Here is a 72,089-nt window from a genome sequence, read left to right on the forward strand (position 1 = left end):
CAAAATCTGAAGTCATTTCTTTATTTTCCTGTTCAAATTGATGAATTTAAGTTTCCTGATTGATTGATTAATTGATTCCCTCTATTTTACTATATATATATATATATATATATATATATATATATATATATATATATATATATATATATATATATATATAAGATCAAATGAGAACACCAAAAAGATTGAGAACGCGAGAATAGTTCTGGACCAACCAATTTATAAGGTTACGTTACTAATTTAATATTTAAATTAAATTTCAACTCCTAAAATCTAGGGATAATGATTTTAGTTACTTAAAATTTTAATTTAATTCAAATGTTTTTGGTATTTTAAAATATACTAAAAAGATAATTAGGTAATTTTATCAGCTTGATCCTTAAAATCAACCACCATCATCTCTCATGTCTCTATACTTACACTCATGTCCTTTTGAAGAGAACCCTAATTTATACGTCTTCTTCACCGATCAAACAACCCTACATTCGGCAAAAATAGTGAACCACCACCACCGCCATCATCATTGTCCCAACGCACCACCACTACCACTTACCATCTCCGAACAACCACCACCACCGAAGATATCGTCGTTCATGTTTGTCAAACACATGGCCTATCCTTCTCCGCCGCCAGATCGTTCTTCCAAAGCATCATAGGCATCCTTTTCAGGTGATTATGTTGACTACACTTTCTAATATTGCATGTGTTCATCTTCATCTTCATTTGTTTTTTCTGAAGAGAATTTAATATTCTCCTACTTTTTGTTCCTACAAATCTTCTTACCCAATTAAATGATGACATGTGTCATATTAGTATATGAAAATATCATTAAATTTCATTAAATGAGCATTAAATGTTACACATGTCACTATTTAATTGGGTATGAGGATTTGTAGGAAAAAATAGGAGGATATTTAATTTCTCTTTTCTGAAATTAGGGTTTTTAACCATCGATTTTGGGCACAAAACATGTTCGCTAAAATTCATGAGAGAGAGGCTTGGTATTATGGAACTCAACAATATATGAGTTTTTCTAGGGTCCTTGGTGAAGGATTTGATTCAGGTGAGAATGAAAAACATATCTTATGTTCTATCTTTTTCTAAATGTAAATTATATTCTACGTAAGTGTATTCATTAGTGATTACATGTATATTCATTTGTGAATAAGATTATTCATTTGTGACTACATGTATTCATTAGTAAAAAAATGATAAAATTTTAGACAAATTTTATTTTAAATTGATGAAAAAAACATTGGATTCATGTTTGATGTGTACTATTTGCGAATAGAAGTATATATTCATTTGCGATTGTGAATAGAAGTTTAATCATTTGTTATGGAGCACGAACCTTTTTTCTATATTAGTTTTTGAACACAAAATTTTATTTGTAAATACAAGTGTATTTATTTGTGATTGAAGTTTTATTCACTTTTTTTAAGAGAAAAAAAACGTATGTTATTAATTTTGGGGAAAAGTGATAAAAATATCTTTTTGTTCCATTAAGTAAATAAATTTTTTAATTTTTTAAGTAACTAAAATTATTATCCTTAGATTTTAGGAGTTGCAATTTAATTTGAATATTAAATTAGTAACTTAAGCTTATAAATTGGTTGGTCTAGAATTGTTCTCGCGTTCTCATTTGATCATTTCCATGTGTGTGTGTGTGTGTATATATATATATATATATATATATATATATATATATATATATATATTGTAGCTCTCGGTTCCTGGTATGTAATTTATTTTGTTGTATTTTGTATTTTTTGGTCTGGGACTCGGCGAGTTGAAGGCCCAACTCGTCGAGTAGGAGTGGGATTGGACACGGGACTTAAGTGATGGACTCGTCGAGTCTGCGGCCAGACTCGACAAGTAGGCTCTGACTGGACAAAACCCTAATCTGAGGGTTTTCACCCTATTTAATCATCTCTTTCAGCCACCACTCGTCCCTAATGCTCCCAACGACCCTCCATAGAAAACCCTAAGTGTTTTGGTGCAAGATCTAAGGATTTTGAGTGATTTTTGTGAGTTTTGACCTCAAGGAAGAAGGAAGAGCATAGAAGGATCAAGAGGAGGCTGAAGGATTCGAGTTTGGTTCATCATTTGCAGTCTTTTAAAGGTATAAAGTTTGTACCTTGCTTGTTTCTTTGTTAGATCCCTTTTTGGGGAAGATTTAGGGCTTTTAAGCCATATGAGGTGACCAAACATGATTGGGGGTCAATACTTGTTAGTCCCCAAACTATAGATCCAAATCAGTAATCAGTGAAGTAATAACAATCAAAATAGAGTGTAGAAGAAGTAGAAGGGAAATAACATCAAGCATGCACACATCTATTGCTCATAAATGTCAGGTACACCTTGAAAGTACACACACATACGCCACTGTTCATTCATCGCCCTAAAACAGAAACATACTAAGACTATTTATACCACCTGTAGCAACACACAAGAGTGCAGCCGCACACGCAGTGTGCGGCCGCACACACAACAACAACAACACACACCCACATCCAAGCTATAATCACTACAACACTCCCTATCATCCTACCAAGACCTATACAAAAGAATGCCTAGCCCAAACCATAAAATCATAGACTATCAATCTCCCGATTGGTTTGTGGCTAGCATGAACTCATGTCTTCATTCTCCAGGAGCTTTGGACAGCTTCATGTCAGCGTTTTCCATGGATCCCATCCATAGCTTTCCATTTATGATAGAGGCGACCATTCTAGTGAATTCCTTCGCAGCAACCTCCATGACATCTTTTCTGCAAATAATTTGGTGACGAGTTAGGGTCCGAATGTCTTTCTCTCTAAATCTCAGAAGATCCTTTGCGCAGACGAGTCTCAGAACGGTGTCCCTATTTTTGAACTTGATTGTTGCAGTTGCTGTTTCGTCATCAAAGGCCCAAAACTCCATATCATCAAGATATCCCTCCTGAAAATGTTGTGGAATGGGAATCTCTTTGACTTGATTAGTAGCAGGCCACAACATGATCTTCATTGGTCGGTTAGTATCAGGATCAAGAATATATTTATCCTTTACAACCATGGCTTTTGCCGTCTTCATTGATGGGAAGTTATCCCTAACCTGTCTGATCAGGAACTGATTGAAAGTCGTAGCGCTTTGATTATTAGAGGGATTGTGGAATGGGGCTCTTGAGAGTTCAGAGAGATCGACCTTTGTCCATGAGTGAAAATCATGGATGTTTTTGTAGTATTCTGAGTGACCAGAATTCCTCTTAACCACCCATAGCTTAGACTCAGGATCATAACCACACATTTTAATCCCAGAGCGATCTCCATACTCATCACCAAATTTTCGTTTTTTAAGATGCGTCACTGTCAATTCTGGATCCTTTGACTTCCTGATTTTCGTTTGAATTCTTCATGAAGAGTAACCCTTCGCTTTTGTTAGCCATAACAATCCTCTTTCCCTGTTTGATTGTGATGCAGGCTCTGTTGCCTTCAGGTTCCTTTTCAAATCTATCGACAATTGTAGTTGCTCTAGGAGGAGGTGGATCAACCGGAAGGTTGCCTGAAGTAGATTGTGTGGGGGCCATGGGAGGATCCTCAATTCCGTACGGCTGCTGAAATAACGCTTTAACTTTATCCCCGAAAGCATCATACAGAACGTTCTTCAAATTGAAGTAGAAAGCAGTCACAAAGCCAAGATTCGTCTGCAAATCCTTAATCTGTTTTGACTTCTCTTCATCCTTTTCTTTAAGCTCTTCTACGTGAGAAGCGAGTTGTTCCAATTGAATGTTATTTTCAATAAGTTCTTGCCTGAGAACACCAATCTCTTCTCGAAGTTCTGACACAGTAGACTTGTCATCACCTGAATGCTCTTCTCTGAAAGATATACCTTTGCCACGAGAGGAAGAGGTTGGACTGTGTTGAGCAAGGTGCTTGGCGAGTCTGATAGAGGCCTCATCAAGCGATGGTATCGTTGGGGAATATGCCGGAATACTAGATGGTCCGCCTGTCTCATGCATGGTACTTGGACCTTCATGGGTTTGGATGGGTGGGGTTGCAACAGCTGTGGTGATAACAGTGGCTGAAACAGGTGGTGACTAGCTTTGAGGGAACACTCCCTGCCTCAAATTCTGATGCATTCCTTGTACGGGAGGCATAGAGGTCTGTGCCTGTGTCGAGATAAATGTAGGAGTAGCAAAGTCTAGGGGGAGGAATCCTTGAATCTATACCTTGTTGACTTGAATTTTCTCCCATTTGGGTAGACGAAGGAGGCATAGATTTTAGAGTCTTCTTTGCAGCACTAGTCTTGGTTGCAGTTTGAGCAACTTCATCGACCTTTTCGAAGAACCTATCAGAGAGATCCAGATCTGTGTCAAGTTCATTTTTATGTTCAAAATCAAAGTTGAGGGGAATGACAACATTGTCAAGGCCTGAGAAGTCCATTTCATTTAGAAATTTGTCATTTCCTTCATGTTCTCCTCTATCTCCATCCACATCAAAATCACTCTCATCTTCCACAATCTGTATCATATCATGTTCTGATGCAATTCTGGCCACAGGAGAGTTTAAAACTTCTTCAATTTCAGGTTCAGAAGTAGAGATGACCACATCGTCAGTCTCTGTAGGACAAGAAGATTCGTTGGGTTCTGACTGATCATTCTCCTCGGCAAAGATACCAAATCTGATTAAAGGAAATTTTCCTTCAAAGTTGAGCTTTCCTGATCTCTTTTGCTTCATTAAACCAAAGGCACTTGGGCCGACTGACTTGATGTCCAGGGTCTCTCCTTTCCTTTCAATCTCAGGATGCATGACGTTAAGGATCAGTTGGATAAACCTTGGATACATCAGAAACTTGTCCCTTTTGTTTCCTTCAACATTCAAAATCATCTCATGCAAGATAAATTTTGAAAAGTTAAAGTTTACTCCAGAGGCCAAAGCAGTGATGGCACCAGTATTTGCCAGGGATATCTCGTTAGCACCAGATCTGCGTCCTGAAATACAACTCACAAAAACATGAGCCATATATTTCCAACAAGGTAGCAAAAGCTTCTTGTGGGTTGCTGGAAAGGTTCCTTCATAGCCCATTTGTCCAAGAACTTCCTTAATCTACTTATCACTAATCTCTCTTGGATATTCATGCTTATCACCGATTTCTAGGGCTTATCGAATGATGTCTTCCGAGACTAAAACTTTCTTTCCTTGCACATATTCCTCAAGATAGTCCTCATCGTTATTGTTCCTCTTCACAGAAGCGCTCCCCCAAAATTCTTTAATCAGACATTGATAAATTGCTGGACTAAATGTGAGAGCAGAGACCAAGCAACATCTTCTCAGACCATCAACAATAAATTTGAGATCGAGGTGGGCCATTGGAGGATCTTCTAGTAAGATGGCTAAGTTGTGCACTTTTGCAAACTCAGAGTCTCCCATGATTTTCTAAAAAATAAAATAATAAAAAAAACATTAGAAAATTAAGAGATTTCCAATTAATTAAAAATTTAAATCAACATTAGATACGCAACCATACACCTAGATTCAGCCACACACACAAGGTGTGCGGCCGCACACGGTGTATTGTTACATACTGATTTCAGATGCTTATTAACCGCACACAAGTCCAACCGCACACGGATGGTGCGGCTGTACACGTGGCAACCACAAACAGAACAACCGCACACGGTCAGCCGCACACGGTGTGTGCGGCAGCACACGCACATATGATATCGATTCAATGTCGTTTTTTTTTTATCAAAAACAGTATTATGGGAGTCGATTTCATGATACTAACGAGTATTAACCTTAAGTTTCAACGAAAAATGAGAATAGATATTTGAAGATAAGAAAGAGAGAGAACAGAAGAGTGTGTGGTCGAGTAATAGTGAAAAGTGAATTATGACCGCACATTCCTCCTTTATATGGTCCAATAAGGCTGCGCCTACCCTTCATCTATGATCTTTTGACAATAAAAGCCCAAAACCCAAAATATTTCGAAACAAATCATTTTGAGGATTAATTTTAAAATAAAATAAAAAATAAAAATAAAATAAAAATAAAAATAAAATTAAATTAAATAAAATATTCAAAATATTATTAATCCAAAAAATTTAAAGACTAAAAATAAAATAAAAGGAAAACATTTTCTAAAATAAAAATAAAAATAAAAATAAAGAAAAAAAATACTAAAAATTTAATTTAAACAGATTTTAATCCTGTATCTTGAAATTGATTAATCTTTTGAGATATGGGATCAAAGTTGTTAGACAATCATTTTCAATTTATCAGCACCTCCCCTTTCATGAATAGATTTGGTCGATCGTCGGTATTGTGGTCCATTTAAGCACGAAAAATTGTGATAAATTTTGGACATGCTATAAATGACAAGACAAGTTGATCTTATGTTCCTAGATAAAACTTCCTAAGGACCATTCATCTGACGACGACCAAGGACATTGTTGTCCACCTAAGTTGAGCAGCGAGAACTACAGACAATCTATAATGATTCAATTTTAAGTGTATTAGAACGTGTTTCCCGCTTCCTGATATACCCCAATAATCAAGAACTTCCAAGATACTCCTTACTTTAGGTGAGCAGACAATTAATAAGAGAGAGGATATATTTATAATATTCATTATTAATCAGAGATTTAGAGGGATTTAAAAGTAGAAGGTTGCATATGTTGTGTACCAGGTCGGATTATGAATCACGCAAAGGAGACAACATATGGCTAACAGACAGGAAGAATAGCATATATAAGATCCATATAGACAAAGTTGCATATGTTGTAGTCCAGGTCGGATCTCTTCCAATCACGTAAAGGAGGCAACATATGACTAACAGTAAGAAAGAAAGAAAATAATTTTCTACAGACCTACTTTATTGGAATTCCCCAGTCGCTCCATCAACACCGGAATTAAGGACAGAATCCGTACATCGAGGAAAAGTAAAACCACAGTTCTAGATACATGTTCTTTTAATGTGACTCCCTGCTCAACCTATCCAAGCGTCGTATTGTCAAGCTAAACGGATCTTTCTAGGTCAAGATTTGTCAAGTCATTTGATTTCTTAATTTCATCTTTGCCTAGTCAAGCCCATTAAATTCTTCGTGCCTACCAGCGCATCGAACATAGAGCCTAGACAATTCAGCTTTGGTACCTTACACAGATTCAGATTTCCTGTTATCACTTGTTGATATCACTTCCCAAATGGTCACTTCATAGAACTATTTTTGATTTTTTTTATTTTTCTGATGTTTTTGGTTTTTATAGATTTTCTAATTTTTGTTTAGTTTTTGTTTATTTCTCCCCCTAAATTTGTGCATGGGTAAGAATGAAATTAAAATGCTCAAATTTAAAGTAACCTAACAAAAATTAATCCTCAGAGCGAATCATTTTCAGAAAATTAACCAACACATCGAATCGAGCTTTGTTAAATGGATTGGTGAACAAATCCGCTACATTATTATCAGAGTGGACCTGTTCTAGCCGAATGAGCAAGCGCTCAAAACATTCTCTGATGAAATGAATTTTGATGTCGATGTGCTTGGTTTTTGAGTGCTGGACCAGATTTTTGGCAATTTGGATCGTAGCCTCATTATCACAAAATATAGGGGTTTCTTGAAAATTCAAACCGTAGTCCAACAACTGATGTTGGATCCATATCACTTGAGAACAACAGGCAGACGCAACGACATTCTCCGCTTCTGCTGTTGAGGTTGAGACGTTATGCTGCTTCTTGCACTGCCATGAGACCAATATATCTCCCAGAAATTGGCATCTTCCTGAAGTTGATTTTCTAGCAAGCTCGCACCCGCCATAGTTGCTGTCTGCAAAAGCATAAAGGTCAAATTCTGGATTTTTCGGATACCAAAGACCCAATTTTGGGCAACCTTTGAGGTACCGAAAAATCCGTTTAACAACAATTAGATGAGAAAGTTTAGGATTAGCCTGGTAGCGAGCACATTGATAGACCGCAAAAATTACGTCTGGGCGACTAGCAATCAGATACATGAGTGATCTGATCATTGATCGATAGTACGTATGATCTACGGATTCACCTTCAAGATCAGGAGCCAGTAAAGGTCTCTCCGCCATGGGTGTAAGATCAAGTTTCGCGTCTCGGAACCCAAACTTCTCCAGCACATCATCCACATACTTTGCTTGGTGAATAAGGATTCCGGTTGAAGATTGTTGGACCTGAAGCCCCAAAACGTGGTCATTTCCCCAAGCGAACTCATCTCGAACCGCTTCTTCGTCACGACTTCGAACTCTTTGCAAAGCTGTTGGCTTGTAGACCCGAAAATAATGTCGTCCACATAGATTTGAACAAGAATTTGATCCGGACCAACATGTTTGATAAATAAGGTTTGATCAATGGTGCCTCGGGAATAGCCGTGATTGAGCAAATGCTGAGTTAGGGTAGCATACCAAGCTTTAGGAGCTTGATGTAGCCCATACAAAGCTTTGTCTAACTTGTAGACATTGTTAGGAAGCTTTAAGTTAATGAAACCGGGCGGTTGGTCAACATAAATATCCTCCTTGACCTTGCCGTACAAGAAAGCCGTCTTAACGTCCATTTGGTATACAGTAAAGTTCATATAGGAAACATATGCGAGGAAGATACGAATAGCTTCCAAGTGCGCGACCGGAGCATAAACTTCCGTATAATCAAGACCCTCAATTTGCCGAAACCTGCGAACCACTAATCTCTCCTTATTACACACAATGACACCTGATTCGTCTTGCTTGTTCCGAAAGACCCATCTGGTATCAAGAGATTTCTTTCCTTTTGGCAGCTCCACCAACTTCCAAACCCCGAGCTTCTCGAATTGATTAAGTTCTTCATGTATGGCGTCAACCCAGCTGGGATCATGCAAAGCCATTTCGACATTTTTGGGCTCTATCTGAGAAATAAAGCAAGAGCAGAGACACGTATTAACGTCTCCACTCTGACTTCGCATTTGAACACCGTCGCCCCGCTGTCCAATGACGTTCTCTATTGGATGGTCGCGCTGAATGCGTGCATGGATATCATAGCTGATGTCATTGATAGAGACTGGAAGATTATGGATGTTAACCACTCCGTCATTTGCTGTATGATCCACGGAAGATGAACTAGGTTCGTTTATCGGATCTGCTACAAACTCTTCAGCAATTCTTTCCAGAAAGAGAAGTTCCATAATATTTGAAATTACAACGGAAGTCTCTTGGTTCATGAACTCTCTTTCCACCGGAGTTAGAGGAGTAGCAATAGAATCAGGAGAAGGTTGTTGAAGAGAGGACTCAGAAGAATCAGTGTGAACAGAGGGCACCATTGGAGGATCAGAAGAGACTAGTGGTGGTCTGTAGACAACTTCCTCCTCTTCGTCTTCAATAATGATCTTCGAACTAGATGTAGACCCTGGTTGATTATCTGACGACACATTGAAGGATTTGAAAAGAGATGTGTAATCAAATAGCCAATCTAGACCCACTCTAGCGTCTGTCTCATTCTCTTCAAGCCAACGAACGTCGAAAGACTCCGCAATCTGTTTTGTCTTCTTATTATAAACCGTGCACGCAGTTCGAGCAGCGTATACAACAAAATAACAATCATCGGCTTTTGTATTAGATTTGGGGTTGGATTTCAAGTGGAGAAGGGTGCAAGGGTAGCCAAACACTCGAAAATGGATGACAGATGGCTTCTGTCCGTATAGAATTTCATATGGTGTTTTCATTTTGGCTTTGTTGATCAGCACGCGATTTTGAACGTAGCACGCTGTGTTAATCGCCTCCGCCCAAAAGAACATAGGAAGTTTGGAATCACAAAGCATCATCCTTGCGGCATCTTTAAGAGTTCGATTCCTGCGTTCGGCAACACCGTTTTGTTGTGGTGTGCGAACAGAACTGAACTGACGCACAATTCCTTTCTCGGCGCAAAAATGGTCAAGAATAGCGTTCTTGAACTCTGTTCCATTATCAGTACGCAGCGCTTTCACTCGGTTATTGGTCTGATTCTCGATCATCACAATGAACCTTTTGATGAGGTCAGTGATCCCAGCTTTATTGGACAGAAAGAAAACCCAAGTGAACCGAGAGTAGTCGTCTATCACACAGAGGCAGTATGAATTGTGATTGATGCTGAGAACGTTAACTGGACCAAATAAATCCATATGTAATAGCTCAAGCACATGACTAATGGAGTTGATCTGCTTTGGAAGATGTGGTTTTCGATGATGTTTTCCTTGAGCACAGGAAACACATTTTTCAAATGTAATGAAATCTCTAACAGGTAAACCTCAGACCAGTTCGTTCTTTGCAAGCCGATTCAGTTTCTTTGCATTAGCGTGACCGAGACGACGATACCAAAACATCGCATTTTGTTATGAGACTTTGGAGAATAGGCAAGTGACTTTGTCGGGGATATTGTTGTTCATGTCTATGATTGTGACAACCGTCAATTTTCGGTCAAGTCAAAGTCAACTAAAGTCAACAAGTCAAACCGGTCAACTCAATTTGCCATGAGTATTAGAGTTTACGTTATGTAATTTCTAAACAACTCTCTATTCTATTGAGAAATCATAAATTGAAAAGTGCGTACATCTAGATCTCCTTAACCTAAAACTGTGGTACGTGGCGAGCCAAACCGATAAAACAATGTTGCATACTCATCGGGAGTATGCAAGATCCTTAAACAAGGCTTAACGGGGCTTACGGACCCTGCATTGCGAAGCCGAACACTCAAAAAGGTCACCAATGAAACCTCTCTCAATCGTTTTCACTTATCTCTCTCTATGAGAAATCTCTCCCAAATCTCTCTAAGTATGTGAAATCTCTCCCAAATCTCTCTCTGAATGAGAAATCTCTCCAAGAATGTCAAATCTCTCCCGAATCTCTCTAAGTATGTGAAATCTATCCCAAATCTCTCTTTGTATGAGAAATCTCTCCAAGAATGTCAAATCTCTCCCAAATCTCTCTAAGTATGTGAAATCTCTCCCAAATCTCTCTCTGAATGAGAAATCTCTCCAAGAATGTCAAATCTCTCCCAAATCTCTCTAAGTATGTGAAATCTCTCCCAAATCTCTCTTTGTATGAGAAATCTCTCCAAGAATGTCAAATCTCTCCCAATTCTCTCTAAGTATGTGAAATCTCTCCCAAATCTCTCTCTGAATGAGAAATCTCTCCAAGAATGTCAAATCTCTCCCAAATCTCTCTAAGTATGTGAAATCTCTCCCAAATCTCTCTTTGTATGAGAAATCTCTCCAAGAATGTCAAATCTCTCCCAAATCTCTCTAAGTATGTGAAATCTCTCCCAAATCTCTCTCTGAATGAGAAATCTCTCCAAGAATGTCAAATCTCTCCCAAAACTCTCTAAGAATGTGAAATCTCTCCCAAATATCTCTTTGTATGTGAAATCTCCCCAAGTATGTCAAATCTCTCCCAAATCTCTTTGAGTATGTGGAATCTCTCTCAAATCTCTCTCGAAATCTCTCCCAACTCTCTATAATCACTCGGGGCATCCCGACCCTCGAATTTGGCAAAAACAGCCCAAAAACGGAAGTCCACGCGAAAAACGGACTTAAGGAACCGAAACCCCTCTTAGGACCCGAAACCCCTCTTAGGAACCGAACCCTTCTGAGCCGAAGGCTGCTCAACCGAACCCGAACGTTCGGCACCTTTCGGTTCTGACCATTTCCTCTTCTGATGACTAACTGAACCTCCCTTCTGATGGCTTGCCGAACCTTCTCTTCTGAGGACCGAGGACCGAACCTTCGCTTCTGAGCCTCGCTTCTGAGCTTCTGACCGAACCCTCGGCCTAGGACCCTTCGCTTCTCGCTCCTGGTTCCCATCTCGCATCCGGCTCAGCAACCACCATGACCGAACCTCGGCCTAGGACCGAGAGGCCTCGCTGGGAAGCCTTTTTCTCCTGGTTTTCGATTAAATTCGCGTTTTAAGCCCGTTTTTAATTGTTTTAGCACGGGATTTTCACCCAAAACTTTATTTTAACATATAAGGCCCCTAAAATATTAATTAATCACGTTTTTAAGGATAAAACCTTATCCAAAAGGGAGTAGGTGAAGTACAAAGATGGAGTGTTGACTTTCCTTTATTTTATGACACAAGAAACCTCCACCACCCACTCCATGTCACTATTCCCCATCAGCCCTTACCTAGTCATTTCATTGTACTTTTCACACCTTTTTCCAACCCCACAATTGGTCAAAGGCTAGAAAAGCCTCCTCTCTCCTCATTTCTCTCATTTTCTCTCTTTTCACCAAAAAGAGCAAACTCTTTTCTCTCTCATTTTCCCTCTCTAGAACTCGAGATTTGAGGGTTGATCTTGAGATTTTCCTCCACGTTTGGTAAGAATAATCCCTTCTCTTTATGCTTATTTCACTTCTTTCTACTCGAATCATGGATATCTTACACAAACTCTCTCATAATTGTGTTAGATCTTCGAATCTTCAAGTGATTCTTCAAGTGTTCTTGGGTTGAACACTTCTCTTCTTCAACACTTACCTACTGAAATCACTTAAGGTGAGTTCATACCCCCATATTTTCATGTTTTCTCAAGTTTTTAGGGGGGGGGGGGGGAATACAAGTTAAAACACCAAGAACATAACTACACTTTTCTAACAGCCTTCATCAGAAAAGTTCAACTCCATTCACGGACTGTTTTGGACCACTTAAACATTTTAGTTTTCAAAACTGTTTTAGGTGTAAGTAGTTCCAGTTCTTAGCTTTAAAATGACTACTTGCACATCTCCATACGATTTTTCTACAATTTATGGTGATTTTTACAAAAATGCCTATCATTTCAAACACCAATCCGGACCAGTCTGTGATTATGGACTTTTTCACCCAAGTTGGAGATCATTAAAAATCATGATAAAAATTATGAGTAAAGTAGACTCATTTTAGGAACTCTCAGAATTTACGGATCTAGTTTTCGAATTCGTATGATTTTTCTATGACTTTTCAAAAACAGTGTAGAAAGGTTGAAAATTTGTTAACAGCTTATAACTTTCATAACACTTTGTATTATGTTGAGCAAAGTGTATAACGATAAGTTCCAAATATTGAATGTGTTTCCATATTAGTTTATCATCATAAACTGAAATATAGTCATTCATGATAAGATTATTCATTCATTTAGAACACGTATATTAAGCTATAATGAGCATAGTTTATGGATTCATAGCATTAAAGCATTCATAAAAGAATTCTTATACATTACAAACGTTTTGGATAAACTATAATAGGTATAGTTTATGTATCATTTACTTCTCAAACTTATTTACCAAAGGTTTTCCGTTTAGTTCACGTAAATCTGTTAATGAATAAATTTGTGAGTCATTCCCTTCGGGTTACTTCCAAAGTAACAAAGTCAAAAAAGTCCTGTAAATTGTAACCAGAGTCTCTTGTAGGGAGAACGTGATAGTTGTGTATAGATCTATATTGGGTTTGACAAACCCACACCAGAGCTGCTTGCAACAGCTAGACCGGCAGGTCTGTGGTGACAAGTGTCATTTAACGGCGACGCCTGAAGAACGTCGTATTACGAGGCCGTCTATGTCAAGTATGGTTATGATAGCTCACATGTGGTATTAACAATCCTAAGATTTACGGGTTCTAACTTTAAATTAGCGAGTTATGTCTATTTAGCTCACTGAAATTACTTTAAGTATGGAAAAATACTTATACGCCTTCATATCAAAAAGGGTTTTATGTCGATTTAAAATCACTTTTTACATCAACAATTACATACTTTATTATATACTTTCGGTCTTGGTAATTAAGACTACACATCATTCATTACGGGATTTTTCTCACATCAGAAAGGGTTTTATGCCGATTTAAAACCACTTTTATATCTTTAAGTATGACAAATAGTTGTTCATTTTCGGTCCTGGTATTTAGGACTGCATAACTTTTGTAAGGAAAATATTGGATTTTTCTTGGTATCATACATCTCTTTACAAAGATCGATTTTCAAACTCTTACTGTCAAAAGCTTATGAACTCACCAACCTTTGTGTTGACACTTTTCAAAACTACTTGTATTCTCAGGAATTCAGTGAAACAGGAAATCAACCACGTTTTGAGGATGGGACGATAAATCGTCGAACAGTTCTTTTTGTATCATAATGTAATTGATTTGAATCATGTAAACATATACTTTGGTGTAACTTTTTCAATTATATTTATGATGGTTGTATTTACTTTGAGCACTATTATACTCGTTGTTGTGATACTCTACATGAAGTCCTCCACCCCCGGACGTTTCCGCCATCCTTGGTTTGGGGGTGTGACAATGATGTAGGCATTCCCATCCCGCTTAGATTTTACAAGAATCCACTCTTCCGGAATGACAACTGCTGGCTTTAAGATCAGACATTCTTTATCTGTGAAATGAGTTGAATATCCCTTGTCGCAGATCTGGGACACGCTCAACAAGCTGTGTTTAATTTAGGGGCATAGTAACATTCTCAAAATTCAGCACTCCATTTGAAACTGTTCCCTTTTGAGTTATCTTTCCTCCTTTGCCTCTCGCAAAAGAGACATATCCCCCATTAAATGTCTGAATGTCGTGCAATTGGGATATATCTCTGGTCATGTGCCGGGAGCAGCTGATGTCGACATACTAGGGTCTGACGACATTCCTCCGCAACTGTCCCTGCACAATGAGCGGAATTATTTAGATTTGGGGACCCAGGTCATCACAGTCCTGGGTTGACCCTTCACTTTCACAGATTTTTCATTTGATTTTTCCTTTTCATGAGATTTCGAGGTAAATGGTGACTGATCTGAATTCAGTTTTGGTATCCACTGAAAGTTAGGTTTTGAAAATTTATTAGTTTTCTTCGATTCGGTGGATTTTCTACTCAAAGAGTTTGAAGATCCGTTCCTGTTTTTTTGACGAAATCGACTTAGGCTTAGCCTGAGTTGATTTTGGCAAACTATTGTTGAATTTATGAAAAACCTGTTTATTCTTTTGAAAATTGGCCATTTTCTTGTTTGGTTTTGTGTTTAAGTCACCATTTCGTGAACGAGTTATGGGGAATGTTCTAGTTAAAGATCGTCCCCAAAATTCATTCTCTCCTCTTCTTGATGTGTGAGATACAAACATTCGATTCAAACAGTTTCTTGCAATATGTCCAGCAGTGTCACGGTTAAAACAGGTTTGTTTCTTATCAATGATTTTGGCACTGCTATTGACATATTTCTTTCTTTTATTGTTATTTCTAACACTTTCACATTTGCAAGAATGATCACAAGATTTTGAAGCGGATGTGGAAGGTGTAGAAACATTTGAATCAGACATAGAAACATTAGCAGACACATTATTATCAGTTGCAGTCTTATCATCAAAGTAAACAATACCACCAGACACAAAGTTGTCTAATTTCGAGTTTAATGTGGACTCATTACATAAACTAACACCAAACTTTGACACATCATTATCATTAGACTCAAGAACATCAAAATTTTCATCTCTTTGCTCCCCTTGAGCTATCGACTTATCTGCACTCAAATTGGAAACGTTAGTACCCAAAACCTTATCATTTAACTGTATTGCTTGCTTAGAAGCTGACTTTCCATATCCCATGTAAGATTCTCTGTCAATTTCTTCTTGAGACAAGGGGATAGCAGTGTAGTTATGATTAAAGGGAGGGGGGACACTCTCAAATCCTAATCCAACTTTTATCTGATTTCCATGAGTGATATCTCTCCAGTGCATTTGTCCCTCAATCACTTTTGCAATTGTTTCACTTGACCCATCATATTTTTTAAAATTAAGTTCAGCATTTTCAAAACGTGTTTTCAATGAGTCAAGTTCAGTGGACACAGCTTCAAATTTTCGTTTGAGATGGCCATAGTTCTCACATTTGTTGTTGTAATCCTCTTGCAATTTCCTAAAATATTTTCTTTTATTTTCTAGTTGAGTTTTTAAGGACTTTTGGTTTTTACTAAGTGTGTATCCCTCATATTTCAAGTCCTCATTCTCTCTCTTGATTAATTCTATTGATTCTCGCAAATATTTAATAGTTTTAACACAAGATGGAGAGCAACCAGATTCACTTACCTCGGGCTTGGATGGCTCAGAAGTAGTCTGCACCATAAAGGCAAACTGGAGATTCATCATTTCTTCTTCAGGATCTGCCTCCGTCTCTTTCTTCTTGCAATCCTCGATCTGGGCCAGAAAGATATTCTCAGGTCCTGAGATATTCAGGGCTTGAATTTGATCTTCCCAATCAAAGGATTGGACCACCATCGCCAGATTTGCAGGTTGGTTGGTAGATGAGGATCCTTTGTTGTTGCTGTAGACATAGGTAACTGGCACCACTGTTCGATCGACATTTTCCCTTTTGTCAGGATTTGGACACTCCCTAGCAAAATGCCCTGGCTCATGGAAATTGTAGCAACGAAGTTTGCCTTTGTTAAACCCAACCTTTTTGTCAGAATTCACACTCCAGTTGTTTTTGTTAGTTTTCTTTGAGAACTGCTTTGCCCTGAACACATCCATGGCCATTTACCGGGTTATATCCATCTCTTCTATATCTTCAGGATGAATCTGATCAAGATCGACAAACGAAAGCTATGGAGAGAGTTCTCCAGCCATAAAGGCATTGTAGCAATTTACCAAACCCGTGGCAAGAGCCATATTTTCTTCCTTTTCTTTCATGTTTGACATCTGAGAGTCGAAAGCATGAGATTGAGAAGGCACAACATTAGATGATTTAGCATTGAGATTAACTTGTTGAGGCATGATCTGAGGTTGAGAGACTTGAGCTTGTTGCATGTAAAGGGGAACATAGGATGTAGGTTGAATCGATTGATGAGTCATGAAGGGTTGAACTTGTGAAACATGTGTAGTTGGGGTAACTTGAGGAGCTTGTGCAACTGTGAAGCTTGAAAAAGCATTGTTGTTTGTGGTTTGGATCCTTAGATTTGCAGTGGAATAAGAATTAACATGATTAATCTCCCTCTGCTTGTCATCAAGATCACAAGCCTTGATGATAGCCATAGTTTCTGCTAGACTCAGCCTATTCAAGTCTTTTGTTTTCTTAATCACTGAGACATTCATGTCCCAGGATTTTGGAAGAGAGTTTAACAATTTCTTGTTGATTTCTGATCTTGTTACTGAAACACCTACATAACTCATTTCTGTAGTGAGAGTAATGAACCTCTGGAGCTGATTCTCAAGAGTTTCGCCTAGGACATAGTTGAACATGTTGAACTTTTTTCGAAGCATGTCCTGAAGACTATGCTTCATATCCTCATTACCCTCATAGACTTCGATTAGAGCTTCCCAAAGAGCCTTCGCAGATGTATACTCACGGAAACCCTGAGCAATTTCTGGAGATAATGCCATTGTAAGCGTAGCAAGGGCATTCTCCTGTTCTTCAACCCTTTCAAAATCCTCATCCGTATAGTTTTCAATTTGTTTGTCGACAATGAATTCATCCACTACAGTAGTAATTCGAATTGGTCCTCTAAGTATACTGCGCTAAATCTTGAAATCTTTCATTTTAATATACTTTTCGATTCGGTATTTCCATTCTGGAAAGCCTTCAGCATTCAAGAGTCGGGGAATCCGAGAAGTTGTTCCCATGATGGTGTCAAGTTCTTGATGTACTGTCATGCTTTGAGATTCCATGTTTAAAACTTTGAACAACTTAGGTGATTGAAACCGCACACACAATTACAAAGTATAACCGCACACACAAGTACAAATTATAACCACACACAACAGTACACGTAACCGTAAACACAACTTCACACCCAACCGTACACTCAACAGCAAACACAACCGCACACATAACATTACACTTAATCAGTAACGTAACAGTACACACAACTTCACTTCCAACCAGACACACAACCGTACACGTAGCTTCACACTTAACTGCACACACAGTTGCAAACGTAACCGCACACACTCAACTACACTCCTTCAAAGTTTCTCAACTGTACACCTTTAATGTTTCAACCGCACACATTCAATGCTTCAACCGTACACCTTCAATGAATCAACCGCACACGCAGAAATCCAGATTTTTGATGGAATTTTGCATTCAAACTATTGAAAATAGTAACAAACAGCAGTTCCTTGATCAAAAAGTACAAATGCACTTCAAAAACTTCAAAAAACAGTAAAATTTTGCAACCTCACACTCTAAAATACTTCAATTGATACCGAATTAGCTCTGATACCAATTGTTAGTCCCTAAACTATATATCCAAATCAGTAATCAGTGAAGTAATAACAATCAAAACAGAGTGTAGAAGAAGTAGAAGGGAAATAACATCAAGCATGCACACATCTATTTGCCATAAATGTCAGGTACACCTTGAAAGTACACACACATACACCACTGTTCATTCTTCGCTCTAAAACAGACACAGACTAAGACTATTTATACGACCTGTAGCAGCACACAAGAGTGCAGCCGCTCATGCGTGTATAGCCGCACACACAGTTTGCGGCCGCACACACAAGAAAGCAACACACACCCACATCCAATCTATAATCACTACAACACTCCCTATCATCCTACCAAGACCTATACAAAAGAATGCCTAGCCCAAAGCAAAAAATCATAGACTATCAATACTTCGGATCTAGCACTTGGGAAGAGTCACAAGACAGACTTGGGTAGCTTTTGCAACCAAGGAAGGCCCCATGTAACAAAAGAGCCATTTTAGAGCCTTTTTGGCTCAAAAGTCCCATGTATGCACGTAAAGTACGTAACTTTACGTGCTCGATCAAGCTTAGGGGCTTGGATCTATCATTGGACAAGTGTTGTACATCAGAAATCGAGGATTTTGGGTGTGGACATCATCGACTCGGCGAGTCCGTTCTTGGGACTCGACGAGTCCAAGGCTTTGAGTCCCATATCTGTTGAGGGTCAAAAGAACTCAGTTGGGTGTTAGGAAGGTTGTAGCAGGACAGAAGGAGTGACCTAATGCATTGGACTTAGTTTTTGACCTGGAGTTCATGGGACTCGACGAGTGCTAGAACAGACTCGGCGAGTCCAAGGCAATCTTCTTATGTATGAAGATGAACTCGACGAGTTGTTCATACAACTTGGCGAGTCAAGGTCAAGACTTGTTCATCAGATGAAGGTGAACTCGACGAGTGGTTCATACAACTCGGCGAGTCGGATGAAGGATCATTAATGGTCGTAAAGAAGGGGAACTCGTTGATTCATTGACAAACTCGACAAGTGTGACAACCCGATATTTCAACTCTTTGTAACGACCAAAATGGGTCAAGTATTGTAACCACTTCCGAAAAATAAAAATTTACTTTCATAATAAAATGTATAAATAAGTTCTACTTAATTTCCTTCTATGATTAAATGTCTTTGAACCATGATCGTACGTGAAAAGAACGCCCAAATCCGACTTCATATAGCGAAGTTATGAATTTTCTAAGAAATTCCTTAAACACGATGGATTTTTAATAAATAATAAAAAAATAATTTTGGAATTTGCCGACGGAGTCTAAACGAAAGTTGTAGAGCGTAGTCTCACCTACGCGAGGATATAAAGACCATCGAAAACGGAGTTCGTATGAAGAATATATGGATTTTTGAAGTTTATTAAATGAATTAATTATTTATTTAATTCAAAATTCGGATATTATCCGAAGGGGAGTCAGCATCCTCCTCCGAAGTACGCGCTGCGTACCCCCGTACGCCCCGCGTAACCGAGAGGATTGGCCTCTGATCGTCCACGTCGCGCTATCCGAAGGAAACCGACCCGTCCGAAGCCCCGACCCGTCCGACCCGACGTCCCATCCGACCCGCCGTCCTATCCGACCCGCGTACCCAGCAACCCGTCCCATCCGAACCGAGGCAGTCGAGGCTTCGGTCATGCATGACGTACGCGTACGCGCTGCGTACGAGCGTACGCCTCGCGTACCGAGGCAGACCAGCCTTACTATAAATAGGATGCGAGGGTTTCCAAAGAAAGGGTTCATTTCTCTTCTCTCTCTCTCAACTTTGCCTCGTTTTCCGTGTCCGTTCAAACCCGAAGCTCTGGTCTTTTTGGCTCAAGTCCTGAAGGTCGATTTTACTCCCGAGATTCCCGAGAATCCCGAGGAAAATCCGTTTCCCGAGACGAAACTCTGCCCGGTTTTCCATCTCGCTATCTCCAAAACATTCAAGTGAGTTTCATACCCCTTAATCAACCGTTTTAATTATTCTAAATACTTTTATATGCTTTCAAGGGGGGAATTACAAGTAAAACACACGAGTATTATCGTGTGTTACATAAAGAAACTCTTTTATATACTGTTATATATTCAAATCACATGCGATTTATAAACATTTAAAGGAACTTTTATATATATATAACATATGTCACAATAGCATTTTACCTTTTAAATATAATGTTGTTGTAATGCATGTATAAACTAAACTGTTCTTAGATTTTTCTTGTCTATCCTAGACTCTACACCAAAAATCTATACTTTCATAAACAAGTGATTCCTTTTCTCAATATTTCTAAACAAACAAGACACGCTTTTTGGAAACTATAATAGGTATAGTTTTACGAACAGATTTCTAACTCTTATGTACTAGAAACATATATTTCAAGAAGATTACTTTCGTATACAAGAACAAACGTAACATTTTAACAAGTAGATCTGTTTTATACCACGGATTTGTGAGACACTAACTTCATGTACGTTCGAGTACACATTTCAAGTCCTGTATTATATACCAGAATCCCTTGGAGGGGGAGCATGGTGTTTGTGTATAGATCTATACGGGCTTGACAACCCGCGCCCTGACTGTTAGCTGCAGTCCACCGTTTGGGGTGACAAACGTCATAACATTCCAACGCCTGAAGAACGTTGTGTATAGGCATTCAGAGTCAATAGTATGGTTATAAAACTCACAAGGGGTATTAAAAATGCATTGATTTACAAGGTTTTCAAACTCATTGGTTATTTTACATATACATACATTTTGGAAACAAACATTGGTCTTGAGTGAAGACTACTTTTATACTAGTAGAAAATATAGGATTTTCTAAACACAAATAAACAAAGATAAAACATTTCATCTCATTCAAACATTGTCACTTAAATACTTATGAAATTCACCAGCTTAAATGCTGATCTACTCTTTCAAAATTTCTTGTATGTCCCAGGGATTCAGTAATTTCAAGTACTAATATGCTTTTGAAGAAGAGATGCTGCGGCGCCAGTTTAATCTCGTATTTTTGACATCATATTGTAATTGAGTTTTGAACATGTAACTTTTGACAAATGTAAACTTTCAATTATATATATGATGGTTGTATTGCTTTCTTTACTATGTATTCATTTGTTACGTTACCACATGAAGTCATCCGCCCCCGAACGTTTCCGCCGTTCAGGTTTGGGGGTGTGACAGATTGGTATCAGAGCAATGTTTATAGTGAACTAAGTATATCGAACCACATAAGATATACAAACTATAAATGCTTAAGGGACTAATACTCTCTGACAAAACAAATTTTCTTTTTACATTTAAGCAGCATTTCGTTCAACTTAATTTGATAATTCATTTAAGTACAATTACATGCATACCACAAACTATTTTCATGTTATACAACTATACAAATATTTAGACAAGTTGACACTACGATTGAGACTCGATATATGTAATCAGATTTTGGACAAATATAGCGTGATCAACTATATTTGCCCAAGATTGGACCAACGTATATCGAGGAATGATCATAGTAAGCAACAAGTCAAACCTTACCAAACCATTACAAGAATCAAACACAAGAACTTAAATACTATAGGAGTATTTGCTATCTAAACTAGTTTAACTTACATGTTTTACATGTTCCGACTTTATTCAATTCTTATAACCCTATTTCTCGTACAGTCAAATGGCTGGATTTCACCACCCTGGCGACCCCTTCTTTCCCAACCAAGGCAACGGAGGATGGATCGAAGATGATCCCGAAGAGGACGAGGAACCCATAGAAGTGGGTGATGACTCCGATACCGACTCAGAGTCGGAAGTTATCCATCCACCACCCATTCAGCCTCCCGTCTTCGTAAGGAACTTTCAAGGACCGACTCCCGTATGGGGAAGTCACCTCCACCATTGGAGCCAACAGCAAAACCTACGCCCTCCCTACGGCATGTGCCGGGACTTCTATGATGTCCGCGGCGGAGGTTCGGCTGATCGAGCACTCCCGGTAATGGTGGGTAAGTTAGCCAATCAGTCCTATCAGTCTGGAGTACAAGCTAGCCGACTCCGGGATATCAACGTGGAAGTGCAGGTTCACACTTCTGACATCCGTAGGCTGGACAAGATGCAAGACAACGCTCAATTCCAAACCGAAGCGTTTCAAGCGCAAATGATTGCAGCCCTCGCCGAACTAAGGGAACAACAAGCCGCTTTCGATAGGCGTCTAATGGTGTCAAAGCAATCAGATGCGGAGTCAAGCTCCAAGCGCAACCTTCGACGCAAGTAGTGCTTGTCAAGGACTCAAATTTTGTTATAGCTTAGGACCTCGGCTAAAAGTATTTAAATTTCTCGAACTTTGTAATCGGAGACCCTTATAGGGGTCAAATTTTCATGATCGTTGTAACAACTTTTATATTAATATAAGTGGCACTATTACTACTATGTTGAGTATTTCGTTCGAACCTTGAATGGTCTTTGTGAACCCAAATACTTGTTTCATACCTTCAGTCTTACAAATAACCTTCATTCTTCTATTTGAAGACTCATACTATCATCTATTGTTGATCTATAGCAATTTAGTTCACGAGACACATACATTTTTCCATTCTATGAAATTCTTATCCTTGTCTTTTCAATCTATAGTTGAAGGATGCCTCCGCGTAGGAATCCAAGGCGAAACAACGGTGAGGAAGCACCTATACCACCACCACCTCCACCACCCCAATTTGATGCTGTAATGTTTCAAGCAGCAGTCACCGCAGCGGTGGCAGCTGCCATGTCACAGATCAATAACTCGAGTACTAACGGCTCGGGATCTGGCACACACCTATCCAACCATGGCGAGAGTCATGGACCACCTCGAGAATGCACCTATAAGGACTTCACTAATGCCAAGCCCCGGATGTTTTATGGTACTGGTGGTGTGATGGCCCTGAGGCAGTGGATTGAAAGGACGGAGGCAGTCTTTGAAATCTGCTCCTGCCCCGAGCACAGCAAGGTCAAATTTGCAACTTTCACCCTTCTCGATAAAGCTTTAACTTGGTGGAATGGCCACGTTAAAGTACTCACCCTAATCGTGGCAAACTCCATAAGCTGGGAGAACTTGAAGGCCATGATGATGAGAGAATACTGCCCACGGGGAGAGATTCAAAAGCTTGAACGCGAGCTATGGACTCTCGGAATGGTGGGTACCGACATCGCTACTTATACCAACAGGTTCTGTGAACTGGCAATCCTTTGTCCATATATGATTGCTCCCGAGAACAAGAAGATAGAAAGGTACATCTGGGGACTGACGCCCCAAATGCGATCAAGCGTGTTAGCTTCTAAACCTGACACCTTTGAAAGTGCTAAGGAACTGGCACAATCTCTGATCGACTACGGAGGTCATCAGAACTCAACCACTTCTGCACCAGCACCACAGAAAGGAAACAACAACAACAACTACAACAACAACAGCAACAACAACAACAATGGCAGGAAAAGAGCGTGGATTAAAGGGAAGGGTGGGTCTTCCCAAGAATCAACAAAGAAACAGCTGGTGTCAGTAAATGCTGCCACTGTACCTGCTACAGCCCCTACAAATACCTACCCAACAAAGCCCTATATAGGCAACCTCCCAAAATGCACCAAATGCAATTACCACCACCATGGACCTTGTCGAGATATGCAGTGCGCCAACTGCAGCAGGAAAGGACACACAACCCGTTTCTGCAAGGAACCCGCGAAGCCGATCACTCAAGTTCTCGGTGCGGGTGTAGGGCAGGCTTGCTACGGTTGTGGCGAGGTGGGCCACTACAAGAGAAACTGTCCTAAGGCAGCAGGCACCGGAGGTGTGGGACGAGTTTTGGCAATAGGCCACGACGAAGCTGTAGCTGACCCAACCATAGTATCTGGTACGTTCCTTCTCGATAATTCATACGCATGCATGTTATTCGATAGTGGAGCGGAGAGAAGCTTCGTGAGTCAAAACTTTATTCATTTACTTAAACCTAAACCTAGCAAGTTAGAAAATTCATTCACTGTAGAGATGGCCAATGGAAAAACCGAACACACAAATTGCATATACATGGGCTGTACGTTAACAATAGACGACCATTCTTTCCCAATCAATCTCATGCCGGTTCAAATTAAAAGTTTCGACGTCATAGTCGGCATGGATTGGTTGAGTCTTCTTCGCGCCGACATCATGTGCTTTGAGAAAGCAGTCCGTCTTAACCTCCCTAACGACGAAACATTAGTTATCTACGGCGACAAATTTAGTGCAAACCTTCGCATCATTTCGTGCATCCAAGCTCGAAAGTGCTTGCGGAAGGATTGTCGAGCATTCCTAGCGCACATCGTCGATACAAGTCAAGAACTGAAGGACATCAAGAGCATCTCGGTAGTACGCGACTTTCCCGATATCTTTCCAGAAGAACTACAAGGATTACCACCACAACGCCAAGTCGAGTTTAGAATCGACTTAATTCCAGGAGCTACCCCAGTAGCGAAGTCGCCTTATCGTCTTGCACCAGCAGAGATGCAGGAACTTTCCAGTCAACTTAATGAACTCCTTCACAAAGGATTCATAAGACCAAGTTTCTCACCTTGGGGAGCACCGGTCTTGTTTGTAAAGAAGAAAGACGGATCGTTCCGTATGTGCATCGACTACAGAGAGTTGAACAAACTTACTGTCAAGAACCGCTATCCTCTACCCCGTATCGACGACCTATTCGATCAACTTCAAGGGGCGAACTACTTCTCCAAAATAGACCTGCGATCCGGATATCACCAATTACGAGTTCTAGAGGGGGACATTCCAAAGACAGCCTTCCGAACTCGTTATGGACACTATGAATTCGTGGTGATGCCGTTCGGATTAACCAATGCACCAGCAGTATTTATGGACCTAATGAATAGGGTATGCCGCCCTTACTTGGATCAGTTCGTCATCGTCTTTATCGATGATATACTTATCTACTCTCGAAGTGAGGAAGAGCATAGTCAACACCTACAAAAAGTCCTAGAAACACTGCGAACGGAGAAACTCTATGCGAAGTTCTCTAAATGCGAATTTTGGATTCGAAGAGTCGAATTTTTAGGTCACGTTGTTAGCGAGAAAGGTATACACGTGGACCCCTCCAAAATTAAGGCTATTGAGAACTGGTCGGCACCAAAGACACCTACAGAAATTCGTCAATTTCTAGGTCTAGCTGGCTACTATCGCAGATTCATAAAGAACTTTTCGAGCATTGCGAAACCTCTTACTTCATTAACCCAGAAAGGAGTGGCCTTTGACTGGGAAGCGAAACAACAGAAGGCATTCCAGACACTAAAACAGGCCCTGTGCACCGCACCGATACTATCCCTCCCCGAAGGGATAGAAGACTTCGTAGTGTATTGCGATGCTTCAAATCAAGGACTTGGTTGTGTTCTTATGCAAAGAGGGAAGGTTATCGCTTATGCCTCCCGACAGCTTAAGACACACGAAGTGAACTATACGACACACGACCTCGAGTTAGGAGCAGTGGTATTTGCTCTGAAGATCTGGAGGCACTACTTATACGGAACAAAGAGTACTATTTTCACCGATCACAAGAGCCTTCAACACATTTTCGATCAGAAGGAACTCAACATGCGACAGCGACGATGGGTTGAGTTACTGAATGACTACGAATGCGAAATTCGTTATCATCCTGGCAAGGCCAACGTAGTAGCCGACGCCCTCAGTCGAAAGGAATACACTGGTCGGAGGGTCAAATCTCTGACCATGACTATCCATTCCCACCTATCCACACAAATTAAGGAAGCACAAATGGAAGCTTTGCAACCTGAAAATGTGGCGGGTGAATCCCTGCGAGGAATGGAGAAGAATTTAGAAGTCAAGGGTGGCGGAGCCTACTATCTCATGGACCGAATTTGGACCCCAAATCATGGTGGTTTCAGAAACGTAGTCATGACCGAGGCTCACAATTCAAGATATTCCGTTCACCCGGGTTCAGATAAAATGTATCTGGATCTTAAGAAACTATACTGGTGGCCTAACATGAAAGCAGAAATTGCTACCTTCGTGAGTAAATGTCTTACTTGCGCTAAGGTTAAGGTCGAGTATCAGAAACCGTCAGGACTACTACAACAACCAGAGATACCGGAATGGAAATGGGAGCGGATTACTATGGACTTCATAACCAAGTTACCCAAGACGACAGGTGGACTCGATACCATATGGGTCATTGTCGACAGATTGACCAAATCCGCACATTTCCTACCCATCAAGGAGACTGACAAAATGGAGAAGCTTACAAGAACTTACTTAAGGGAAGTAGTGCGACTGCATGGTGTTCCGATATCCATTATCTCCGATCGAGATAGTAGATTCACTTCAAGGTTTTGGCAGTCACTACAAAGTTCCCTGGGAACTAGGCTGGACATGAGTACAGCCTACCACCCACAGACAGACGGACAAAGTGAGAGAACAATACAAACTTTAGAAGACATGCTGAGAGCCTGCGTGATTGACTTTGGAAAGGCATGGGATATTCATTTACCCCTTGTCGAATTTTCATACAACAATAGTTATCATACAAGCATAAAGGCTGCTCCGTTTGAAGCCCTCTATGGTCGAAAGTGCAGATCCCCTCTGTGCTGGACTGAAGTTGGCGATACCCAGTTAGCTAGAGGAAGAGTTCCTGAAAGCACTCTCACCGGTCCGGAGATCATACGTGAAACAACAGAGAAGATCGTTCAGATTCGTGAACGATTGAAAGCCTCAAGAGACCGACAGAAAAGCTACGCTGACCAAAGGAGGAAACCTATGGAATTCCAGGTAGGAGACCACGTCTTATTAAAGGTCTCACCGTGGAAGGGTTTAATACGATTTGGAAAGCGTGGGAAACTAAATCCAAGATACATAGGGCCTTTCGAGATTCTTGCCAGAATCGGCCCTGTGGCTTACAAGCTTAACCTACCGCGCGAACTTAGTAACATCCATCCAACCTTCCACGTCTCAAACTTGAAAAAGTGTCTGTCCGACGAGACTCTTGTTATTCCACTCGACGAGATCGAGATCAACGAGAGCCTCAACTTTGTGGAAGAACCAGTAGAAATCATGGACCGAGAGGTCAAACAAACAAAACAAAGTCGCATACCCATCGTGAAGGTTCGCTGGAACGCCAAGCGGGGACCCGAATTCACATGGGAACGCGAAGATCAGATGAAACAAAAGTACCCTCATCTCTTTCATGTTCACTAGTATCTTTACTACTTTAAATTTCGGGACGAAATTCTCTCTAACAGGGGGATGATGTGACAACCCGATATTTCAACTCTTTGTAACGACCAAAATGGGTCAAGTATTGTAACCACTTCTGAAAAATAAAAATTTACTTTCATAATAAAATGTATAAATAAGTTCTACTTAATTTCCTTCTATGATTAAATGTCTTTGAACCATGATCGTACGTGAAAAGAACGCCCAAATCCGACTTCATATAGCGAAGTTATGAATTTTCTAAGAAATTCCTTAAACACGATGGATTTTTAATAAATAATAAAAAAATAATTTTGGAATTTGCCGACGGAGTCTAAACGAAAGTTGTAGAGCGTAGTCTCACCTACGCGAGGATATAAAGACCATCGAAAACGGAGTTCGTATGAAGAAGATATGGATTTTTGAAGTTTATTAAATGAATTAATTATTTATTTAATTCAAAATTCGGATATTATCCGAAGGGGAGTCAGCATCCTCCTCCGAAGTACGCGCTGCGTACCCCCGTACGCCCCACGTAACCGAGAGGATTGGCCTCCGATCGTCCACGTCGCGCTATCCGAAGGAAACCGACCCGTCCGAAGCCCCGACCCGTCCGACCCGACGTCCCATCCGACCCGCCGTCCCATCCGACCCGCGTACCCAGCAACCCGTCCCATCCGAACCGAGGCAGTCGAGGCTTCGGTCATGCATGACGTACGCGTACGCGCTGCGTACGAGCGTACGCCTCGCGTACCGAGGCAGACCAGCCTTACTATAAATAGGATGCGAGGGTTTCCAAAGAAAGGGTTCATTTCTCTTCTCTCTCTCTCAACTTTGCCTCGTTTTCCGTGTCCGTTCAAACCCGAAGCTCTGGTCTTTTTGGCTCAAGTCCTGAAGGTCGATTTTACTCCCGAGATTCCCGAGAATCCCGAGGAAAATCCGTTTCCCGAGACGAAACTCTGCCCGGTTTTCCATCTCGCTATCTCCAAAACATTCAAGTGAGTTTCATACCCCTTAATCAACCGTTTTAATTATTCTAAATACCTTTATATGCTTTCAAGGGGGGAATTACAAGTAAAACACACGAGTATTATCGTGTGTTACATAAAGAAACTCTTTTATATACTGTTATATATTCAAATCACATGCGATTTATAAACATTTAAAGGAACTTTTATATATATATAACATATGTCACAATAGCATTTTACCTTTTAAATATAATGTTGTTGTAATGCATGTATAAACTAAACTGTTCTTAGATTTTTCTTGTCTATCCTAGACTCTACACCAAAAATCTATACTTTCATAAACAAGTGATTCCTTTTCTCAATATTTCTAAACAAACAAGACACGCTTTTTGGAAACTATAATAGGTATAGTTTTACGAACAGATTTCTAACTCTTATGTACTAGAAACATATATTTCAAGAAGATTACTTTCGTATACAAGAACAAACGTAACATTTTAACAAGTAGATCTGTTTTATACCACGGATTTGTGAGACACTAACTTCATGTACGTTCGAGTACACATTTCAAGTCCTGTATTATATACCAGAATCCCTTGGAGGGGGAGCATGGTGTTTGTGTATAGATCTATACGGGCTTGACAACCCGCGCCCTGACTGTTAGCTGCAGTCCACCGTTTGGGGTGACAAACGTCATAACATTCCAACGCCTGAAGAACGTTGTGTATAGGCATTCAGAGTCAATAGTATGGTTATAAAACTCACAAGGGGTATTAAAAATGCATTGATTTACAAGGTTTTCAAACTCATTGGTTATTTTACATATACATACATTTTGGAAACAAACATTGGTCTTGAGTGAAGACTACTTTTATACTAGTAGAAAATATAGGATTTTCTAAACACAAATAAACAAAGATAAAACATTTCATCTCATTCAAACATTGTCACTTAAATACTTATGAAATTCACCAGCTTAAATGCTGATCTACTCTTTCAAAATTTCTTGTATGTCCCAGGGATTCAGTAATTTCAAGTACTAATATGCTTTTGAAGAAGAGATGCTGCGGCGCCAGTTTAATCTCGTATTTTTGACATCATATTGTAATTGAGTTTTGAACATGTAACTTTTGACAAATGTAAACTTTCAATTATATATATGATGGTTGTATTGCTTTCTTTACTATGTATTCATTTGTTACGTTACCACATGAAGTCATCCGCCCCCGAACGTTTCCGCCGTTCAGGTTTGGGGGTGTGACAACAAGTTAAATCATGGATAAGGACGAGTAAAGGGTAGGGACTCGACGAGTTGACGGACCAACTTGGCGAGTCGGGTCAACTGGAAGTTGACTTTAACTTGGACTTGGTTAGGGGTAAAACATTCATTTTAACCTAAGAGTAGATATCTGATTATGACTGAGTGTTTTTTTGGGGATTATAGCCGGAGGATATCCGGAGCAGCAACAGACAGAGGTTTCAAGCGCCGATTATCAGCAGCTACTTGTACGAGGTGAGTTACCTTCTAGTAGGGGTGGGTCTAAGGCCACAATGCCGGCCCACCAAAGAGGAATATTTAGGAGATGATTGTCTTTGTGATAATTATCTTGGTCTGGTTATGTGCCTTGGTTATGAGGTTTATTTGTATGATATGTTATATGTATAGTAGGGATTAGCTCCCTAATAGTGGTCCCTAGGACCGAAGGGTAGGTCAGTACCTGGATATGCCTGATTGTATGTCTATATCTTGATGTTGTATGCTAGTGGTAGAGGATGGAATAGTCCCCAATTACCGGTTGAAAGATACCGATGATGATTATCGGTTGAAAGATACCAATGGAAGTTACCGGTTGAAAGATACCGATGGAAGTTGCCGCTTGGAAGATACCGACGATGATTACCGGTTGAAAGATACCGATGATGATTACCAGTTGAAAGATACCGATGATATTGTATGATATGTGGTATGATGGGGGAACTCACTAAGCTTTGTGCTTACGGTTTTCAGTTTTGGTTTCAGGTACCTCTTCGACTAAGGGGAAGGAGCCGGTGGCGTAGCATCACATCACACACACACACACATGATTCCGCATCGGACTTTCTGGGATTGTTCTATGATTTTCATTATTTTTGATGACATGGTTTGGGACACAAAATTATGATTTTGTAATGTGTTGCTTTACTGACAATGTTATGGTAAGATGTTTTAAAAATTATTAATCCAAAAATGAAATTTTCGGGCTTGAATTTTGGGATGTTACAAGTTGGTATCAGAGCCCTAGTTTGAGTGATTCGGACACACCCTCAAGGGTGTCTGGACTCAAATCGAGGGACTACAAGATTTTTACAAGGGAAAATGGTTTTCAAAATTCTAAAAGGGAAGGATTTTAAGAAAGACGAAGTGTGTGATGGATGCGACCGGCCAGGCTCAAGTAAGTTTTCCCCTAGATACCCATACTGGCTATGTTATGTTAGATGGGTTTGATTCGGAAAATTGCATGCTAGAATAGGACTAAGGATCTAGGAGGATGCCTTGTGTGCCTGATATATGATTCTGAGAATTGCATGCTAGTTAGGGCTAAGGGTCTAGGGAGGATGCCTTATATGCTTGTTGTATGAGCTGTATGCTAGGACTGTTTAGTCAGCAATAGGAAGGCCTGTGTAGGTTATGCCTGATTTGCTTACCCAATGCACGAATGCTGCTTACTTTGTGCTATGGGGATTCCGACCATCTTCAACAAGCTAAGGAACGGATATGTAATAGTATCTGCAAGCTAGTTAGGGGGAGGTAGTGGGGACTCCTAGTGCAGTTGATGGCAGAGGGTAGGTCGGAGGGTGGCCTAGGGAATCCTAGGATAAGGTCAGTGGAAAGGGTATGGGAAAATGGGACTTGGTGAAGTCGAAGCAATCCTTGAGGAAAGTACGGGTAGATGTGGAGGGTAGTATGGGCCCGTACTACTGAAAGCAGAGGACCCGTACTCGAATCAAGGAGGGCCTAGATGGAACCTGGAAACTTGAAAAGTGTGTGAGACCTCTAAAAAGTATATGTGACCCTGTCATTCGTATGTTTATTTTCAGAATGGTGGTCACACGACATGGAGCAGGAGGTTCAGGATCTGGGTCAGGATCGGGATCGGGCGCAGGGTCCGAGTATGTGGATGATGGGTTACGCGAATTCATCGTGTCCAAGATCATGAGGGGTATCCTTGATGCGACGCCGGTTATCTTTGAGTTGATCAAGGAAGGGTTCATTGAGCTGATGGAGGATCGCCTCAGGGCGTTCAGGAGCAACATGACAACCAACCAGTCAGGATCACGCACATTGTCAGACTTTGTCAGTTGGTGACTCTCTGGGAGCCTCGGTTTTTGAGGCTATGACCTGGTCAGACTTTGTGACCAGATTCAGGGCGGAATTTGCGCCAGCTGTGGAGCTTCAGCAGCTGCCCAGGGAGTTCTTGGACATGAGACAAACTACGGAGACTGTGGCAGAGATCACCGCCAAGTTCCGGGAGAGGGCATTGCTGGTACCCCAGTATGCGGGGGATGAGGACATGAAGAGGACCTGCTACCATGACATGCTACGAGCTGACATCCGGGAGCATGTCAGTTTCTCAGCTTTCCCTACCCTGGATTCCATGATTTCTAGGGATAGGGAGAGGGAGATTGATCTGGAGCACATCCGGAAGAGGAAGGCAGTGGAGGGGCTGACGTTAGGGGCTTCGGGGAAGAAGCCCAAGGGATCCGATGGTAGGCTGAAAGGCCAGTCAGGGTGGGACCGTTGTGGGAAGTGCGGTCGGTCACACGAGGGAGTTTGTCACACTGGGCCGGGTTCAGGCTGCTATAAGTGTGGCAAGGATGGCCATTTTGGCAGAGATTGTACTGCCCCTACTCCTGCAATTCAGATATCTGACCTGATTTGCTTTCATTGCAATCAGAAGGGCCATAAAAAGGCCAATTGCCCTGATTGACAGCAGCAGTAGCGGCGCCGGCAGTGGTGCGGACTCCAGCGATAGCACGGGTTGTGGATGACCGAAAGGCCAAGTTAGAGGCTCCAGTGGTTCGGAGCTGAGCATTTCAGCTGACAGCCGAGGAGGCACGCGCTGCACCCGATGCGGTGACGGGTATGATTTCTTATCTTATGCATTTATGTTATCTCGCTGTGATTTTGATATTTTATGTGCCTTGCTTAGGATCGTTCCATGTGAACGGTATCCCAGTTCAGGTGTTGTTTGATTCGGGTGCCACTCGATCATTTGTCTCTCTTGCGCTTAGCAAGAAGTTTTTGGAGTCTTCGGGCATGTTGGATTGCCCTCTAGAGGTCGAGATTACAGACGACCGATTGGTACGAGCGTCAGAGGTCTCTATCGGGATTGTGTTCTGAGGTTGTTCGAGGAACCTTACCTGGTGGACTTGGTTCCCATACCTATGCGGGGGAACAAGGTTATTATTGGTATGGATTGGCTGAGCCCCAATGGGGCAGTGATCGAATGCGCGCAGCAGTCAGTACGGATTAGGACCCCTAGTGGGGGAGAGCTGGTGGTTCAGGGCGAAAGGCCACAACGAGGACCATCTTTATGTTCGGCAGCGAGGGCTAGACGCTACCTCCAGCAGGGTTGTGCAGGATATGTCTCCTACGTTATGGATACCCGGGAGGCGAGTAGGGCAGCGGTGGCGATGTGCCCGTTGTACGGGAGTTTGAGGACGTATTCCCCGAGGAGTTGTCCGGGGTACCTCCGGAGAGACAGGTGGAATTCAGAATCGATCTGGTCGCTGGTGCGGCTCTGGTAGCCAAGGCGCCGTATTGGTTGGCTCCTCCTGAGATGCAGGAGTTGTCTACGCAGCTGCAGGAGTTGTTAGACAAGGGATTCTTTAGACCGAGCAGTTCACCTTGGGGAGCCCTGATTCTGTTTGTGAAGAAAAAGGACGGGTCGCATCAGATGTGTATAGATTATCGGGAGCTGAATAAGGTGACGGTGAAGAGCCGTTACCCACTCCCGAGGATCGATGATCTCTTTGATCAACTACAGGGAGCATCTTGGTTCTCCAAGATTGATTTGCAATCAGGGTATCACCAGATGAGGGTCAGAGAGGAGGATGTGCAGAAGACTGCCTTTCGGAACCGTTATGCTCACTATGAGTTTGTAGTGATGCCTTTCGGGTTCACCAATGCTCCTGCCACGTTCATGGATCTCATGAACCGTGTGTGCAGGCCGATGATGGATCGGTCTGTGATAGCTTTCATCGATGACATCTTGGTCTATTCCAAGACACAAGAGGAGCACGAGGAGCATCTGCGAGAGGTTCTGGAAACCTTGAGATGGGAGAACTTGTATGCTAAGTTCTCCAAGTGTGAGTTCTGGTTGTGCGAGGTGCAGTTTCTTGGGCACCTTGTCAACCAGTACGGGATTTTGGTAGATCCGGCCAAAGTGGAGGTCGTGATGAGATGCGAGGTTCTGAGGTCTCCATCTGAGATTCAGAGTTTCCTAGGATTAGCCGGCTACTATCGGAGATTCATTCAGGATTTCTCCAAGATAGCCGTACCCCTGACTAGGCTAATGAGGAAAGTCGTGGTCTTTTGTTGGGGGCCTGAGCAGCAGGCTGTATTCGATACATTGAGACAGAGATTGTGCGAGGCGCCAATCTTAACCCTGCCAGAGGGAATGGAGGATTTCGTCGAGTACTGTGATGCGCCCATCTCGGGTTTGGGCGCAGTATTGATGCAGAGAGGGCATGTCATTGCTTACGCTTCGAGGCAGGCGAACTACCCGACGCATGATTTGGAGCTGGGGGCTGTTGTGTTCGCCCTCAAGATTTGGCGTTATTACTCTATGGGGTTCGTTGTACGATTTACTCGGACCACAAGAGCCTCAGGTATCTCATGGACCAGCCAAATCTGAATATTAGGTAGTGTCAGTGAGATCCTCTACCACCCAGGCAAGCCCAATGTGGTGGCCGACGCGCTTAGCCGCAAGGCAGCGCCGATCAGGGATATCTGTCTGAGGATTTCAGTGGTGACTATTGGAGCGGATTCGGGAGGCCCAACAGGAGGCCATGAGGGAGGAACATCGGAAGAGTGAGCGGATTGTGGGGAAGGTTTCCTCCTTCGACTATGACAGCCGGGGATTACCGACACTACACCGTAGGGTGTGGGTTCCGTACCATGGGGGTGTGCACCAGGTTCTGATGGATGAGGCACACAAATCTCAATTCTCCATTCATCCTGGGGCGAAGAATATGTATAGGGATCTTCGCCTGGACTATTGGTGGCCCTGCATAGCGGGATGTAGCATGGTACATGGAACGGTGCTTGACCTACAGGAAGGTCAAGGCCGAGCACCAGAGGCCACATGACAAGATGCAACCGTTGGATATTCCGCTGTGGAAACGGGAGGACATTACGATGGATTTTATCACAAAGCTTCCCAGGACTGCGCGAGGGGTGGATTCGACTTGGGTCATCGTCGATCGACTGACCAAGAGCGCTCATTTTATTCTGATTCAGGAGAGCATCTCGGCCGAGAAGCGGGCCGACATCTATATCAGGGAGGTGGTTGCGCGGCACGGGGTGCCAGTGTCGGTGATTTTAGACAGAGATGTTCGGTTCACTTCCAGGTTTTAGAAGAAGTTTCATGACGAGTTGGGTACTCGTCTTCATTTTAGCACCGCCTTCCACCCGCAGACAGATGGTCAGAGTGAGCGAACCATCCAGACTTTGGAGGATATGTTGCGGGCGTGTGTCTTAGATTTCGGAGGTAGTTGGGATACTTACCTACCGTTGGCTGAATTCTTGTACAACAATAGTTATCACGCAAGTATCGATCGTCCTCCCTTGGAGATGCTGTACGAGAGGAAGTGCAGGACCCCGATATGTTGGGGCAAGGTTGGCCAGAGGGTTATGTGGAGCACCGAAGTAGTGCTCAAGATGACAGAGAGGATTCAGCAAGTCCAGAGCAGGCTTCAGACTGCGCAAAGCCGGCAGAAAAGTTATGCCGATAAGCGCCGATCAGACTTGGAGTTCCAGGTCGACGATATGGTTCTCCTGAAGGCGACGTCATGGAAGGGTGTCATCCGATTCAGGAAACGGGGGCAAGTTGGGCCCCAGGTACATTGGACCATTCAGGTTCTTAGCCAGAGTGGACAAGGTGGCGTATAGGCTGCAGCCGAACTCAACCAGAACCTTCCACGTCTCCCAGCTGCGGAAGTGCCTGGTGAACGACTCAACAGTGGTACCCTTAGAGGATATTCAGGTCGATGACAGCCTGAATTATATTGAGCAGCCAGTGGTAATCCTCGACCGGAAGTCGAAGGATCTGAGGAACAAGAGGGTGGAGCTAGTGAAGGTGCAATGGCAGCACCAGAAGGGCTCGGAGTGGACTTGGGAGTCGGTGGATGAGATGATGGAGCATTACCCGAAACTTTTCCAAGAGTAAGCTGTAGACTTCGAGGACGAAGTCTAAAATAAGTAGGGGAGATTTGTAGCACTCGGTTCTTGGTATGTAACATTTTTGGTCTGGGACTCGGCGAGTTGAAGGCCCAACTCGTCGAGTAGGAGTGAGATTGGACACGTGGCTTAAGTGATGGACTTGTCGAGTCTGCGGCCAGACTCAACGAGTAGGCTCTGACTGGACAAAACCATAATCTAAGGGTTTGCACCCTATTTAATCATCTCGTTCAGCCACCACTCGTCCCTAATGCTCCCAAAGACCCTCCATAGCAAACCCTAAGTGTTTTGGTGCAAGATCTAAGGCTTTTGAGTGATTTTTGTGGGTTTTGACCTCAAGGAAGAAGGAAGAGCATAGAAGGATCAAGAGGAGGCTGAACGATTCGAGTTTGGTTCATCATTTGCAGTCTTTGAAAGGTATAAAGTATGTACCTTGCTTGTTTATTTGTTAGATCCCTTTTTGGGGAAGATTTAGGGCTTTTAAGCCATATCAGGTGACCAACCATGATTTGTAAACATGGTTGGGGGTCAATACTTCGGATCTAGCACTTGGGAAGAGTCACAAGACAGATTTGGGTTGCTTTTGCACCTAAGGAAGGCCCCATGCAACAAAAGAGCTATTTTAGAGCCTTTTTGGCTCAAAAGTCCCATGCATGCACGTAAAGTTCGTAACATTACATGCTAGATCGAGCTTAGGGGCTTGGATCTATCATTTGGACAAGTGTTGTACATCAGAAATCGAGGATTTAGGGTGTGGATGTCATCGACTCGGCGAGTCCGTTCTTGGGACTCGACGAGTCCAAGGCTTTGAGTCCCATATTTGTTGAGGGTCAAAAGAACTCAGTTGAGTGTTAGAAAGGTTGTAGCAGGATAGAAGTAGTGACCCAACGCATTGGACTTAGTTTTAGACCTGGAGTTAATGCGACTCGACGGGTGCTAGAACAGACTCGGCGAGTCCAAGGGAATCTTCTTATGTATGAAGAGGAACTCGACGAGTTGTTCATACAACTCGACGAGTCAAGTTTAGGACTTGTTCATCAGATGAAGGTGAACTCGACGAGTTGGATGAAGGATCATTGATGTTCGTAAAGAAGGGGAACTCGTCGAGTCATTGCCAAACTCGACGAGTTGAATCATGGATAAGGACGAGTAAAGGGTAGGGACTCGGCGAGTTGACGACCCAACTCTGCGAGTCGTGTCAATCGGGAGTTGACTTTGACTTGGACTTGGTTAGGGGTAAAACATTCATTTTACCCTAAGAGTAGATATTCGATTTTGACTGAGTGTTTTGTGGGGATTATAGCCGGAGAATTTTCAGAGCAGCAGTAGACAGAGGTTTCCCGCACAGATTATCAGTAGCTACTCGTACGAGGTGAGTTACCTTCCAGTAGGGGTCGGTCTAAGGCCACAATGCCGGCCCACCAAAGAGGAATATTTAGGAGATGATTGTCTTTGTGATAATTATCTTGGTCTGATTATGTGCCTTGGTTATGAGATTTATCTGTATTATATGTTATGTGTATAGTAGGGATCAGTTCCCTGACAGTGGTCCCTAGGACCGAAGGGTAGGTCAGTACCCGGATATGCCTGATTGTATGTCTATATCTTGATGTTGTATGCTAGTGGTAGGGGGTGGAATAGACCCCAATTACCGGTTGAAAGATACCGATGATGATTACCGGTTGAAAGATACCGATGTAAGTTACCGGTTGAAAGATACCGATGAAAGTTACCGCTTGGAAGATACCGACGATGATTACCGGTTGAAAGATATCGATGATGATTACCGGTTGAAAGATACCGATGATATTGTATGGTATGTGGTATGATGGGGGAACTCACTAAGCTTTGTGCTTACGGTTTTCAGTTTTGGTTTCAGGTACCTCTTCGTCTAAGGGGAAGGAGCCGGCGGCGTAGCATCGCATCACACACACATGATTCTGCATCGGACTTTCTGGGATTGTACTATGATTTTCATTATTTTTGATGACATGGTTTGGGACACAACATTATGATTTTGTAATGTGTTGCTTTACTGACAATGTTATGGTAAAATGTTTTTAAAATTATTAATCCAAAAATGAAATTTTTGGGCTTGAATTTTGTGATGTTATATATATATATATATATATATATATATATATATATATATATATATATATATAACAAACTGACCTTAACTATTGATCGATTGATGGAATCACAAATAACTGATACTTATTGTTACAGCTTTCTTTTCTTTCTTCAAAGTGAGGTATGAATGTTTACAAGTTTCTTATCTTACTTCATAGTGTAACCTAGTTAGAGTAAAATTACTTATATACCCTTATATTATCTAATACTAGTCAGAATGGAATGTCATTAAGTTTGGATCTTGATCTTGAATAATATCTAGTCCCAACTCGATCGAGTCTTGTGGTATATGCTCCAAATTTAGCAGAGAATCCAATATATTTGAAGCATAACAAGGATTCCATGTAACTTGTTTTCTCCTTTATTGTCCTGATTATTCTATTAGAATTGCAACTTATATTGCTAATTTAGAATGTTGTTTGCATTTTGCCAAAAATTAAAATGTGATATATACTCTCTCAGAATAAATGGTAATTACACTTTGGATTTAAGGATTCTTCTAGAATCTTTGTTTGCTTTTTTTGTAATATATATATATATATATATATATATATATATATATATATATATATATATATATATATATATATATATATATATATATATATCAAAATGCCATTTATTCTGATAGAATATAATATCATGAACTTCTATTTAACAAAATGAATTAATAATTTGTATTTTATTGGGTAACCGGTAATACTAGTGAGTAATGTATTTGTTACTCTTTTAGAATGGCTTGAAGAAGAAATCAAAGATCAGAATCAAGTCAATTCTTTGGACCATTGAAGAAGATTAAATGTATTTGTTTAATAATTATATATTTAAGAATGCTATTTTCTACTAATTTTATTTATTTTTGATGATATTCTCTTAGACTATGTATAATTATATTAAAATGTATAAGACTATTATTTTGTAAGAATAGATATGCATTTGTCTTTAAGTTCAAATGTCTATAAATATTTATAAGAATGTTGTTATTATTCAACTGGGGTTCATTTTTTTATTCTTTAATAATATTGTAAAAGAATATCATGCTAACAAAATAGCATTCTGACAGAATAAAATTAGTTATGATTCCAAATTACGTTTCAAATTAAATTAATTTATAGAAAAATAAGATTTTTTAAATCAAGAGAATTAATTGTCCCCTAAAATTTTAAAATTCCTTTTTTAAATTTATCTTAATTGACTAAAGTAGCCTTACAATGAATTTAGATAATGTTTTTGTATTATCTATAATTTAATAATATTTATTAATTACTTACTTAAAATAACTAAAATGATTGATTCTCATTCAACTTTACTTGCACAGACTCAAAAACATAGTAATCTAAGTGTATATATATATATATATATATATATATATATATATATATATATATATATATACATACTAGGTGTGAGACCCATGTAATTCATGGGTTTAATTAAAAAAATAAATATAAAATTTTAACAATTTGAAAAGTTTGAATTTATAAGAAAAATAAGAAAAATTTGAATTATTAAAATTAATGAAACTTTAATGTATTGAATACATTACATATATAATCTTTTTCTAATAAATACTTTACATATATATTACCTTACACATTAAATGTGGAATATTAATTTAATAAAATGAAAAATACAATAAAATTACAAGTGGAAAATAGAAAAATTAAAAATTCTAGAAAATGTCATGTGTCCAAATGAAGGAGAAGAGGACATGTGGCAAAAAAACCTTCATTTATTATAGTGTATATATATATATATATATATATATATATATATATATATATATATATATATATATATATATATATATATATATATATATATATATATATATATATATATACTAGGAAACTCATTCACGGCCCTAAAAAACTGACTAGTAAACTAAGTAATTCCAAGGAAAACCTGTTTCTGAGCCAAGTTGATGAAGAGAAACGGCAAGTTGAAACCAAGACACCACAAATCCTTTGGATTAAGAAAAAAAAAGAGCAGGAATGTAGTAAAGAAATGGAGTTATGATCCATTCCATTTCATGCGAACAAAAAAAATACTAACTAAATGTCTTGATTTCAAATGGTTGGATAGTTGTTTCAGTTGCCTAAAAATCAATTATGTCTTCAAAGATGTCATTTCAACTTTTCAAAGGCTTAAGATGCAACTGAAATTAAAAGATATAACCTAAAGAAACTCAATTCAGTCGTTTGTTTCACATTAATGGAATGTCTCATAAATAACAATGTCGACAACAAATGGATTTTCCAAAGACTAAATGACCATTTTCTATGAAATCTAAGTAAAACGTGTTTAGACAAATCATATGACAGATTCATATGTGGCTAAGATCTGTAAATGATCAAACAAAGAGGATACATCTTCCATAATTACAAACATACCGGTTGCATTGTAAAAAGAGAAATTAAAAATTTCTTTTGATAATATAACCATCTAATTTGCCTCGACAAGATGTGGATAATCTAAACTTTACTTGAATCCAACCAGAAAGATGCAAACTCATCATCACGACCTATAAAAATTAATCAAAACTTTATCACCAATATAAGAAAACTGAACGTTAAAAGGGCAGATTATGTAATTTACTTTTACAAACATCATTTACATTTAAAAACCCATTTGAGTTTGGTTCACATAACTGTTCAGGACAAGCAACCAAGAAAGGTTCAAAATGTATTGTAGAAAATAAAGTGACAAAATGGATCATTCCATCCAAGAATTCCATCAAACAGTTAATTAGTTTGCATGATGTTATCCCAATAACTGGTTCCACATGTGAAACTTCAAACACAAATTACATAACTTAGTTATACAATTTCCACAAAGCATAACCTTATATTTCAAAAAGCGAAGGCCAAATTTGGATTATATTAACTGAAATAAAAGCTAATGACAATAATGCACCATTATAACTCCATTTTCTAATAAGAGCGGTAATCATCCGGGCAGTGCATTCTCCTTTATCAAGTATGTCGCCTGTTGCTTTCTTCATTTATCTCTTACGCATGGAATATATTATATAGGTTCATCCAACCTCAGATGAGATGAAGACTAATTTGGACATTATTAATTCTTCAATTAAAGAAGATGCCTAGAATCCTTACCACCCTTGCACGACTTTCTGGTCCTCATTCAACTGGAAGTAGGAAATAGATCCCTCAAAATCCAGATCTTTGAGCAATTAGCAACTAATCTTTAAGTCATCAGAAGCACCAATTGATGTTTCCTCATCACGATCATACATGCATGATGTGAAAGACTCATGATTGAGGTTCAAATTTAGTACTATACATACTATACATGAAAGTAACTCAAAACATCCAAAAGTCTAAAATGATTGTTTATATATCTTATCATATTTAAAAAATTGAAGTTCAATTTATTTCAAAATTATAACCCAATGATAAAAATAAGTTATTTTATTAATTTAATGATTAAAAAAAATAAGCACTACGTAATACCCAATAGCTCCAATATACCAACTTTAATGGATACTGGACTTGTAAGCTGCAATGACTCAAAATTATAGATATACAATTACTACCAAATGAGAATTCAAGAAACTCACAGACAATTTTGATGGAATGGTCTCAAACTTGGGGATTTCAACACCTTTATGGAGAGAGGGGAACAAACAATCAAACTTTATTCTCTTAATAAAGTGCAATTCTTTTTTTAGGAATCTAGGGAATTATAAAATAAACATACTTAAAAAAGCATGACATACCATCATAAATTCTTAGTAAGAATTAATTATGCCAGATCCAAGTTATTGCTCAAGTTGTAGGTTCTTAGGTTCTCGACTTATGGTGCCTAAAATACACAATATAACTAATCACATGGGATTAATATCATATTAGATTAACACCAAAATGCAATAAATTTGATTTTCTTGGGTAGACGCTACTAAATTGAAGATTTCCACTATTTCCTTGAAAGCAATGAAACATAGTAGTAATAAATAATTGCAACAAAAACATGATAAGTCAAACCTTCTAACAAATGACATCAAATTGAAATGTCATCTTACAATTATGTACCTTAATTTACTAAATTACATGTTCATATGAGTACGAATCTAGAAACTATGAACGATTAAAGCATTCAAACCGGTGGAAATTCAATGTAATAGAAAAAAGGAACTGTTATAAACACATTGCTATTTTATGTGTAACCCAATGAAAAAAAGGAACTTTTAATACCTTGAATGTTGCATCCCTCTTCTTCTATGTTTTCTACCAGTATAATCTACACCCTCACTGCTTGCACATTGAAACTTCATCTTTCAGTTGGCACTCCGATCAGAAAGTAAGGTTCACTAACATACACAATCTCCACGTATATGTACAAAAGAATGGGTATCATAATCTGAAACATACTCAGTGACATAAATACAGTTCTATCCCCCAAACTATAATAGTTGTAACTCTCCCCTTCTTGCTTTTAACTAATTTTCTTCACTATAAAAGGGAAGATAAAGTTCATCTTAATGATGCGTCAACCAAACACCAACACAAACATAGAAAAAATTGTACATAAAGCAACAAGAAAGACAAATAGCAAGATTGTTTCCAAATCATATGGATTCCAAGGTGGGTCCATTTCAATAGTGAACCAATTTATTGACCATAAGAGTTGGTTTATCCTTTTCATCGAACAACTGATCTATGACCATCAAATAAACTTTGATTATCATTTAAAATTCTAACAAGTTGCAACAATTCTATTTTTTTTTCAAATAAATAATCCAAGAAAATTAATCAAAGAAAAAGTATATAAGTGGATGATCTAAAAACCTTTAGATAGAACTTACCGAGAGATGGTTGTATATATTGATATGTTTAAGGTTTGCCTTGCGGATGTGAGAGAAGGATCAGTGGCATAACTTCAAATCAATTAACCTTAAGCTATAGTTCAAGCTTTGGTTCTTCAATTAATTAGAAACACAAAGTTCTACTTTCCTGATAAGGCGGTAACAAGCATTATTAGCTACCTGGACTCCGGCGACCCAGTTGGCCCAAATTGCGACGACTTCAGCTGATGTAGTGATATGAGGCCACAAAACAAAGAAGGAGGTGGTGGAAGAGGAAATGATGTTAGAAAAGAGAGAAAGTGACTCACCTTTAGGCATGTAATTGAGGTGGTGGTGTGAAGGAGGCAAACAGCTGATGCAGTATAAGTTACAAAGAATAGGCAGTTGAAGCAAACCCATCTTTGAAGGCTCTTATGTAAGAAAGGTTAAAAATGTCCGCCCACGGTTCTTATTGGAGGATTTTAAGCACCTAATCGACGTGTATCAAATTCCACTCAACAGACAATAATTAACACATACCTCTGTTTCTCTTCATCTGATTTGAGATACGTTCAAAGAATGTTATCCATATTTATTCATACCAAACCTAATAAATTACTCATTCAACAACCCTGTTTGCTTCAAATAACAAAGATTATGAAAAACCCTTTTTCAAATTTTTACAATAATCAAATATACATTTAAGCCTCCAAAGTAGTCACATCTCTTTTCCCTAAGTGTACTTACATTGGAATACATAATGCTTGTGTTGCAAATTATCAAGAACAGAAGGTTGTGGTTTGTATCAAGAAACAACGGAAGAAGGATATGCCGGTTGTCAGCTGTCGCAGTGTTGGGGGTGTAGTTTATTGTACATACGATATTGAGAAGAGTTTTCTCAAAATTTCAGAAGTTGGAGCCATGGATAGTGGTTGTGTGAAGTAGAAAAAGCGTTTTTGAAATATAAAGTAAAACAAACAAGAGAGGCGGTGGTATAGTATATCAGTGGAAAAACATGTCTAGTGGCATCTGGCAAGGCTATAAACCAGGAGGTGGCAAATCTAGAGGAAAACCACCGTGAAGTCTTTTGTTAATGATCAGAAGTTTATGATGGAAGCTATGGGCGGCAGCAACCCTCTAATTGGAAGATGATGGTAAGCAAGCAGGCACATTGGTGGCACAAGGAGGCACCCAAGCTGCTCATTGTCGTATACGTTAAAAATAGCCGACTTCGTCTTTCTATTCTATTCGGGAGATAAGCAAGGACAGAAACAACTCATCGACGTGGACCAAAGCATAAATCTGTTATATATATATATATATATATATATATATATATATATATATATATATATATATATATATATATATATATATATATATATATATATATATATAAATGTTTATAAATTCCTTTTGAACTAAATGTTTCTATGTATGTATTTAATAATGTGTTTAAATGAAAAAAGAGCTTTAAGACATTTTTTAAGGTATGAAAATATATAAATACATATAAAAATGTATTTAAGTATACGTATAAATATGTTTAAAACGTATTTCTTTAATAATATTATTAGTAACGAATTTAAAAAAGTAATATATTTATTGTCATTTTTAATAAAATAATAAAAATAATAATAATAGTAATAAAAATAACAAGTTTTTTTTTTTTTTTTTTTTTTTTTTTTTTTTTTTTTTTTCAGAAAAATCAAAATATTTTGGATAAGTTTATAAAAGAATCATAAATTAATTTGTTACCGGTTATAACCGGTATAAAATATTCATAATGCAACTTTTTGCTGATTTTTAGGATTTTTTTTATATAAAAAAAATTAATTTAAGAATAAAACGTAAATTTGGCCAAAATTTTGATATTTTACGAGAAATTTTCCTTTTTTTCTTTAGATTAAGGCCATATTTTTTCTTTTTCAGGTATTAAGGTTCTTTGTTTTGTCATGAGTGCAGAGGACTATTTAGCTCACGAAATCTTATAGAATGAACTAAAATCATTTAAGAGAATTGAAATATAAAAGAATTAGAATATGAAACAAATTTAAACATGATAAATTTGGCTTCAAGGTGGTAGTCAACGCCAACAAAATAAATAACCCTAAAGCTTATATACTAAAATAATGTATAGTAGTAAAGAGATCAAACTTATGGAGATTGATTCAATTTATTACTCAATGTAAATCTCTTTGTAAAATACTTGTAAAATGACAATAAAAGTAAAATGGTGGTTTTAGTCTTTTGATATTTTTAAAGAAAACTAGAGTTAAACTAAGATTTAAAGTACACAATTAAACAAAAGCAAGAGTTTGATGTAAAATCAATGAGACATTTGGTAAATACATCATTAGAATCCTAGGTGCAATACTTGTTATAAATTCCTAATTTGGCTATAGTAATCCAAGAAATTTGAGATTACCTAGACTTTTCTTAGTTATTGAAATAGCTATAGCAGCTCATAACATATTTCCTTAGTTAAAGTCATAATTTCCATTAAGCATGTAATTAGTGAAAGTTAACTAGCATTAAGAACCAAAAAGTCACAAAATCCAAGAGGAGTCAAATGCTTTCACTACCATGTTGGAGAAAATATTTTTATGATTATGTGATGTGAAAACTATCATAATAACCATTTGTTGCTTGCTAATTTGAAGATCCATTACTTAATCAAGAAATTAGCCAACTAATCACTACATAAACATCTAAACTCATGAATAAGTACATATAAGTAGCAAGAAGAAGTTAAGACGTAAAACACTTTCATAAAGATCTATGAACAAGTTCATGAAGTTCTTTAATATTCAACCAAACATTCAAGGAATTTCACAAAAGTCAACCAAGATTAATTTAGCCTAGCATGGCTAAAATCAAGAAAACAAAATAATACTTAAGAGTACCAAACATATAGCAAGAATCAAGAGCAAAATGATGATGTTCTTCAATTGTTCTTGAGACTTCAAAATACAGAGAAAAAAGCCCCGAAAATCAGATGTGAAGAAGTGAGGAAAAATGGCATACCAACTTTCCCCATATAGCATTAAAACAAGAATTATGAAAATTTCCTTTTAGAGACTTGCGCGACCCGCCTGTTGCTACGCGGCAAGCCCGTGCAGGTGGTGCTGATTTGGGCTCTTTTGAGATTTGAGCCTCCAAATCTTTAACCCACCGTCCCAGATTGAGTCCAATATGTTTGTATTACTCAATTCTTTATTTTTTTCAATTTAAGCCCAATTTTGTCTTCTCCAAATCATTAAAAGCCTGTGTACTCGCCCGATCATTTTAATCCCGAATGCATAAAAGTTTCACCACTTTCTTTTAAGCATAAGCCCAACTTCTTCAATGCTCCATCCATCAATAACCCACTCTATGCATCATCTCCACTAGTTTTCAAGCCCATAATCATTATTTTCCTCCATGTCTAATTGCTTCCCAAAGGTCCCGAACATTTCCGGTCCACTAGCCTCCTTGAAATTTGCAATTATGCTCCTAAAACTAGAAGGTACTCGAAATAGTCATCAAATAACAAAAAGGAAAACATGCATGATGATTAGATAAATTATGAATGAAATATGCTAAAATAAACTATGAAAAAGAAGTAAATAAAATGAAACTATAAAATCACCTCAAGCTTGAACCTTACGTGTCCTCAAGTAAGACAAGACTAAAATGAACTTGGGATGAAATATCTAAAAAAGAATGGACAAAACCATAGAACCTGGTCAAAGTTACTCAACATGATCTGAGTTGATCTTGCTATTATCTCAAGGTGTTTTCATCCGATTGACATTGGTACCATAAACTACAACCCAACACAACTCATTCAGGGGAGTAATGAGGGAAGCTCAATCACAACCCCAATGGAACATGCATACAATGAAAAACCTCTATAGTAGGGAGAGAGTAGATGGATGGGCTCAGATGGAGCTCTTCTTTAAGTGTACACTCTTATCATGAAAGTTGTGTGAGTTCACGTGTAGCAACCCAAAAATCAAGGGTAAAAATTTCATTTTTCATTATAGTCAAACACAAATGTTACTTAATCCAACCATTCAAAAACATTGCTTAATTTAAAACATTTATAAGAGTTACATCCTAAAATCTCATAATGTGTAAAACACGGGTGTGTGCGCTACGATCAAGCCGGTCCCTTCCTTTCCAAACTGATGATACCTAAAGCCATAAACAAAATTGTAAGCACGAAGCTTAGCAAGTTCCCCAGAGCATACCCCACATAATCACATAAACCATGTAAATCGCATATACCGTACATATACACATATATGGATGCCATGTAAACCCTCCAAGGTCTTATACACATAATCACATAAATCATATCAACTACACAAGCCATGCATATAAACATATAGGGATGCCATGCAAACCCTCTAAGGTCTTACTCCGGGTGCCATAGGAACCCCCTCATGGTCTTAGCCCACTGCCATGGGAACCCCCACATGGTCTCCACCAGCTACCAATCAAACCATATATTCAAACATATAAGCTGAACGTGCAAACATATAAGGATGCCTTGGAAACCCTCTAAGGTCTTACACCAGGTGCCACTGGAACCCCCACATGGTTTTAATGTACTGCCATAGGAACCCCCACATGGTATCACAAACATATAAGGATGTCATGGAAACCCTCCAAGGTCTTTCACCGGGTGCCTTAGGAACCCCCTCATGGTCTTAGCTCACTGCCATGGGAACCCCCAACTTGGTCTTAGCCTGGAATGCCATGGGAGCCCCCACATGGTCTGATATCCAACTGCCTCGGGAAACCCCGGGGGTCTTCCATGCAAGTATCATAGAGACTGCTAGCATATCACATATCACATAAACAACAAGAATAACACATATCACATAATGGGCCATGGGAACCCCGACATGGTCTTAACTAACTGTCATGGGAACCTCCACATAGTCTTCGCATAAATACATAACATACTGACAACACATTCACAAGTAACCACTACATGCAAGAGTCACGACGACAACTGGCATACTATGTACAACTAATTGCCATGGGAACCCCCACATGGTCTTAACTAATTGCCATGGGACCCCCACATGGTCTTCAAATAAATACACAATGTATCGATAGCACATTCACAATAATCTAGACAACTAAATAAATGGGTCGGCATTGGTGCCTTCGACCCATTGGTATGGTGAGAGACTCACCTCACACTGTCGAAGTCCCGCAAATAAAACTCTAGCTGTTGACAGATTCCTAAACGTCAACATCAAAACAACACCCAATTAATAATTGGGTTCCAATACATAACCATTAGTCCATGTTTGGGGTAAAAGACTACTTTACCCCAACCTAGTTTGGTCCAAGCCCAAGGCCCAAACACACACTCTGAAGGCCCAAAAACTAATCAATGAATAGAGGCCTGATTTTCAAAATTGGGCCCAAACCTCTACATGGTCTTATCTTAAGGCCCAATCATTTATTCTAGTCCATAAATTTGGCATTCCGATGGTCCAATATCTCATAATCATCAAGGCCCAATTATGGCCCATCTATGGCCCAATTTTCCAAATTAGGCCCAAGCCTTTCCAATGGGCCTTATCCTAAAGCCCAATCCAAATATTCTAGTATATATACTTGTTCTTGGATGGCCCATTAATAACCCAATCACCAAAGACCAACAGGAAGGCCCAACTTAAGGCCCAACCAAAATTAGGGTTTCTCACATGAAATAATGATTAGGGTTAAGTGTTCTTACTTAACCCATTAAGGAATTAATACATTTAACTCCAAGACTGCCTTAAGTTAATTACAAAGGATTATTAATTACTATTTTAAGTCTAGTAAACAATTCCAGTGCGGGTCCCGATCAATCCCAAAACTCACATTTTTATAATTAGGGTTTTGTAAACCCTAATTAGGGTTTCCAACCCAATCGCTTGCCAATTAGTCAAATGGTTAGGCTTTTAGGACAACTAGGGCTTCATTGGGTCAATTAGGGTTAAACAAGCCGGGCACCACCCACTACCACCTCGGGTAATGGTGGTCAATGGCGGCTCACGGTGGCGGCGGCCACCTCTTGGTGATGGATATGATTTTTGGCTAAAAAAATGTCCAAGCATCCCAAAATAACAATTACACACACAAAAGCACACAACTACCCAAGGTGGCGGTTGAATGGCGGCGTGATGTGGTAGCCACCACCTCATGGTGGTGGTGGGGGTTTTCTTCAGATTTACCGGCCATAAATACATTTTTACAACATCAAACTACTAAACCCACACAATAACATCATAACACACACACACACAGAGAAAATAACGCAGACACCCACACTTAGCCACCCTTATGGCGACAGGTGGTGGTTGGAGGGTGACAGCCACTACCTCATGGTGGTGTTGATGGCTTCACTTTTACATTTCTAGTCAAAATAAACACACCCACGCGCCTTTTGATTGGAGGATGAAACCAACCACCCACCTGGTGGCATATGGCGACGACAGTTGCCTGAGATGGCGGCAACAACAACGGCTAACGGCGGTAACAATGTAATAGTGGAAAGGAGGTGGCGGACGGCAACCGAAGCATAGAAAGGTAGTCACTTAGGACAGCAACATCAATGGACGTAGCACCAGTGAAACGGAGAAGAAGGTAGAAGAAGAAAAAGAAGAATACAACGGTCCTTGCGGTTGCACACACGTTGCCGACAACAGCGGATGTTGAAGGAAAAGAAGAAGAACGGTCCTTAGAGTAGGTTTCTCGACGGTGGTTTCTTGGTGGCTGCTAACTGATGATGGCGGCTTACTAACCTAAGGTTAGGGTTTAGAGTAGGTGACAGGTTTATACCCGATCATATGATATCTTTGGCCATAATTTGCTTTCAGTTCCTGCCTCCAGATTCTTTTCAACTTGAACCCATTATTTACCAAATAACCCCCATCTTTAATAATTCCTTACAATTCAAGTCCCAGAAGTTACCATTTAACCCTCAACATTCCAAAATCCTTTCAATTTAACCCTCAACATTCTAAAATCCTTTCAATTGGGTCCTTACCCTCGGTGGGAGTGATGACTTGAGAGTGACAAGGTATAGTGACGCCAACTTTCAGACCGACAGAGATAATTTCCGCTCTCATTCGGGCTATGTATTTACCCTAAATGGAGAAGCAGTAACTTGGAAAAGTTCCAAACAGGAGACTGTAGCTTACTCAACATGCGAATCAGAGTACACAGCAGCAAGCGAAGCATCGAAGGAGGCGATATGGCTTAAGAAATTCATCGGAAACTTTGGAGTTGTACCAGCTATAAAGGAGCCTATGGAGATTTTTTGTGACAATGAGAGTGTGGTTGCCTTAGCCAAGGAACCGAGGGATCATGGCAGATCCAGACACATCGACATAAAATATCACTTCATAAGACATCAGATAGAAGAAGGACTCCTCGTAGCAAAGAGGGTATCGTTAGAGGAGAACCCAACAGATCCCTTTACGAAGGGACTGAGTAGGGTTAAGCACTTGCAACATGCGACGAGCATTGGGCTGAAGGACGATATTAGTTTTAATGATTAGATAGTCGTTCAGAAACTTGTAATAGATAAAATGTAATATACATTTGATGATTAAATAAAAGGACTTTTATTTATGAGTAAAGTTACTATCTTGTGTCAATTGTTTACTAATGTTTCATTTTGCATGTTTTGACTTCCAGAATAATAAAATTATTCAAACTATCGACAGTCGATCGTACTTTGGAAGTAGGTATTGAGGCAAGACTGCCATGAATTTGGCTTGTAGATTGTCTAGAGGTTTTAGACATGACAAAAGATTGCTAAAATATTCATAAGTGCTCATAAGGTCTGAGTATTGGATTAAACCCACACTCACATGAATCACTTCATGGAATTTATCACCAGTGATTGTGAGAAAATAATATCATATAGTCTTCAACCCGAGATGTATGAGTTGTTGACTATGAGTTGGTTGTACATTGATAGTGCGAAAATGCATTAGTAACTTGATATTATAAAGCTTGCTATTGTGTATAATTTAACGAGTAGTTAGTACAAGCATATAAGTCAAAGTTTATCTGTTCCTTTTATCCTTGGAGGATTAAAAGTGATATCTTGGGCCCCTCGATGATTTTGTTTTGACTTATGTGCTGGGCCCGGTCAGAACTCAACGGATGTGTTCAATTAAGTTCTATGTCAAACAAATCAAAAATCGGGAAACAAACTGTTGGACAATAAGTATGACTATATTCCATGTATTTGTCCCCACGATATCTTGAAGAGCTGAGGATTATATGATCCCTCATCTAAAATGGCACGTCAGAGTTCGACAACGGCTTTTAAGAGCTAAGATTGCTAGTCGGTTTTAAGTCGTACTTGTAGTTATAGTTATTAGACTGATCCAAGTGGGAAATTGTTGGATTAGGTGTCTAAGCCCATAACTATAATTGGTATGTACTTGACCCGAGAGTAGCATGGACCATTTTGGGTTGCATTCACCAGAACAATCTGATAGGATGGATATTTGAGAAAAAGGTTTATTATTTAATTAGTATTGATCAAGAATTAATTTGGAATTAATTTAGTGATCAAAGGAGACTAATTAAATATATAGGGTCTGATTGTGTAAATCAATGATACATATAGGTTGGGCTAATAATCCATGTTTGATTTGTGACGGGTTAAGCTTATGAAAGGATCCATGAAGTGTTAGTCCATTACAAGCCCAAGTGTAAGAATTAGGTTTTACAAGTAACCCTTGAAATTCTACACCATATATATATATATATATATATATATATATATATATATATATATATATATATATAACCCCTTGGCCTAAAATTGGGGACACTAGTAATCTTAGAGATATAATAGCCGATTTTGAGTGCCTCATAACCTCTCTCTCATTTCTCCAATTGTTGGTGGTGTTTTGTGAACCATTTTAGGCATCACATTTGAGGTGCTAAGTTCTTAAAGGCCAAATACAACAAGCTACAACAAGAGATATTCTTCTAACTAGTTTTATGATTCATATACCAAATTTTGTATGCTAGTTTAGACTTCATGCTTTGGAAACAATTCTGCAGGTATAATTAGAGAAAACTTAGATTCAAAGCATTACGGTTGCATGTGCACCATAAAGCTGTTATATGTGACATTCCCATTTTCACGGCTAGAAAAGACCAATTTTGTTTATGCTTTCTTTAAAAATCAGAGTAATATTTTAAATAAAAGTGTTGCGGAATTTGTTCCCAAAATAAAATATGATAAAGATTAATCAAAGCATTTCCGAAGAAATGTATTTCATTAAAAACCTCGGAATGTCATGTTCGATACAAATCAAAAGCATAAACAGTACAATATAAGCCTTACAACATTTATTCATATCTATAGGCCTATAATCCGTAATCCCTCATCCAAAACATCACATCTATTCTCGATTGCCACTACCTGTAATAAGAGAAACTGAGTGGGTCAGGCTTGGGAGCCTGGTGAGCACATATGGTTTTCAACCCACAATATATATGTTATTTAATTTCATCAACCAACAATAACCCGATGGTCCGTTCCCATTATCCTCACTTTACGTCCCTAAAACACCCATCATAAGGGACCTAGCCTAAGGATCATCATCAGGATGGAGACTTCTGCTAAGGGGATTCATCAACAATAAATGTCCTTAAGGCAACCATGAGGGGGATGGAGTACAGTGGTGAACACATCGTTTACAAACACCTACAGGTTGCGAGCCTGCTAGCTTTCCACTGGACTGTCTAGAAAGTATGTGGTCGTCATCTATACTCCGCTAGATGACTGGAAACATCGTCAACATCGAGGCCTCTCATCATTTTATTTCATCAGACCCAACTATTACATCTACCCATGTTTTACCCAACACATTTTGTAGATATAAAATACATATACAATTTAAACCATTTAAAACATGTATAAAAAACGTTCATCCAACATAAACAACAAGTATTAAGATAATATGCACACATAGCATGTAATTTATATAAAATATTTCATATCTATGTGCAAGATAAAAGTAACTATGCACCCACTTGTTATAGTGACGACTCGAAATTCGAGCAGCGCTTCACTTCTTAACAATATGATTTCCTTCGGAGGTAGGGTCCGTTTAGTTTACGAAGTATACTGTTTGGAAATCCCACTTTAAGCAACTCACTAAATCACAACCTAGACATCATTCCCATAAGTAGATCAATCAGTATAATGACTTTGAATCACTAATAAATCTTATATATAGGTTCATAATAACGATAATATATTTATATATAAACTATATTTAAAGTATGGTAGGTGTATCTCACTTACAACGAGTTTTTATTTCAAACCGGGCTTCGATGGAGCAGCGTTTCTGAGCCAAAAATCTCTTTTTTCGGAGCCTTCAGGTGCTCCGGGGCTCCCTTCGGGTGCTAGGGGGTTTTCTTAGGCATTAGGGGGGGGGGGTTAGGTGCTAGAGAGAGGAAGTAGTGAGAGAAAGAAAGAAATTTTGGTGAGAAGAATGAGGCGGCCCTCAGCCTCCTTTTCTAGCCACGAGGCCTCAGAGTACGCTGGGCATAATTCGGACCTAAGTTGGGCGTAAGGCTCACATCTTACAACACGCGTCAGATAAGGACTGGGGTGACGTGGCTGAATGTGGACCGAGGAAGAGGAGTTCGTTGGGCGTAACCGGGCTTCGTACGTGAGGCGTACTCAGACGTTGGGCATACTTTAGATATGTTAGGCGTATGCGAGGCTAGGTGTCATCCATCTGAAGCGAGGCTTGGGCAACAAGCATCGGTCAAGATCATGCCACGTCATCAACTTCACAGATTTGCTTCCCGACTTCTAAAACTCATAAATTTTGCATACGAGCTCCGTTTTCGACGTTCTTTATATCCATGCGTATGTGGGATCGTAATCTACAACTTTCATTTAGACTCTGTCGGCTAATTTTGACTTTATTTTTAAAGTTATATTTTTTTAACAGTCCGGGACAAGATTAGTCCGTTAAAAATTTATAACTCCTTCATCCGATGTCCGTTTTCGTCTGTCTATTTACTGTTATACTACTATTAACTAGACCTTTGATTCTCGTTTAGGTTGTGTTTGCTAAAAATAATGCGATCTAATATTCGAACTTTGGGCTGCATACCGCTAAGCTGAAACTTCGAAAAATCATAACTTCCTCATACGAAGTCAAAATTGGGTGTTCTTTTTATGCATGCTCTCAATTGAACACATTCTACGACTTTCGTTAGATCGCTAAGGCTAAAAATCGCTCTATCATGAATTCACTATTTATGTCGCGCAATGTCGTGCCGGTTTTGCCGTAAAACTTCAACAGGTCATAACTTATTCGTTATAGCTCGGATTTCGGCTTTCTTTATATGTCCAGAATCCTTGTCACAACCACTACCATTTCATGTATCGATATCGAGTTTATCTAACACTTAAATTTTGACGCCTATTTTTATTATTTATTTATAAAGAAATATATAAGCACATAATTCACATAATACCCAAATATTTCCTCTTTATTACTTCAAAATAGGTTACAATGGTTGACCTAGATTATCACATCATCTACTAATGCTTAGCCCTGAAACACGGGCGTTACAATTCTCTCCCCCTTAGGATGATTCCGTCCCGAAATCATGCATTAGCAAATAGATGTGGGTAGCAACTCATCATGTCACTCTCTGCTTCCCAGGTGAGATTTGGCCCATTCGTATGTTTCCAATGGACTAGCACTAAGTCGACCATATTGCGTCGCAACTTCCTAGTCTTACGGTCAACGATTACCTCATGCTGTTCGAGTAGCCTCTTATTCTCATCCATCCTTAACTCTGAGATTATAATTATGTGGGGAACTTCTCCTATAAATTTCCTCAAATAACACACATGGAATGTGTTATGAATACTATCTAGTTCTTCTGGTAGTTCAAGTTTGTAAGCTTGGTTCCCAATCCTCTAAAGAACTTTGAATGGTCCAATAAACCTTGGACTCAACTTTCCTTGTTTCCCAAATCTTATAAGTCCCTTCCACGGTGAGACTTTAAGCAAAACTGAATCTCCTACTTCGAATGTCATTGATCATCTCTTCTTATCAGCATAGCACTTATGACAATCTTGAGTGGCTAACATCCTTTCCTTGATCACCTTTAACTTCTCAGCAGTCTGATGGACTATATCGGGGCCTATAAACTGCTTCTCCCCAACCTCAAGCTAACAAGATGGCGTATGACACGTCTGTCCATACAAGGCATGATAAGGTGCCATATTGATGCTCGAGTGGAAATTGTTATTGTAGGAAAACTCTACCAGAGGTAAGTGCTCATCCCAGTTACCTAGAAATTCCAGGGCACATGCTCTTAGCATATCTTATAGTGTTTGAATCGTTCTTTCGCTCTGACCATCAGTCTACGGATGGTAAGCTATACTTAAACACAACTTCGTACCCAATTCCTCTTGTATACTTCTCCAAAACCTTGACGTGAAATGATTATCACGATCTGATACAATCGTTAGAGGAACAACATGAAGTCTTACTACCTCCTTCACGTAAGCATTTGCGAGCTTATCCATAGACCACCTTTGGTTGGCTACTATGAAGTGTGCACTCTTAGTGAAGCGGTCCACGACTACCTAAATCATGTCGTGACCATTCTTCGTCCTGAGCATTTTGGTCATAAAATCCATGGTGATGTCTTCCCATTTACCCATGGGTACAGGTAAAGGTTCTAAACTCCCATACGGTTTCTGATGTTGTGCCTTAACCCTTGCACAAGCTACACACTCGGCCACATACTTTGCAACATCTAACTTCATCGTCGGTCACCAGTATTAGGGTTTTAGATTCCTATACATTTTAGTGCTGCCGGGATGAATTTAGTACATGGTCTTGTGAGCTTCTTCCATCAGAAGATCTCTTACTCCTTCCGTCTTAGGTACCCAAATCCTGTCTTGGAATACCTTCATCCCTTGGTTGTTTGTACCGAACTCTAACGTTTTGCCCAAACGTTCTTCCTTTCGGTCATTTTTCTCTGAAGCTTCTATTGGATTAGTGTCTAAGCCCGTAACTATATTTGGTATGTACTTGACCCAGTTGTGCATGGTCATTTTGGGTTTCCTTGACCAATACAACTTAACAGGATGATTGATATATAGAGAGAGGTTATTATGGTTTATTAATATATTATATGAGTAATATATTAAAAGAGAAATCATATAGTTTAATTAATATTAGTCAAGAATTAATTAAGAATGAATTTTGTCGCTAAAAGAGATTAATTAAATAAAGGGGACTGAAACTGTCAATTGTGTGATAGTTGGTTTTGGGTTGTGAACTCTCTTGGGCATAAGGGGGATGAAATTAGGAGTGGAAGCCCACTCTAATTTCGTCCAAGGAGGCCTTATTCCAGAAGGTTCTCAAGCTGCTTAGGGCCTAAGTCATCCAATTAGGGTTTTGACTGAAACCCTAGCAGCTCAGCTATTTAAAGGACCCCAGGGCATCAGTTTCGGCTACACCAAGAAACCCTAAAGTTACTATAGCTGAAATTGTACCTCTCTTCCTCTCTCCTAGATCATCTTCTTGCTTGTGGTGTTTGTGAGCCATTAAAGGTGTTACACTTGTGACATTAAGCTTCTTGAAGATAAAGGATTCTTGCAACTATTGAAAGGTATCATCTAAACTTCTTGTATTCTAGATTTCGTTTTTAATAGTATGTTAGATTAGGGTTTCAAGTCTTGGATGAATTGCATGTACAATAGAGAAACCTAGATCCAAGCTTTAGGGTTTTGCATGAGCACATAGGATTGTTTTTTTTTTTTTTTTTTTTTTTTTTTTTTTTTTTTTGTATAGAACCCATCAGCTTCTTCTTGAGCTTTCTTGATATTTTCCATAATAGTCAAGAAAACATCTATTCTCAACGCTCTTGGCCTTTTTCTTTTCAAGGTTTACCTTCTGGCCGAGAGCATCAGCGACAACATTTGCTTTACCACGGTGGTAAAGTATCCCACAGTCGTAGTCTTTGAGTAACTCTAGCCAGCGTCGTTGCCTCATATTCAATTCTTTCTGATTAAAGAGATACTGGAGACTCTTATGATCAGTGAAAAGTTTGCACTTCGTGCCATAGAGATAATGCCTCCATATCTTTAGGGAAAATACTACCGCTGCCAACTCTAAATCATGAGTGAGGTAGTTCTTCTCGTGTTCTTTCAATTGTTGAGATGCATATGCTATCACCTTCTCTCTTTGGGTCAGAACACAACCCAACCCGACTCCAGATGTGTCACTATAGACTACGAAGTCTTCAACTCCATCAGGTAGAGAAAGAATTGGTGCTTCACATAATTTCCTCTTTAACTTCTCAGATGCTTCTTCGTGCTTGTCACTCCATGTATAAGTAGCTACTTTATGGGTCAAAACTGTCAGTAGAGCAGCTATCCAAGAAAAGCCTTGGATAAACCTTCGGTAATATCCAACTAATCCTAGAAAGCTTTGAATCTCCGTGGGACTTTTCGGTCGTTCCCACTTCATCACAGCTTCGATCTTTGCTGGGTCAACCATTATCCCTTCTTTGTTAACCACATGACCCAAGAATTGGACTTCTCGGATCCAAAAATCACATTTGGAGAACTTTGCATACAACTTCTCTTTCTTCAATACTTCTAACACTTCTCGCAAGTGTCTGCCATGCTCCTCTTGACTTTTCGAGTAAATCAGAATGTCATCTATGAACATATGAAGGATTTATTGAGGAATGGTTTACAAACCCTGTTCAGTAAATCCATGAATGTTTCAGGAGCATTGGTTAGTCCAAATGACATAACCAAGAACTCATACTGTCCATATCTTGTTCTGAATGCAGTCTTATCAATATCTTGCTCTCTTACCTTTAGTTAATGATATCCTGACCTAAGGTTGATCTTTGAGAAATGGCTCGAACCTTGAAGCTGATCGAATCGGTCATTAAGACTTCCAGATAATCATACACCACTAGTGTACTCTGCACCTCCTTTTTCTCCTTCTTTGCATCAATTACGAATGCCAAATATGATGTGCATCCCTTGGACAAACATTTCCTGGATTTCATCAGGGAGATGATTCCAGAATTCACTATGTGGTTGTCCCCTTACACCATAAATGACTCTTTTCCGGGTGGTTTTACTCTTACTATCTTCTTTCTACAAAGTATATTGGCATCGTTGGCGCTAAGCCAATCCATTCCCATAACGATGTCGAAACCATTCAACTCTATGGGTAAAAGCTCTTCATGGAATTCATTTCCGTTTAAGTCGATGATGATGTTCTTAATATGATCACTAACAGGTACGAACTTGCCACTGAAAACTTCCACAACTAGGGCATTATCAAGTTTTTTATATAGGTAATGCTAGTTTCCTTCCAAAATTTATGCGATACAAAGGAGTAGTTATCTCCCAAATCAAATAGTATATTGGCAAGTAATCCATTTGCAAGAAAGGTACTTGAAGCGACATTTGCTGCCTCCTTTGCAGCTTATAGCGTCATCTGGAAGGCTCTCGCCTTCGGCTTTGGTGGAATGTTGGGTCTTGCTGCCTCTTTCTTCTTTGGACAATCCCTCGAGATGTGTCCTTCCTTGTTGCACCCATAACAAACCTTTTTATTGAACGTGCACTCGTTGGCATAATGCCCGGGCTTTCCACATTTAAAACAAGTGACTTCTCCGTCACATTTCCTAGAGTGCTTCTTCTTGCACTTGTCGCACCACTTCGCTTCGGCTCCTCCTCCTCCAAACTTCCTTGAACCAGACTTGATTTTCTTATTGGGTCTTGCAGACCCTTCGAATTTCCTCTTCTCGCCAACCTCGACCTTGCTGGCGGCTCTTCCCTTGATCATATCCTCCATAGACTTGGCAACCCAGATAGTTGCCTCTAAAGTAGGTGCCTGACATGCTGGCACCGCATACTCCCATGTAAGTCCCTTAGCGTACTTGTCAATTTTTGTCAGCTCGTCCGACACAAGGCACAAGGCAAAATACATCTTGTTTGTGATGTCATTGGTGTATTCATCGATGGACATGCTCCCTTTCTTCAAAGTTAGGAATTGATTCTCTAGCTCGAGTAGGTTTTGGGCTGAGCAGTACTTGCGCTTGAATTGCACCAAAACCTCTGCCCATGTTAGTTGCAGGGGCTCATTGGGGCTCAAAGTCTTCCCCAAGTTGTTGCACCAACGAACCGCGCCTCCCCTGAACTGGCGTATTGCAAATGTGGTCTGTAACTTGCCTCTGAAACCACACGTCATGAAGGCCAACTCCATTTCTGATATCTAATCCATAACTACAATCAGATCTTCCTTCTTAGTGAAGGTTGATGGCTTGCAAGTTAGAGAATCTTTGTACTTGCATCCATTCCTCTCGACTTTTTCATCTTGGTTGTTCCTCCTAATCACTGGCGGATCATGTTGACCAACGATCCTACTGTAGTTTCCTTCTTCCGACTGCCCATCATTTAGTTCGGGCTGTTCAACTGGCATAGTAGGTTCCTCTCGATTCTGTTGGAGCAATCGTCTTGTCTCCTCCATCTGACGATCAAACATCATCTGGATCATTGCTTATACTTCGGCCATCGTGATCGGCTCTGGAGCATCTGCTACAACCAGTATTTGCTTGAACACTGGGGGCTGATTCCTATATCGATTTGCGTTCCCGACTCCACTTCCGGTTCTTTCCATTTTGATCTATACAACGAATAGGGTGAATTTAGATCTTTATTTTCGATAGATGTTTAAATCATCCTTATCACTCCAAAATGTTTACATGTTAGTTCCAATAATGTAGTCGTACATTTAGAATCCTGAGCACATAAGGTTTCCAGATCCGGTCAGCAACAGACCATAGATCCGAACAAATAATAGCATATAGCATATAAAAGCATTTTAGGCATCTTTCCTAAAATAAACTAGTGCTTGTGTCTAAAATATACTAGACACTTATCTCACAATGAACGCTTAGCATTCTAAGTTTAAGTCTAGAAATCCTACAGATTCCTAGTGCGCTTAAACTAACGCTCTGATACCAACTGTGACATCCCCATTTTCACGGCCAGAAAAGACCAATTTTGTTTATGCTTTGTTTAAAAATCAGAGTAATATTTTAAATAAAAGTGTTGCGGAATTTGTTCCCAAAATAAAATATGATAAAGATTTATCAAAGCATTTCCGAAGAAATGTATTTCAATAAAAACCTCGGGATGTCATGTTCGATACAGATCAAAATCATAAACAGTACAATATAAGCCTTACAACATTTATTCATATCTATAGGCCTATAATCCGTAATCCCTCATCCAAAACATCACATCTATTCTCGATTGCCACTACCTGTAATAAGAGAAACTGAGTGGGTCAGGCTTGGGAGCCTGGTGAGCACATATGGTTTTCAACCCACAATATATATGTTATTTAATTTCATCAACCAACAATAACCCGATGGTCCGTTCCCATTATCCTCACTTTACGTCCCTAAAACACCCATCATAAGGGACCTAGCCTAAGGATCATCATCAGGATGGACACTACTGCTAAGGGGGATTCCTCAGCAATAAATGTCCTTAAGGCAACCATGAGGGGGGTGGAATACACCGGTGAACACATCTATCACAAACACCTACATGTTGCAAGCCTGCTAACGTTCCACTGGACTGTCTAGAAAAGTATGTGGTCGTCATCTATACTCCGCTAGATGACTGGAAACATCGTCAACATCGAGGCCTCTCATCATTTTATTTCATCACACCCAACTATTACATGTACCCATGTGTAACCCAACATATTTTGTAGATATAAAATACATATACAGTTTAAATCATTTAAAACATGTATAAAAAATGTTCATCCAACATAGACATCAAGTATTCAAATAATATGCACACATAACACGTAATTTATATAAAATACTTCATATCTACGTGTAAGATGAAAGTAACTATGCACTCACTTGTTACAGTGACGACTCAAAATTCAAGCAGCGCTTCACTTCTTAACAATATGATTCCCTTCGACGAAACCTAGTATTATTATCACTAGATTTTAGTCTAATATTCATTGAAACTATTTATTAGCCTATATTCATCATTAAATCAAAGTCTACTTCATGATCTATCAAGTAAGAAACAACCAGGTGGATCATATAGGAGGTAGGGTCTGTTTGGTACATGAAGTATACTGTTTGGAAATCCCACTTTAAACACCTCACTAAATCACATCCGAGACATCATTCCCGTAAGTTGATTAATCAGTATAACGACTTTGAATCACTGATAAATCGTATTTTTAGGTTCATAATAACGATATTATATTTGTTGGATTAGGTGTCTAAGTTCATAACTATTCTGGAATGTACTTGACCCGATTAGCATGGTCCATTTGGGTTGCATGACATCATGCATTTGGTTAAACCAAAATGAGAGAAATAACACTTGAGGTTTATTAATATATTATAAGTTCTAATATATTAATAATATTATTTAATTAGTATTGATCAAGAATCAATTAAGTGATCAAAAGATGACTAATTAAATATATGGGTTGATTGTGTAAATCACCCACACTTGTATAGTGGGCTAATGCTCCATGGATTATCAAGTTGGGCTAAAACCCATAGGATGATCCATGGTGTCTTTGGACCCATGGATCATGGAAATGAAGAGCCATGTCAAGTTAGGGTTTACATGGTGTAACCCTACTTATGACACACTGTAAAAAGAATATGTGAGCAACCAAAATCGGCACTAGTGTGAGAACAAGATGGCATATCCGATTTTAGAAGTGTTCCATTTCTCTCAAGGGTATTCCAAATGTATTTGATGTTGTGTGAGACATTTGAGGCATCACACTTGAGGTGCTAGGCTCACAAGGCTCTCAAGGAATCCAAGCAACTAAAGGTATGTATTTCTTACTATCTTTTATGTTTAAAAGTTCCCCATGTATGCTAGATAGCTTATGAACCTTGGAAAATCAATTTTGCATGTATCATACATAAAACATAGATCCAAGGTTTCTAGGGTTGCAGGTACACCATAGGAGTGTTAGAATGCTCAAAACCCAACATTGGTATCAGATCCTAGGCTTGTTTGCTTGATATTTGATGCAAAATTGTGAAAAAAGCTGAAAATCTTGTTGTCCAGACAATGGACTCGACGAGTCCATGGGGGGACTCGACGAGTCCAAGCACAAACTCATCCTACTCGTCGAGGAGTTTCATGCACTAGATGAGTAGGAGGCCCAGAATGCAGATTTTTGAATTTTGCCGTTGGAAATGGACTAGAAACATTACCGTAAACTGTTTTGGTCTTATAAAACTTGTTTTAGATGGTGTAATGGTTATTCTAATCCATTTTCAATAGCTATTATCAAAATTTCAAGTTTTATATGGTTAATTTTATGATTCTTGAAATTGTTGATATGCATGTTCATGAACTTATGAGTTTAGAAAAATCATAGGAATTATTTGTAACTTACTTGTTAGTTTAATTCTTGATCATTATGTGTTTTAATGGAATCCATAATTTGTCCTCAAATTATGGATTACCAAAAGTCATTCTTTTAAAGTCCATTAAATAAACACATACGTTACATAAAATGAAAAGTCACTCATTTTATTAAACCATTAAATAAACACATTAAAAATGAAAAGTCATTCTTTTAAAGTCCATTAAATAAACACATAGGTTACATAAAATGCAAAAGTCACTCATTTTATAAAAGATGAAAAGTTTTGAAAGTTACAAAACTTGCCCTCAAGTTTTGGAACATGTAAAGTCACTTTAAAAACTTTAGTTCCAATCCCTAGAATTTTAAAAGTTAAAATTCAACCCTTATACTTTATAATATTATAAATTAATAATATATATGTATAAGAGCAAGTCAGTCTTACCGTTAGTAGGTCTCATTCACGAAGCCGGTCTATAAGGGGGGGTATAAGGTTGCTGCCTATAAAATGGCAGCTTAATGGGTGTCTACTCTCACCCTCCGCTTCCTTGATCGGTGGAGGGTCGTTAGCCAAACAGGTAATAAAATGACTTTAAATCTTCATTAAAAGTATTAATGATGAATATAAATAACTAAATGTTTTTATAACTCCCAATCTTAGTTACTTTAGGAAAATGTGAATAAAGTGCTAACCCATTCATTACACTTTGCACTTTGCTTAAGTCGGTTAGTGGAGCGCGTGTGGTTAACCGGCACACTAGCTGGGCTTAACAAGGTAGGCAAAGGGTAACTTAATCTTTATCATAGTATCGATGGAGCATGTGTGGTTAATCGGCACATCGATTGAGGGGTAATACATTAAGGGTACCAAGTAATTTGCATGATTAATTCACACCTTGTTTGGTGATCCTCGACATCCGAGTCACAAAACCTGAAGGGCACACTCAAGATTGAAACATGCCATTGAAAGTTCAATGAATCTCAAAAGATGTAGGAGTTTCAAATCAAATTAAAACCTAATAAATTATTTCGTTTTTATGGTGGAAATTGGTGAATCGTCATTCACCTATCTTCAAATATTTTATAGCTTGGATTACGACATCCCTTTTCCAAGTTATAAAATATTGTGTTGGGTCCTAGCGTTAATATTTCATATTGGGTGTTATATTAAGGACTTTAAATCAACTATCTTGAATATCTCCCAAAAGATGTCTGGTTCAGACAATTATGATCTTCCCAAAAACTCTTAGAATAGGCTTCGCTAATGAAGATGATGTTCCGTGACTGCATCATGGAAATCATACTTCAATTCCTCCACCTCCTCCAATTATTCTCCCTATCCCACAAGTTCAATTTCACTCAAGCCCTATGGGTAAGCAAGCTCTATGTGTGATCACATCTTGGAGGTGAAGTCACATATAGACGAGCCGGGAGAGTTGGGTGTCAAAGTCTTGAGAAAGTTGGTTGTTCAATCACTTTCTAAGTCACATAGTGAGTGTCTTTTTGGACTACTATGTAAAAGACTATGACATAACCCTTAATGATCTTATCTATTTGCTTGGTGCTGCTGAATCAGAAATGATTTGGAGCTCTAGTAAAGCAAATTTGATTAGTAGATCAACATCCCAAACTACCATGGACATTGAAAAATTGGTGACATTGGAAATCCAGAAAGCTTTCTCTTCCCAATTGTAACATCCCAAAATTCAAGGCTAAAAATTTCAATTTTAAATGAGTTATTATAAAACGAACAGTATAAGAAAACATCCATAATAACATATCATGCCAAAACCAGTACGTCAATAATCAAAACATGTCATCATAAAATCATATCAGAGTATAATCCCAAAGATCTCCTGTGTGGAAAACATATTGTGATGCGCTGCAATCGAGCCAACTCCTTTCTTTTGAAAACGAAGTACTTGAAACCAAAACTGAAAACCATAAGCACAAAGCTAAGTGAGTTCCCCCATCATACCACATACTATACAATCACATAGCATACATACAGCCGGACAATTCTAGGGTGCCCAACCTACTCGGTACGACCATTCTGGGGTGCCGACCGAACCGGTATGGCCGTTCTGGGGTGCCGACCTACCCATGTCAAGTCTTTATGGGGTGCTGACCTACCCATGTCAAGCTGTTCTGGGGTGCTGACATACCCATCGGTCCTAACAACCGACCCTCGGGGACTATTCCACACCCTAGTGCTACTATCACATATATCATAACATAAACATACTGTCAGACATATCTAGGGTGTTCGAACTACCCTTCGGTCCTCACAACCGAACTTGGGGACTATTCCCCTCTTACTACCACGATCAAATATAGCATATCATGCCAAAATATAAACATATCATAACATACTGTCAGACATATCTGGGGTGTCCGACTTACCATTCGGTCATAACAATCGAACTTGGGGACTATTCTCCCCCTACTAACGCTATCACATATAACATATCATGCCAGCACATAACATATCAGGTAGTAGCAAACCTAGATGAATATCACAAAGACAATCATCTAACATACAACTCCTACTGGTGGGCCGACATTGTGGCTGTAGACGCACCGCTACTGGAAGCTAACTCACCTCACACTGCTGAAGTCCCGTAGACACAATCCTACACTGCTGAAGTCCTGCAGACTCAATCCCAGCTGCTGGATGACGGATTCCCAAACTGTCAACACCAAAATAACACTCAATTAATAATTGGGTTCCAATACATAACCATAAGTCCATGCTTGGGTAATTACTACATTACCCAAAGGTTTGTATTATTCAAGCCCAAGGCCCAATACATAGGCCCAAGGTCAAACTAGGAATCAAGGCCCAACACATGGTCCAATTTTCCAAATTGGGCCCAAACCTTTGTAAGGTTTTACCATAAGGCCCAACCCTTAAGTCCAATCCAACATTCAACACTCTAATGACCTAATATCGCATAATCATAAAGGCCTAAACTATGGCCCATGTATGGCCCAATTACTCACGTGGGCCTTACCTCAAGGCCTATTAATTATTCTCATCCATTTGCTTGATCTTGGATGGCCTATTAATAATCGAATCATCAAGGCCCAATAGAAAGGCCAAACAATAAACCCAAGTGAAATTAGGGTTTCACATAAAATGACGATTAGGGTTAAGTCTTTCTCACTTAACCCATTAAGGACTTAATCCATTAAGTCCATCATTCTTCTATATACGTCATATGGTGTGATTGGGCTTAATCACACAATTCCATTCCAATGGCCCAAAAGTGGGTCCCAATAAGTCCAAGCCCATAAATCCAATATTAGGGTTTTCTAAAACCTAATTAGGGTTTCCAACCCCATCTTAGCCCAATAGGCCCATTTGATATATCTTTTAATCAATTAAGGTTAATTAGACTCATTAAGGTTTCACTAGGCCCATTAGTCATCAGTTTGGGCTTTTAGGTCCATTAAGCTTCATTGGGCCCATTAGGGTTTATTAAGCCCATTAAGCCTCGTTGGGCCCATTAGGGTTTCTTAGTCCCTTTGACCAACCATCCAAGCGAGTCAAAACACCATCAAAACACACCGCCACCCAACACGGCGGCCGGTGGTGGCAGGCAACACCCTACGGTGGTGGTTTGAGTTTTCCTTTTCATTATTCTGTCATGGTTACAATTTACAACGGAAAATCCAAAAATAACACACACTAACTAACCGAACACACACACACACACATGGCGGCACATGGTGGCAGCCACCACCTCACGGTGGTGGTGGCGGCTTTTCTCACGAATTCTGGCCAGACAACCCCTTACCTACTAAAAACGCGCGCACATACACACTAAATATCACACAAAACCACTACCACAAGGCAGCGGGTGGTGGCAGAACAGTTGTTCATAGAGACAGCCACCATGGCCGGCCGCCATGGTGGTTTTCCAAGGTTTATGGCCATGGGCACATACACACACAATATGCACAGTAGTAGAAACAGACACACACACACACGCCCCATGCTCGCAAAGCGAGCCCAATCACCCAGCTGAGGTGTGCGGTAATGCCAGGAGGTGAAACAACCGAGAACATTGATGCTAGGATCGACATTAGTGGCGGTTTGCGATAACAGCACCTTGCGACGGCATAAGGCAGTCAAAGGAGAATGTCACTCGCTACAATTTCTCGAAAAGGCGACGACGGCGACTTCGCAGCGGCAGAAGAGGCGGAGACGCGTCCGAGAATGGCAGCGCATGTGTAGCACCTGGTTCCTGGTACGTAAATCTTATTTGAGTATTTCTCTTATTTTAGCCTTGGACTCGGCGAGTCATAGGTCCGACTCGCCGAGTAGATACGGGACTCGGGACACGTTTAAGTTGGTGACTCGGCGAGTCCATATTCCGGACTCGACGAGTCACCGCTGTTGGATGAAACCCTAAGTTTCAGGGGTTTGCACCCTATTTAAACTCTCTTTCCGCCCCAGTCTCGCCCCCATTCACCCTCAGAGCCCTGTATCTCTCTCTAGCCTTGCTTCCTTGTGAGTTTGAAGTGTTTTTGTGGTGTTCTTGAAGTTTTTGAGGAGAAAGAAGAGTGAATCAAGAAGAGGAGAAGGAGGCCAAGCATCTCTGTGTCATTCCAACGTTTCCCCTGAGGTATAGCTCGTTTCCCCTCTGTTTTTAAGCTTATTGTCCCTTATAGCTCCATTAAAGTCCTCTTTGAGCCATTTCCAAGATTGTGTATGTTTGAGGGTTTGTAATAAGCTGATTGACCTTTAGATCTAGGCATGGTTGAGCTCCAGGAGCTCAGATCTACTGTCTTTTTGGAACCATATTGCATGAAATCCCTAGATCTACCCCTTTTGGTGCATTTTGGACCTTAAAACCCTCATGGTGGTCTATTTACACATAAAGTTGGAAACTTTATGTGATAACCAGGCCCTAGGAGCCCAGATCTATGTATGGCATGAGCTGGATTCAAGCAGAATCGACCATATAGTAATTGCATGGTAACGACTCGGCGAGTCGGTTCGCGAGTCTCCGAGTTTGTCCCCTTTTCGTAGTGTCGAGTGAGCAGTGAGTCACGGGGTGTGACTCAGTGAGTCGGAAGCTGAACTCATCTATGGAGGAACTCGGCGAGTCAATGCCCTGACTCGGCGAGTTCAAGGCAATCTCCTTAGATCAAGAACAGACTCGGTGAGTTGTTCATACAACTCGGCGAGTCGCAGCATAAGTGTTCTTCGGATGAAGATGAACTCGGCGAGTTGTTCATACAACTCGGCGAGTCTTAGCATAAGTGTTCATCGGATGAAGATGAACTCGGCGAGTAGGATGAAGGACTTGAATATCAGTTTAGAAGGAGAACTCGTCGAGTCGTAGCCTAACTCGACGAGTAGAAACGGGATTCAGGACAATCGTTTGGGTAGGGACTCGGCAAGTTGGAAAGCCAACTCGGTGAGTCGGGTCAACTGAAAGTTGACTCTGACTTTGACTTAGGGCATGATCAGGGGTAAAATGGTCATTTTACCCAAAGGACAGTTAGCAGTGTTTGATTGAGTATGTTGTGGGAATTGCAGCCGGAGGATTTCCGGAGCAACAGCAGCAGTAGACAGTCAGTTCCCGATCAGATCAGCAGCTACTTCGAGGTGAGTTACCTTCCAGTAGCGGTGGGTCTACGGCCACAATGCCGGCCCACCAGTAGGGGTCGTATGTTAGATGATTGTCTTTGTGATATCATCTAGGTTTGCTACTACCTGTTATGTTATATGCTAGCATGATATGTTACATGAGATAGAAGTAGAGATCGGTTGATAGGACCGAAGGGTAGTTCAGACACCCCAGAAATGTCAGACAGTACGTGATGATATGTTTGCATGTTGGCTTGTTATGTTATATGCGATAGAGGTAGTGGGAGGGGACTAGTCCTCGAGGATCGGTTGTTAGGACCGATGGCTAGTCAGCACCCCAGAATGGCTTGACACGAGTAGTCAGCATCCCAGAATGGCTTGACGCGGGTAGTCGGCACCCCAGAATGGCCGTACCGGGTAGTCAGGCACCCCAGAATAGCCTGGCAGTATGTATGTTATGTGTTTGTATGGTATGTGGTACAGTGGGGGAACTCACTAAGCTTCGTGCTTACGGTTTTCAGTTTTGGTTTCAGGTACCTCTTCAGCTAGGGGAAAGGAGCCGGTGCGGTAGCAGCATGTCACACATGCACACTCTCTTGTTTCCGCAGTTACGAGTTTATTCTGGGATTGATACTCTGATATTTGATTGATCGAATGTTGTGGTTTTCAATTTGGTTTTTGATGTGAAATGGTTTAATCAAACAATGTTTTAACTATTAATGCTTTCATGTAACGTTGTATAACGAAATTTTTGGATGTGAAAATTGGGTCGTTACAGCATGGCCCTAACGTCGTCTTCAATATCCTTGGCGTCACTCGGAACCTCGTCTGTTCGGAAGACAAGAAGTGGTCGGGTGGCTTGCGACTGTAATAACGGATAAGAAGTGGCAGTGGTCGGATGGAGACGCTATGCACGCCGGTCTTGCTTGATCGGAACTACAAAGAAGAAAGTGACGGCTAGAGATAGGGGAACAAGATGGCAGCTGACAAAATCTCTTAGGGTTAGGGTTTCTGGGGGGGGGGGGGTGGTGACAGGTTGTATACGCAGGTCTCAAAACTTAATCCCATAATGACATAAATAGTCCCTCCCTTCAGAATTATTTTCGAAAATAACCCATATTTTACCTTTTTAACCCCATCTTCTGAAATCCCTTACAACTAAGGTCCGAAATTTTCCAATCAGCCCCTCTTCTACAAATTGTTCTCAAATGAAGTCCATATGTTACCCTTTTAACCCCAGCCTTCAAAACTTTTTACAAACTGAGTTCGAAATTTACCATTTAGCCCTTGCTTCCCAAAATCTATCCATCTTAAGTCACAATAATTTACCTAGTGGTCCCTACCTTCTTAAATATTTACAAAACCAATCCGGAACTTACACTTTTAACCCCCAACTTCTATAATTATGAATTTTAACTCCTCAAAACTAACGCCATGCTCAATTATTTTTGATTTTAGGGCTTCTATACCTTTATTTATTTATTTTATAAACGGGCTGTTACAACTCTCCCCCACTTAAATTAGATTTTGTCCTTGAAATCATTATTCAACCACTCTAGTAACATGTTCACTATCCTGGGCACACCCTAGCCTTCTCAGGTTGGCTGTGATCAATCTTCGTAAATCCCTAAAATTCGTAGGCAAACTAATTCCTCGCAACAAGATCACATCTACTCATCTGAATTCTGCAGTCTCGAGATGTCCTGGATCCCTGACAGACCACTCTTACTGAATCATTATTGCTGAATCCATTCCACTTGTCTCTTAGCTACCTACTCATCTCCTGATAACGCAGGGCTCCCACTAGAAAAACAGAATCACTAATCCACTTATCCCTGTGATTCACTTATACTTGGCCAAAACTCAGATATTCTCGTTGTATGTGACTTACCACTTCCCAATCAACCAACTATTCCGTCCGTATTTGCAACTTGAAATGAAAATACTAACACTGCCCAAACACTAAAACTGTCCGAACCCTGAACTGCCTGAAGTAGTACTTTGCCACACGGCTGCTTTCCAGAATCTACCGAGACCAGCTTGGTCTCGATTCATTTACCAATCATCTGAAATACCGGGTTCCGGTCCGCTGCCGAGCCAAATGACTCCCACTTAGTCGCCTCACATGACTTCTGAACGAAATCCTTTTCTGGACGTAGTTGCCACTAGTTATCCTGCCACTGTGGTTCTAATGACCTCCTTATCCAACCAATCAGGTCCATGCGTTGCATCCTGTCGTCACCAAATCCAAGGCTAAAAGGGATTGCTACATGACCAACAGTAGACTTATCTCACAAATGCCCTTAAGCAATCCCTTGATTCCTTGATCTCATAACTATAGTGGTGCTCCCACAGTCTCATCACTAGCACAACCGGATCTAATCCATCCGGGAAATTCCGAAATCCAATCCGTGGATTTCCGTATCCTCACTGCTACACCCAAACTGGTGGGTATTACTGATCCTTTCGCATCCTAACAATGCATTCATGCTATCTACCAATCTAGTGAATGCTTCGGCTACACCCGCAGACTTACAACACTCTATCACTATCTGGCTGCTATTGAATGCTACGGCTACACCCGCAGACATACAACACTCTAATACTATCTGACTGCTAGTGAATTCTATGGCTACCCCCGTAGTATTACAACACTTTCCATACTAACTGACCACTAGTCAATGCTACGGCTACCCGTGTAGTCTTACAACACCTTCCAAACCGGGTCAAACACGCACCCAACCTAACACACCACTAATGGAACTCTAACATGGTTCCTGAAACCTGCTATCATGTGACCCCACTGTATCATTACCGTACCCATGCCCGTGATCAAAGCATCACAGTAACCCATGAAATCATCTACACCCTCTACCAGGGTGAGAATCCGTGCCCCGCACAATCGCTGTCTGAGAGTCTCGAAGGCTGCCTGCTGCTTAGGCCCCTAGCGAAAAGCCATCGACTTCTTGGGCAGTCGGGTCAAAGGAACCACAATCTCGAGAAGTCCCGTATAAATCTCCGGTAATAACCTGCTAGACCCAAGAAACTCCAAATCTCAGATGGAGACCTCGGAATCTCCCAGAGCATCACGACCTCTATCTTGGCCGGATCAACTAGAATACCCTTCTGGTTGACAAGGTGCCCAAGAGATTGCACCCCGCGCAACCAGAACTCACATTTAGAGAACTTTATAAAAAGTCTCTCCCCCACTTAGATTCAACTAAGTCTTCACGACATGCGAGAATTGAGAGATTGTCAATCCTTCTCGCTTTCTAGTATTCGACTGACGACAACCTATGCTTACTAATGCTAGCGATTAATCACTGGTTAAACCTTAAGGTCACCCATACTTGGAAATCTTGATGAGCACTCTTGAAATCTGGTCCAGTCTGACACCTCCATCCATCTCCCATGCTGTCAATTGAAGGTCTCAATGTTCACTCTGGTTGACGAATCCTCGTTCCTACTTCCAATCTTGTAGTACCACTGAACTCTAACCGAACACAGTCCATGCTAAAATACAATTCTCTTGAACATGCGATAACCAACCACTTATGCATCTAACACCCGCGACTAACACTACCCTTTTCATGTTACCATCTCTGTCCTAGCAGCGGTAGTGCCTTGAACTCCAAAGTTCATACATAGACAATTACCGACCATACCTGAACAATGATAGAATCACTAAAATCTGACTTCACTGGAGAACTATCACTCCAACCTCGACCGAGTATCCTCTAAGTAATATTCCTTCATATATCCTAACAAAGATCCAGAATGATTACGGTATGTGCGGAACCCACTCCACAATGTGCGTCCCTCTGTGGGTTCATCAAGGACTTTTTGGCATGCAGGATGGCATATATGATCCTTGATAACCCAACCACTAGCAGGAAACCAATCCGAGATCTAAATTATCCAAACTCACTCATAACTCCAACGCGATACGTATCCCCAACATCCATCTAGTAGCAATAAAAGATGACATACCCGTAATATCTGGAGAAATAATAATCGCCTTCTACTGACATGACCAACCCCGCTACCCTATAGTAGCGTAAACCCTCAAAGCGACAAACTCCCTTGTGCACTGTCCTGTACGTGCTGCACTGACTCAGGCCCTGCTGGCCTTTCACCCGATGATCAGAAGTCATGTGTCTCTTCTCTAGACTCTCTATTATACACACCTGGCATGAACCTCTCTTTCCAGGGTGCTCCAAATCGATCTCACATCTTCAACTTCTTGGAAATCATATCCTTCAGGGTCTGACA

General features: G+C 39.8%; 1 long non-coding RNA gene across 1 annotated transcript; it reads right to left on the reverse strand.

Moving 5' to 3' along the window:
* Positions 1-40,511: 40,511 nt before the first annotated feature.
* On the reverse strand, positions 40,512-44,008 carry LOC145052400 (uncharacterized). Its single transcript, XR_013684057.1, has 3 exons — positions 42,151-44,008; positions 41,676-41,761; positions 40,512-41,560 (listed from the first exon to the last, which is right to left on the reverse strand). It is a non-coding gene; the product is annotated as an uncharacterized LOC145052400 (long non-coding RNA).
* Positions 44,009-72,089: the final 28,081 nt, after the last annotated feature.

This window comes from Lactuca serriola, chromosome 5, assembly GCF_051521515.1.
Source record: "Lactuca serriola cultivar US96UC23 chromosome 5, Lser_US96UC23_V15, whole genome shotgun sequence".
In the NCBI taxonomy this organism is placed as follows: Eukaryota; Viridiplantae; Streptophyta; class Magnoliopsida; order Asterales; family Asteraceae; genus Lactuca; species Lactuca serriola.